The sequence below is a fragment of the Abrus precatorius genome, unplaced genomic scaffold (genome assembly GCF_003935025.1).
Source record: "Abrus precatorius isolate BTA unplaced genomic scaffold, Abrus_2018 Scaffold5, whole genome shotgun sequence".
Taxonomy (NCBI): Eukaryota; Viridiplantae; Streptophyta; class Magnoliopsida; order Fabales; family Fabaceae; genus Abrus; species Abrus precatorius.
In genome coordinates, this window is record NW_020874395.1 from 7871815 (window position 1) to 7943903 (window position 72089).

At 34.3% G+C, this 72089-nt stretch overlaps 3 protein-coding genes and 1 non-coding gene across 4 annotated transcripts; all 4 read right to left on the bottom strand.

The window, feature by feature from the left end:
- Positions 1-8822: 8822 nt before the first annotated feature.
- LOC113868213 lies at positions 8823-8929 on the bottom strand. The gene has a single exon (XR_003505239.1). It is a non-coding gene; the product is annotated as a small nucleolar RNA R71 (small nucleolar RNA).
- A 20813-nt stretch (positions 8930-29742) lies between these two features.
- Positions 29743-43124, bottom strand: LOC113866590. The gene is made up of 3 exons (XM_027501410.1): positions 42945-43124; positions 42655-42849; positions 29743-29883 (listed from the first exon to the last, which is right to left on the bottom strand). The coding sequence occupies exons 1-3, from the start codon at positions 43122-43124 to the stop codon at positions 29743-29745; spliced, it is 516 nt and encodes a 171-aa protein (XP_027357211.1).
- Positions 43125-45323: 2199 nt separating this feature from the next.
- LOC113866592 lies at positions 45324-46346 on the bottom strand. Its single transcript, XM_027501411.1, has 2 exons — positions 45970-46346; positions 45324-45861 (listed from the first exon to the last, which is right to left on the bottom strand). The coding sequence occupies exons 1-2, from the start codon at positions 46344-46346 to the stop codon at positions 45324-45326; spliced, it is 915 nt and encodes a 304-aa protein (XP_027357212.1).
- A 125-nt stretch (positions 46347-46471) lies between these two features.
- Positions 46472-46906, bottom strand: LOC113866593. Its single transcript, XM_027501412.1, has one exon. It carries the CDS (start codon positions 46904-46906, stop codon positions 46472-46474), a length of 435 nt encoding a protein of 144 aa, XP_027357213.1.
- Positions 46907-72089: the final 25183 nt, after the last annotated feature.

Consider the following 72089-nt stretch of genomic DNA (forward strand, 5'->3'; position numbering starts at 1 on the left):
GAGTGTTACAATTTGAATTTACATTTTCAATTAAAAATTTGAAGATATTGCCGATAAAGAATAAGTTAAAGGGATTCTTCACTGTATACAATTAGGTTTAGTGCTTTTACTGGTTTTGCATATTTTAATAACTATATAATTTTTTAAGTGAAAATTTTTAATTATTCCTAAAAATTACACCTATAATTTTTGGTAATTTAAAATTCTTGCAAATTTAATTTTATTACAATTCACATAGCCACAAATTTCTATATTATAACGTAATTTTCATGTATCATTCACATTGTAGGTTCATAATATAACTATTTATTAAAATAGAAAATAATAATATGGGATACTTTAATTACATATTAAAAAATTATTTTAATTTAATACTGGTATAATTCATGAAAGTTTTGGTTCATTATTGTTATATATAATTGGCAGTCAATTCTGCCATCAAATTAAAGTTATTAGCAGTTTTTAACTTCCAAATAATACGTCGCCCAAAATCGTGCTTAGGTACCATTTCTATTCATTCTAACAGTCAAAAAGTTAAGTAAAATTTCCCACAAATAAATTACTAAAACCACCCCCATTTTAATAAAGTGTTTCAGAATAATATTATTTTTGTAATTAGTTTTTTAAAGGATATTATTTCAATAAACTATCCTACAGAATAACTGTGTATTTTTTTTATAAATTTTTTTTATTTGTGAATATTTAAACTCAGCCCTTATGTAACGCCCCGAGAAATATAATATTATTTGAGTATATATTTATATATATATATATATATATTTATATTTTCTAGTTTGTGGTGTGATGATTGATTTGATAGTGATGTGAATGTATGGATGTGCCTTAGTTTGATGGAAATGTGTATGTGAATATAGATATATGTGAATGTATGTATATGTGTGCGTATGTGTGCGTGATTGGAATTTGGATTGGAAAAGAGATAGGTTAGATCCTGGTGCAGGGCATTCTCGCTGTAGCGAGAGGTCCCTAGCAGGAAGGCATGCGACTATCGCCTTCTCGCTGTAGCGAGAGACGTCTCACTGTAGCGACAGAGTGATAGTTTAAGATGCATTTCTGGGTGCAGTCTCGCTGTAGCAAGATTCTACAGAAACCAGAGTGCAGTTTTCTCTGGTTTTTTCGCTGTAGCGAGAGGGCGTGTCGCTACAGTGAGGTCCCCTCGCTGCAGCGAGAATATCTCGCTGTAGTGAGAGTATCGCGACTATAGGGGTATTTGAAGGGTTAGGGCTCGAGGAAGGGGGCCATTTTTTCATGATTCCTTCTCCCTCTTCCACTATTCTATCTGCCTAAGCCTATTCTGACCGTTTGGGACTCCTCCAAGACCAATTGGAGGCTAGATTAAAGATTGGGGAAGTGTTTGGAGCTCTTGGAGGTGAGTTCTATAGCTAGGGTTTCAAATTTTGTCCCTCTCTTTTAATTTCTGTGTTTCCCTTGAGTTCTCATGGGATTCTTGTGTGCCTTAGGGAGGAAATCTGATGTGTATATTGATGGTTTGAATGCACTGGGATGAGTCCGGAGGTGCCCGACCTCCAGCATGTTGTATGATTTGTGTGGAATGGCATGGTAGAAGTGTGAATAGGTAGATTGTGGTGTAGAATGATTAAATACTAGGTAGATTGTATTGGAATCTTGTGTGAAATGAAATGTGTGTGATTGTAAGTATGATGTATTGTGGAATGGTTAAGTACTATGTGGTTGTGAAGGTGTTACGTGCCATGGGTAGTTAATTGAATGATGATGTGTTTGGGTGTTAGAACTATGAATGGTTCAGAGATACACTGGGGGTGTGGAAGATAGGGGCGGTAGTAATACCTTGGGAAAGAGAGGGTGATGGTGATACCAACAGTGAGCGTGGGTGCACCACAGGCCACACAATTTCCTCCTGACTCGGCCTCTGACTAACACCTTTGCTTGGAGGACTCAATACTGCACATGTTGTATCTGTGGAGCGGGAGCTATTCGGGCGGCTATCCATAGCATAACTGAGTAAGTTCCTAAGGTTGAGGGCATCAGGAATCTGTGATCATAGTGCCACAATGAGCGTGGCTATGTGCTGTGAGCACACGTGTGTTTGTGTAAATGCATGTATTTATAATTGGTTATCGGTGCAGTGAGCGCACCTGCCTGTGATTGTTGTGTGTGCCTTGAGTGAGATAGTTCAGGTGAGTCTTATGCTTATTTGTGTACTTATGCTAGAGTAGAGGACTCACCCTTACGCTTATTTTTCAGGTAACCAAGACGATCAGCACTGGGCCCCCTGAAAGAAGGATGGATGACACTGCTATAGGACTTAGAAGTTTATTTTGGAAGTTTTAATGTATATTTGAGTCCTGTAGCAAGCTATGAAACAAACTTGTAATCATTTCTTTTTAAGAACCACTTTATGAGATTGAGTTTTTGAACTATGGTTGAATGAAAACTTCTATTTTGTTAACATTTTTACGAAATTCATTTTATTTAGAAATTATAATAATAAGGCGTTACACCTTAGGGCTTAGGGCTGAGATTAACAAAATCCATTTCAATAAACTATCCTAAAGAATCATAATAATGCTAATTCCTTGCATCGTAACTCAAAACATTGCACACAGGTAAAGATTACTCTGGAAGCATAAATATTTGTTTATTTTTTATGCACATAAAATGTCTCTGAATATTTAGTTAAGTAAAGTTTTGACGTCTTTTTTTTTTTTTTAAATTTGAGGATTAACATATTACAATGTTAAAATTAAAACCAAAGAACATCAAATAGATCATAGAGGTATTTAATTAAAAAGCATCAAGCAAGTCAAAATACAAACACATTTTGTGACACAGGATCAAATCTATTGGCACCAATATGAAAGGGAAAGAACATGATATATTTGGAATAGATCCTTAGATGGAGGCTAGCTCTGATAAAAAGTTTACATGGAAGTAACCAAATTAATATTAAAAAATTAGCATCATTAAAAAATACGGTAAAAGTTTGAGTTTAGTTTAAATATTTCAAAGTTGGGTTGTTTGAAAATTAAAAGGTTACAAAACAAAAGCTTAAAAGAAGTGCCACACTCAAATGACTTATTTGTTGAAAAAAAATTGTAATCGACATTGTGTATATTATATCAAATCAAAGACGGGATAGTTAAAATGCGATTAAAAGGAATTATATATTTAAAAAATAATATTAATTTATAGATATTAAGGCATATAAATCCTAAAACTCTAGTACTAAAACTAAAATTTTAGGTATTATTTAATAAGATTGATAACAACAATTGTACACCATAACTCAATTCGCTATGTTATTAGTTCACACAATGGTCGTTAGCATCATTGATATACTGCACAGAATGGTCGTGTGGGTGCTTTATAAGGATTATGACTAAATCTAAGACTTTAAAGTCCTTTGAATAGAAAAACTTTACTAAATCACTTATGAAAGAATTGGTTATATTAAAAAAGAAAAATAAATGATGAACAAGTATACCTTAACTTAGTGCTAACGACTTAAAATTTTATTAAATACTCTACCCAACTATCTAAAATAAAAACAAGTCTTTCTACAATAACATTGTTTTAATATTAATAAAAAAAATTTATATCTATTTTCATTCAATATTTTTTCTTTGTATCAAAACTTTGCTTAAACGGATTAAAAAAAGTTATTATTTTGAAAATTTGTGTGCACTGTATCAATGCTAGTGTCAGAAATTAGATTATTCTATGAAAGCTTGCATGCGTCCATAGAACAATTTCATTACTTGTTTATGCATTGCATTTTGATAAACTGTTAATCTCTTTATTTATAAAATTTTAGCTATTTTTTTATTAAAATTATTATTTTACTCTATAAACTAGATATGTTTCTGTTGATTTTATTGTAGAAAATTATAATAATGTAACTTGATTAAAATAGGTTAAATAAAAAAAATTGTTCAAAAACAAAAAGAATGAGTGAATTTTGAATTTAGATTTTATCTTGTATTTTTGAATTGAGATTTTGTTATCAATACCTCTAGTTCTCTTTTTGTCTCCTCTATGTTCAATGAGACGTCTCTATTCTAAATAGTTTTATCTTCATTTTTATAAAAAAAAAAAGGGTGAATTTTAAATTTATATTTTATGTTGTCTTTTTGAATTGAGATTTTGTTATCGACACCTCTAGTTCTCTTTTTGTCTCCTTAATGAGACGTATGATAATTGTATAAAATAAGTAATTTGAGATATTGACTTGAACACTTTTCATGTTAAAAGTTGGATTATTTTGTTAAATTCTCCTTAAACTTGGAACTCTTACAAATACTTGTATATTTCAAGAAAAGAATGCAATTGTAGTGTTTTGATTTCTTTTTGATCTATTTTGTAGCTGAAATCAAATGAGAAACATCAATTAAAGTTGAAGAAGATTGGAAAAAGTCAAAAAGAGCATTTAAAGCGTGAAGTTGTAGAAAAGTTAGCTTCTAGAGGTTTCTCGCTATAGCGAGACACCATTACTGCAACGAGAATGCTTTATTGTGGAGAGGGTGAATCTGTGCTCCTCTCGCTACAGCGAGAATGTGTCGTTATAGCGAGAGTTTCTTGTTTCGCTGTAGCAAGAAGCATCGCTGCAGCGAGAGACAAATAGAATGACCTAATTTCTATCTTCATGTCTCGCTACATCAAGCAAACCGGTATAAAAGGAAAATTTTATGTTTAGAAGAGAGGTTACTGTTCCATATTAATTTTTAGAGAGGGAGATCAGCGCAGAGCAGAGGAAAAGAGTAAGAATACTCAGTTTTTGATGTTCTACTCCGTTTGTATTTCAATTCATGTTACTATGGTTGCCATGAGTAGCTAAACCTTGTATGGGATTGAATGTAAATCTTCAAACTTAATGTATTCTCAATAATTTATAAAAATATATATGTTTCTTCTTCATTTCTATTATTTTGGTGATTTCAATCCGTGTTAATGGTTGAATCTGTCTATTTGATGGTTTTTGGAGCTCAAATCTAAGCTATATTTGGAAAAATATTATTTAGATCTAGATCTGATTGAGATTACTCAATAATTGGTTACTCTAGGAATAGATTTCAAGTTATTGATTACTTTTAAATTCTAATTTTAATGCTGAATAGTTTGTTAACTGTTTAAGGAATCAACATTTGAGAAATTATCTTAGAAATATATTTTCAATTGAAATATAGGACTTTCATATAAGGTGGCAATGAGAATGGTGGAAATCATGGAGGCAATAGTGGACCAAGGGCAAATCCACTACCAAGAAGAACTCTTGGTGATTATGCCATGCATCAAGGTCTAAGACATTATTCAAGTATAGTGGTTCCACCCAATACAAGGGTTGTAGAAATTAAGCCTGCTTTCCTGAATTTGATAAGCTCATATCAGTTTTCAGGGAAAGATCATGAAGACCCATATGCCCATCTTGATGCTTTTTATGAGTTGGTATCCACTATGAGATTTGATGATGAGTAGACAGAAGTAGCATATTTAAAACTATTTCCATTTTCTCTGATTGGGGAAGCAAAAGTGTGGTTGAAGTCACATCTAAATCAGAGTCTGACAAGCTGGAGTGATGTGGAAAGGAAATTTCTTGCAAGATTCTTTCCATCTTACAAGTATGTTAGTGCAAAATCTGATATCTCCACTTTCAAGCAAGGTCAAGATGAAGCCTGGGAACGTTTTCAGTTCTTGCTTAGGAAATGTCCTAACCATGGGTTTGAAGATGTAGATCAGTTGAATATCTTTTACAATTGTCTTCGGCTTGACACTAAAATGATTTTGGATGCTGCTGCTGGCAGAACAATGATGGTAGTAGATGCAGAACAAGCCTCAAGAATAATTAATGCTCTTTCATCCACTGATAGGCAAGTTCAGCATAATAGAAGGGCAGTGCAGAGAAGAGAAGTTTTAGATTTGAACACATCAGATGCCATCCTTGCTCAAAATAAAATTTTAACTCAAGAGATTGAAGCCCTTACTAAGCAGATGACCAAGTTGCCACAACAGCTTCATTCAATTCATTCCATAACCAGTCAAGTACTCAATGTGATTTTTGTGGAGGAGACCATCTAAATGGTAACTGTGCTTACCTAACTCAAAATGTAGAAAATGAGGAAGTAAATTATATGAGCAACCCACCTCGGGGAGGTAATTTTTCTAACCCTAACAGTAATTCTTATTCTAACATTTTTCACAGGGTTGAAGGCAGAATCAAAACCAAGGATATAGGTGGAGACAAGAAGCTGGATGATGAATCCATATTTTGACTGATATTTTAGCATAATTCTAACACAAATGATAAGAAAAATATATAAAGAAAGCAGAAAAACTTAGAAAAAGAGAAGGAATTGAATTTTGTTTACATATGTAGTTATTTTAGCAATTGTGAAATTTTTGCTTAGGAATTAAGTTTTTAATCTTGTTTTTGTAGGAATAAATTGAGCAAGGATCATATTCTTGGAAGTTTGATGACAAGGAAGAGGAAAGAAGCAAGTCTGGACTCCAAAAACTCAAGAATAAGAAATTGCAGACTGGGCGTGATCACTATTGTCAGTGAAAGTGATCACTTCAGAGCTCAAAGAAGAAGTGAAGTCTGGGCGTTACCACTTTTATCATTAAAAGTGATAGTTCCAAAGAGGCAAAATATCAGGAAAGCTCTGCGTAACCACTATTGTCATCAAAAGTGATCGTTCCAGAGAGTCTTCAACTTGGCGAACTGCGCGTAGTCACTTTTATCAGAAAAAGTGATAACGCGCAACTACCTTGGCTCTGCGTTGTCACTTTTATCATCAAGAGTGATAGTTCCAGAGAGCTCTCAATATCAGAAAAATGCGCGTGGCCACTATTTCTAGGAAAAGTGTTAACGCGCAACCAAAAACTCTCTGCGTAACTACTATTTCTCATAAAAGTGATAACGTGAAAATCTGAGAAATTTTATAAATACCAGAAGCGATCCGGAAAAAAGGGATTCTGTTCATTTTCAATTTTTTTAGTTAGTTTCTGGTTAGAGGAAGTGAGAGAGAGGAGTGGGGATTCAGATCTTGGAGCTTCACGAAGAGGAATTGGAGTGGAGCAAGCTTCCATGGCGTTTCTGAGTTTCTTCTTCTCTTCTTCTCTTTCTTTTTCTTCTTCTGCTGCCATGGCTGTGTAATTCGTTCATAGTTAGGGATTGTAGATCTGAAATGAACATGTTGAATTGATTTGGATCTGGATTTCAAGCTTTGGAATAGATTGAGTGATTGATTCTGAACTTCACGTGTGAATTGAATGGAAATTTGATTAACTAAATTCAGAGGAACCTTTGTCAATGGAAATTGAATTTGTTCTTCAGATCTGAACTAATCACCGAGATTTTAGTTTTCTTATGGATAAGGAACTTTGATCTTGCAATCTTTTGGTTTCTTACACTTAAAGCAACATTGAATTGAATTAGATCTAAGGAATTAGAATGATTTAATTGAATGTTAGGTTCACTGAGTTAAGGAATTAACCTCTGAATAGTATAAAGTGAAACTGATTGTCATTCTTTCCAATTGCTTGTTAATTCAGAACTTTATTGATTAAACATTGGAGTTTCGGTGAGGCAATTCCCTAGCTATGGTTTCTCCCTCTGTTATCACATAACTGTGTGTGCATTGTCTTGTTTGCTTCAAGTTCATTTTACTTTTAATTGTTCCAGTTTGATGTTATTAGGTGTTACCACTCTCCTTACAATTTCGAAAAAGCTTAAATGGTTGTAATTCTATGAAGTGATACTTGAATCTAAATTCCCTGTGGAGACGATATTTGGATCTTAATTTTACTCATCACTTGCTGCAATCCTAGTGCACTTGCTAGTGTAGAAAGACAACAACAAGTTTTTGGTGCCGTTGCCGGGGAATTTTCATTTCAATATCATTAGTAGTAGAAAAGTAACTAGATTGAGCATTTATTTTGTTGCTTTGCTTTCAAATTGCTTTCTGCATAATTTTACTGCACCTTGTGTAATATTCTGCATAATATTTCTGTCTGCTGCATAGAATTTTTACACCTTTGTTATCTTCATAATTTCGGTTTTCATTGTTCTTCATAGTTGTAATTGCCATTCTGCATATTTGTACATGATTTTACAATTCTGCAACTGCTAGATTTAAGTTTCTATATGCTTTTACTGATAGAATTTGCATGAATTCTGTTGTACATTTCTGAATATCAATTGTGGTTTAATTTTGCTTTAAACTGATTTGTATATGCGTGGTAAAAACAAGAATAAATCAATTCTGGTCTTTGATCCTGACATAGACATAACTTTGAGAAGATTGAGAAAAGAGTCTAGAGCAGAAAAAGCCATAGGGAGTGATAGTGAGTTAGAAGCTGTCCATTCTCCAGAATCTCAGAGTAATTCTAGAGTGAAAAGAACATCTACACCCTTGAGACAACCAAATCCAGCAATAGAAATGGCAGAACAGAACAGATTTAGAACATTAGGGGATTATGCTATTCCTAACATGCAAGGTTTTAACTCTTCTATAATTAGGCCAACTATTCAAGCCAACCATTTTGAGATTAAACCTGCCCTACTACATTTAGTCCAACAGGATCAGTTTGCTGGAGGAAATTCTGATGATCCTAACCTGCATATTTCAAATTTTCTGCAGCTATGTGACACCATAAGAATGAATGGAGTTAGTGAAGAAGCTATCAGATTAAGACTATTTCCTTTTTCCTTGAGAGATAGAGCAAAATGTTGGTTACAAGCTCAACCACAAGGAAGCATCACAACCTGGATAGAACTTGTGAATAAGTTTTTAACTAAGTACTTCCCTCCATCTAAAGCTGCTAAGTTGAGAGGAGAAATTACATCCTTTGTGCAGCAAGAAGGAGAATCATTGTATGAAGCATGGGAAAGATACAAAGAACTGCTTAGAAGGTGTCCACATCATTGTATTCCAGATTGGATGCAATTAGAGACTTTTTATAATGGGATGAATGCAGTAACAAGAACAATGGTTGATGCTGCTGCTGGAGGTTCATTAAATACAAAGTCCTTGGAAGAAGCTCAGAGGATTATTGATATGATGGCATCTTCAATGTATCAGAATTCAAACTCAAGGAATCAAGGAAGAAACTCTGGTCATGAAGCTAAAGTTCTGGAAACTTTTCTTGCACAAAATCAACTACAAAATCAAATGTTTTCAGAACAATTAGCTGCCTTAACACAACAAATCAACAATCTGCAAACAGGGAGTATGCCTACCAGTCAGCTAAGTTGTGACTTTTGTGGAGGAAACCATGCAAATGGTGCATGTGAGGCATTCACAAGTGAACCACAAGAGCAAGTGAATTATATGAATAATTTTCAGAGACAACAGCCATCATATCCCCCTGGATTTCAATTTTCAAATAATAGAACTCAGCAGTATTCTAATTGGAATAATCAATATTCTGCTGCAAAGAATTCTAATTCAAATTTGCCTTTTTCTAATGCAGGTCCAGCAACACAACAACATTATTTTCAGAGAAATTCATCCACTCAACCTCAAGGAAATCAAAAATTTTCCAGACCTATGAATGAGAGGTTGACTGAGATGGAAGAGACTATGCTGCAATTCATGAAGGTGACTCAAACAAGCTTCAAAAACCAGGAAGCTTCCATGAAGAAACTAGAGACACAAATTGGACAATTAGCTGAACAATTATCCAGCAGGGATGAAGGAAGATTTCCAAGCAATACAGTAATCAATCCTAAAGAGCAATGTCAAGCCATAACTACAAGGAGTGGAGCTGTAGTTGCAAGCCCTAAACCAGCAGAAAAAAAAGTAAATGATGTAGCAGAAAGAAACATTGAACAAGATCTGCAATAAGGAAATTTTAAGCTATTGAAAAAAGACCATTCAGAAGAAAAAGAAAAAGTTCCTATGAATTCTGAAAGGAAAACCAAAAAGCAACTCTTTGAGGAAGCTTGTAAGCCAATAGATCCAGAAAAATACAAGAGGCTGCCCTATCCTCAAAGAGTTCAGAATCCTAAACAAGAGGAACAATTTGAAAGGTTTATGAATGTCTTTAAGAAATTACAAATTAACATTCCTTTTGCAGAAGCTTTGGAGCAAATGCTCTCATATGCAAAGTTTATGAAAGAACTACTTTCCAGAAAAAGAAAGCTAGAGCATGATAAAATAGTACCTTTGACAGAGGAGTGCATTGCCATTCTCAAGAGAAAGCTTCCTCAAAAGCTGAAAGATCCTGGATCATTTAGCATTCCTTGTGAAATAGGAAACTGCACTGTGGGAAGAGCATTGTGTGACTTGGGAGCAAGCATAAATCTGATGCCATTGGCTGTTCTGCAGAAACTTGGCATAGAGGAAGTGAAGCCCACCAACATTACGCTGCAACTAGCTGATAGATCATACACTTATCCATATGGAGTTGTTGAAGATTTATTAGTTAAAGTTGACAAGTTCATTTTTCCTGCAGATTTTGTAATTCTAGACATGGAGGTGGATTCTAACATTCCTTTGATCCTAGGGAGACCATTTCTTGCAACAGGGAGAGCTTTGATAGATGTGCAGAAAGGTGAACTTATGCTTAGAGTTCAAGATGAGAAGGTAGTGTTTAATGTGTTTGAAGCTTTAAAATATCCAATTAAAGATAGCACATGTATGAAGGTAGATATACTGGATGCTTTCATTATACAACGCCATATTAATGAAATTGATGAACTTGCGGTGTTAGAAGAAATAATATCTGCAGGGAGCAACAAATCTGAACTTCTGCATGAAGAATGCATTAAGGAAGTGCAGCAGCAACTAGAAGCTCTGCCAATTCAAAAATCTACAGAAAATTCAGTGAAGGAGAAGCTAGAAAAGGATGATAAAGAAGAGGAAAAGCAAAGGCTAGAACTGAAACAACTCCCTTCACACCTGCGGTATGCATTTCTGGATGAGAAACATGAAAATCCAGTCATCATCAATAATGAACTTAAGGAAGAACAAGAGGAAAAATTGCTCAGAATTTTGAGAGAACACAAATCTGTAATTGGCTGGAGTATTGCAGATCTGAAAGGTATAAATCCCTCATTTTGTAAGCACAGAATTTTATTTGAAGAGAATTTTAAGCCTGTTGTGCAGCCACAAAGGAGGTTAAACCCAGCCATGAAAGAGGTAGTTAAAAAAGAGGTCATAAAGCTGTTAGATGCAGGAATAATATACCCAATTTCTGACAGCAATTGGGTAAGTCCAGTCCAAGTTGTTCCAAAGAAAGGTGGTATGACAGTTGTACCTAATGAAAAGAATGAACTTGTCCCTACTAGGACTGTGACTGGATGGAGAATGTGCATAGACTATAGGAAATTAAATGATGCAACCAGAAAAGATCATTTCCCACTACCATTTGCAGATCAAATGTTAGAAAGACTTGCTGGACATTCATTTTATTGTTTTCTTGATGGGTATTCAGGATATAATCAAATAGCTGTAGATCCTTTATATCAAGAGAAAACTGCATTTACATGTCCATTTGGAGTCTTTGCATATAGGAGAATGCCATTTGGTTTGTGTAATGCCCCTGCCACTTTCCAAAGATGCATGCTTTCTATTTTTTCTGATTTGGTAGAAAACATCATAGAAGTGTTCATGGATGATTTCTCTGTTTTTGGTGATTCTTTTGATGATTGTTTAGCTAATCTATCCACTGTTTTGCAGAGATGTCAAGACACTAATCTTGTGTTAAATTGGGAAAAGTGCCATTTCATGGTACAAGAAGGCATTGTCCTTGGTCACAAAATTTCAGAGAAAGGAATGGAGGTGGACCAAGCTAAAATAGAAGTCATTAGTAAATTGCCTCCACCTATCAATGTTAAGGGAGTTAGAAGTTTTTTAGGACATGCTGGTTTTTATAGAAGATTCATAAAAGACTTTTCCAAGATTGCTAAACCCTTGAGTAATTTACTTATAAAGGATGCAGATTTCATATTTGATGAAAATTGTTTGCATGCATTTTCTGTTTTAAAAGAGAAACTGATTTCTGCACCTATTCTTGCAAAACCAGATTGGAAACTACCTTTTGAACTCATGTGTGATGCAAGTGATAGTGCAGTGGGTGCTATTTTAGGACAGAGAAAAGATAGGAAATTACATGCTATCTATTATTCAAGCAAAGTGTTAAATCCTGCACAAGTGAATTACACAACAACAGAAAAAGAACTTTTAGCTGTTGTATATGCTTTTGATAAGTTCAGATCATATTTAATGGGTTCGAAAGTGATTGTATATACTGATCATGCTGCTCTTAAATATCTCTTGACAAAACAGGATGCAAAGCCCAGATTATTAAGATGGATTCTACTCCTCCAAGAATTTGAGCTAGAGATCAAAGACAAGAAAGGAAAAGAAAACAGTGTTGCTGACCACCTATCCAGATTACTCTTGGAGAGTTCAACCACTGAATCATTGGAAATAAATGAAGAATTTCCAGATGAAAAGCTGTTCGCAGTGGATAACATACCTTGGTTTGCTGACATTGCAAATTTTAAAGCCACTCAATTCATACCAAAGAGGTTTACTTGGCAGCAAAAGAAGAAGTTCCTACATGATAGCAAATTCTATGTGTGGGAAGACCCATACTTGTTCAAAATTGGAGTAGATGGGTTACTTAGAAGATGCATTCCACAAAGTGAGCAAGCTGAGATATTATGGCATTGTCATAATTCAGAATATAGAGGCCACCATGCAAGTTCAAGAACTGCTGCAAAAGTGTTGCAAGCAGGTTTCTTTTGGCCTACACTCTTCAAAGATGCCAAAAGGTATGTAGAAAACTGTGACAAATGTCAAAGAACTGGAAATATCTCAAGAAGACATGAGCTGCCATTAACCAACATCTTAGAAGTGGAATTGTTTGATGTATGGGGGATTGATTTCATGGGACCATTTCCCCCATCATTTTCACACGAATACATTCTAGTGGCAGTGGATTATGTGTCTAAATGGGTAGAAGCAATTCCCACCAGATCAAATGATGCAAAGGTAGTGATTTCTTTTATAAGAAAGAACATTTTTTCAAGATTTGGTGTGCCTAGAGTGCTAATAAGTGATGGAGGTACTCACTTCTGCAACAAGTATCTTGAAGCTGTATTAATGAAATATGGTGTGAAGCATAAGGTTGCTACTCCTTACCATCCACAAACAAGTGGACAAGTGGAGGTTTCAAATAGAGAAATCAAGCAAATTCTGGAGAAGGTAGTGAACAGCTCAAGGAAGGATTGGTCAAAGAGGCTGGATGATTCATTGTGGGCATACAGAACTGCTTTTAAAACTCCAATTGGTATGTCTCCATATCAGTTAGTATTTGGAAAGGCCTGTCACCTACCCCTAGAGTTGGAACATAGAGCATATTGGACTACAAAATGGCTTAATTTCGATCTGTCAAATGCTGGAAGGAAGAGAGTTCTGCAGCTGCATGAATTGGAGGAATTCAGACAGCAAGCATAAGAGAATGCAAAGTTGTACAAAGAAAGAATCAAGAGAATCCATGACAAGTTCATTCTGCAAAAAGATTTCAGACCTGGCCAGCAAGTGCTGCTATTCAATTCAAGATTAAAATTATTTCCAGGGAAATTGAAATCTAGATGGTCTGGACCATTTTTAATAAAGGAAACCTCTCCCTTTGGAGCAATTCTTATAGAAGATCAGAAAACAGGGAGGGAATTCAAGGTCAATGGCCAAAGACTGAAGATCTATCAGGGAGAAGAGTTTGCAAGAAACATATCGTGCTTGAAATTGGTTCCTCTTGAGTGAGGAACAACTAATGTCAAGCTAGTGACATTAAAGAAGCGCTTTGTGAGAGGCAACTCACATTTCTAACCCAGTTTAAGCTTTCTATAGTGTTTTTAGAATTTTGCATATTATTGTTTTGTAAATTTCTGATATGCTGCAAAAATTCTACACAAATATTGCTGAATCTGAGTTTCTGAGGTGCATTTGTTTGTTTAATCTGAAAATTGATGAGGTGAATGTGTAGTTAAGAGTTTAAGATTCTGCATAATCTAATTTTACCAATTTCTAGAAGTTTCTGCATAATGTATGTGAATAGTCCACTGAATCTAATTTTCTGAGGCATAATTGAGATACTTGAACTGAGATTCAATGTGAAGAGTGTGTATTTGATAGATTCAAGAGTGAAAATTTAATTAATTGAGGTTTTAGAGGTAATTGATTAATGAGAGGAGTCACTTTATTGCAGAAAAGAAGCTACGCAGAGACGGCAATTTGAGGTTTTCTGCTGGAACAATCACTTTTACTGATAAAAGTGATCACGCAGAGACAGATGGGAAAATGAACTCTCTGGAACGCTTCCTTTTTCTGTCAAGAGTGACTACGCACAGGTAAGTAAACTTCTAATATCTCTGCGTTAGTACTTTTATTGAAAAAAGTTATCACTTTGCTGCGCATTATCACTTTTCTCAGCAATAGTGATAACGCGCGCCTCACCCTGAAAAAATTCACTCTCTGGAACATTCACTCTTTTGAATAATAGTGATTACGCTGGGATCAATTAATTTTACAACGTTCATTTCTTTTAAAAAAATTGTCACGTGCCCAGCGTAACCATATATAATCCCTAACCTGAGCACGCACACACACTTTTCATGCTTGAAACTTCATCTCTGTCTAAGTTTTCTCTGCAAATCTCACTCTCTGTGTGCGTCGACCTAGAATCAACCAACATTTCTCATTCAATACTACACCGTCCTGCAAGGTACACTTACTCTCATCCCTCTGTAACTGTAGCTAGGGTTTTCTCTGTTTACAAACTTGGAAAAATGTAGAATAGGGTACTGAGGCACTGTAGGAGCAATACACTGAAGAAGTCTTCCCTGTCATTTATGGAGCATTCGAATCTGCATTGTACATAATTGAATAAAAGTTCTGCAAAAATTGGGATGACCTAAAAAGAATTCAGTGAAAAGTTGTTTGAGCTAAGACTGTTGAATGAGATTAATTGCAAACATACACTGCATGTAATGCAATCGAATGTTAGGAAAATACTAGGACAAGTAAATCTGCACTACTTTGATGGAATAACTGTTTGCTGAGAATGATTGGGTTGCAATTTATGTTTGAAAATTGGTTGAAACTTGAAAATATTGCTCTGCGCTACCCTAATTTTTAATGATAGTGAACACATCTTGAATTTTCAGCTTAGAAATATCTAAATTTCTCTGAAAGTGATGAATTAATGTTAAGTATCTATTATGTGCATTGTATAATACATGCCCTGACAGCAAACTTAAATTTCAAATTCTGAAGCTATTTGGTTCAAAATAGAATGGATAATACTTCAGATAGCTGCTCTCTGTCATGTATGTTAGTCTGATGGGATAATTGAAATTACATTGCATATATTATGAACCACATTTCTGCAGAATATGAACTGATAGCAACAGAACTTTCTGAAACTGTAGAATTGAAAATTAGAATACATAGCTGTGCTGAAATTGAGTTAGACATTAAATTGGGATTATCTGAAATGTATACTTGATTGCAAAATGAATACAACTTGGGAATTTTGGTCAAGGCATGTAATTATCTTTCTGCGTTACCCTGTTAATTGATAAGAGTGTGCACTCTGAAATTTTACTGTTAGATTTTGCATGTTTTGAATAAGTTGTACAATTGGGTGTTGGTTCTATTAGCAGATTGCATGATGAGAAGTATTAGAAAATTTTAATTTCTGCAAACTGCTTGATTAAATTTTCTGCAGCATAGGATTATTCTTGATTCTAAAATTTTTAACTGACAATTACTCCTTCAATGCAGAAAATTCCAAAATGGTTAGGACTTCATTCAACACACCTGTGGGTCCTCCTAAGAAGAAGCAAGCTGCATCTTCTACCACCCCTAAGAAGAAGCGAGCTGCATATTCCATGACCCCAACAAGAAGATCCAGCAGAAATCTCCAAGCTGTAGAATCAAAAAGAGCCAGAACTGATGGTGTCTCAAGCTCTTCACCTATTCAGATATCTGAACCCTCACCTTCTCCCTCACCTCAGACAAGATCATCTGCACCTACATCTTCACCCTCACCTTCTCCACCACCTTCAACCAGATCATATGCACCTGCACCCTCACCTACACCATCACCTCCACCAAGAACAGTTGTACCTTCAGGATCCTCACCACCAGCCCCACATGATCCGAGATTCAGAAGTTTGGCTCATGAAAACTTTTTCAGAGCCAATATTCTAAGAAGAAAAATTGTTCCCGACAGAGCATTCCAAATAGCTGGGAACAACTATCCTGAAATTAAAGAAGAAATCCAGAAAAGAGGCTGGGAATTCTTCTGTGCAACAGCTGGCCTGGGTTGGAGGGAAATAACTCAGGAATTCTATGCCAATGCCATGAAGTTTAAAGGGAAAGGAACCCCTAAGTTCAGCTCCATGGTCAAAGGCATGAGAATTGACTTCTCACCAGCAAATATCAACAGGGTGCTGGAAATTAATTCTGCACAACATGCTGCACAGTTGGACTTCAAAACATTTAAGGAAAGTCCAGATATTGATTTTGTGCAAATTCTGGAAAGGATTGGGAAACCAGGCACCACATGGGAGCTCAACCAATCTAAGAAGCCAAAGCATATTGTCACCAAGAATCTTCTGCCCTTTGCCAAAGTATGGAGCATGTTTATTTTAAATTCGTTCATGCCTGTCAAACATAGCTCCACACTAGCTGTGAAGAGGGCTGCTCTACTTTTTGCCATAGTCTCCAATATCTACATAGATGTGGGAGAGGTAATAAGTGACTGTATCTTGGGAATACTGAAGACAAAAAGGGATTCATTAGCCTTTCCTTCAGTAATTACACTACTTTGTGAAGACGCAGGAGTAGAGTTTGGTGATTATCAAGAGAAAATCAGAGCTGCACCATCCATTTCTGCAGCTCTGATCAAAGAGATTTATGCAACTGTTTCCTGCACTTTTGCAGCCCCAATCCCTTCACAATTCAAGAAAGAGAAACCAATGATGATGAAGGACACTCTGAAGCAGCTAGCTGAAGGGCAGAACCAACTTGCTGAAAGGCAGACTGAGCTGCATAATAGCCTCAAAGCTAGAGTCATGCTAATGGAATGTATTATGCTGAATATTGGTCAGAAATTGGGAATGACCAAAGAAGAAATGTATCATACTCCAGACTTAGCAGAGAATGCCCAGTGCCTTCGTTCTTCTGTTTTCAAGAATATGCCAATATACAGAACCCACTTTCCTCAGCCACCATTTGAAGAGGTGGTGGAAGAAGAAAAAGAAGAAGAAGAAGGTTCTGAAGAGGAAAGCTCAGAGGAAGAAGATGCAGCAGAAGATTAGTCTAGGAATTTAAATTCTGTTATTAGATTTTGTAAATTTCTGGTAGTTTAAACTTTTTGGGTTGTAATCACTAATTGGTACACTTTGGTTTAATTCTCACTTACCTATTTTGCAATTATATTAGCTTCTTAACTAATTACCTTTATCTTGCTGCGAGTTAATGGAAATCTGGTGTTTTTGTGCAGAGAATATCACACACAACACTCACACACATTGGATGGTGACTCTTGCACAAGCTGCCATGAAAGGGGGGTTTCATTCTCTACCTCTTATTCATGTGTAGCCTCACATTACACTGAATTGTTGTTGAAAAACACCAAAATACTAGAATAAATAATAAACTGCTGGCTGTGAATTCTGTGTGAAAATTTTTTTTAAGTTGTTTTTCCCATTCTCAAAATGAGATCACACTTGTATTTTCAAAAATGAGGCAGTTGCCACTAGGTGCATATATTTCTGAAAAGTGCATTGTGTTTTCATTAATCCACATGATCACTTATAAATGCCTAGTGAGACTTGAGCTACCTACTTCTTTCCTTGTGTGATTAATCAGATTTTACTGCATTCTCTAGAACTTGCCCTTGTTCTTAATTGAATATGCATGTTACAGTTCTCACACACATGATAGAGGCCATGTTTGATATACTTAGTTAGCTTAAAATGCCTTCCCTTATAATTAATTGCCCTAGTTTACCCCGTTTGAGCTTAATATTCCCTTTTCTTGAGTTAACTTCCTTACACGCCTTGCTGAAAAACCAATTTTACCATTCAAATTGATCAAAGGCATTGTGAGTTTAATCAAGAATGAGTTTTAAAATTAAGTTTGGGGTAGCATCCAATTAAGTTGCTTGAGGACAAGCAAAATTTTAAGTTTGGGGTAGGGGAGTAGCAAGCTATCTAAGTTTGAGTTCAAAAAGTCAGAACAAAAGAACAAAAGTGCTGCAGAAAAATTAAAAATTATGCAGCAAAACTGTGGAAAACATGAGTTCAAAAATAGAATCTGAGTTGAAAAGAGCAAAATGGAGATCAAAAAGAAGAAATTAGCAGTAAACTATTGTAGAGAAAAAGAAAAAGAAATTCAACGAAAAGAAAAGAGTAAATGGAAGTAAGAGAAAAAAAAGAAGAAGAGGAAAATAAAAATTCTGCTGCACAAAAATGATTAGTCTGCTGCATAACTGAGGAATTTAATGTGAATTGATGCTAAACCAGACTAGTTTTAAAGTCATTCACTCAAAATGCTTCTGATCTTTTGAAATTGCAACTTGTTTCTTATTTTGTTCAGTATCTACCTTAACCTAAGCCCTGTTATAAACTGTAAAAAGTCCTCTTGATGTGTGATTGGCTGTACTAAGCAGAGGAGATAGAGAAATTGGGTAAGCATATGGTAGAGTGCAGTGAAATTGATGATTTAGAGTGAAAACAGCACCCAAACACTGTTGAGTGATGAGAGAAACACTGTCCAGTGAGAAGTGATCATGATTTTAATGTTTCTCACATGAACTTGGCTGATATATTCACTTAGATAGCAATTCTTGCTTAAAATTTGATGAATGCATTGAGATTGCAATGATGAGTAATTGGATGAATATCTTGATTAAAAATTTTGCAGAAAACACAGAATTGCAAATTGAAAAAAATTCTGATATAGCAGTTGTGAAATGGTTTCTGAAAAGTGGAAGAATTACCCTTGGTTTAATTTGATTTGCTTAAGGACAAGCAAAAATTCAAGTTTGGGGTAGTGATGAATCCATATTTTGACTGATATTTTAGCATAATTCTAACACAAATGATAAGAAAAATATATAAAGAAAGCAGAAAAACTTAGAAAAAGAGAAGGAATTGAATTTTGTTTACATATGTAGTTATTTTAGCAATTGTGAAATTTTTGCTTAGGAATTAAGTTTTTAATCTTGTTTTTGTAGGAATAAATTGAGCAAGGATCATATTCTTGGAAGTTTGGTGACAAGGAAGAGGAAAGAAGCAAGTCTGGACTCCAAAAACTCAAGAATAAGAAATTGCAGACTGGGCGTGATCACTATTGTCAGTGAAAGTGATCACTTCAGAGCTCAAAGAAGAAGTGAAGTCTGGGTGTTACCACTTTTATCATTAAAAGTGATAGTTCCAGAGAGGCAAAATATCAGGAAAGCTCTGCGTAACCACTATTGTCATCAAAAGTGATCGTTCTAGAGAGTCTTCAACTTGGCGAACTGCGCGTAGTCACTTTTATCAGAAAAAGTGATAACGCGCAACTACCTTGGCTCTGCGTTGTCACTTTTATCATCAAGAGTGATAGTTCCAGAGAGCTCTCAATATCAGAAAAATGCGCGTGGCCACTATTTCTGGGAAAAGTGTTAACGCGCAACCAAAAACTCTCTGCGTAACTACTATTTCTCATAAAAGTGATAACGTGAAAATCTAGGAAATTTTATAAATACCAGAAGCGATCCGGAAAAAAGGGATTCTGTTCATTTTCAGTTTTTTTAGTTAGTTTCTAGTTAGAGGAAGTGAGAGAGCGGAGTGGGGATTCAGATCTTGGAGCTTCACGAAGAGGAATTGGAGTGGAGCAAGCTTCCATGGCGTTTCTGAGTTTCTTCTTCTCTTCTTCTCTTTCTTTTTCTTCTTCTGCTGCCATGGCTGTGTAATTCGTTCATAGTTAGGGATTGTAGATATGAAATGAACATGTTGAATTGATTTGGATCTGGATTTCAAGCTTTGGAATAGATTGAGTGATTGATTCTGAACTTCACGTGTGAATTGAATGGAAATTTGATTAACTAAATTCAGAGGAACCTTTGTCAATGGAAATTGAATTTGTTCTTCAGATCTGAACTAATCACCGAGATTTTAGTTTTCTTAGGGATAAGGAACTTTGATCTTGCAATCTTTTGGTTTCTTACACTTAAAGCAACATTGAATTGAATTAGATCTAAGGAATTAGAATGGTTTAATTGAATGTTAGGTTCACTGAGTTAAGAAATTAACCTCTGAATAGTATAAAGTGAAACTGATTGTCATTCTTTCCAATTGCTTGTTAATTCAGAACTTTATTGATTAAACATTGGAGTTTTGGTGAAGCAATTCCCTAGCTATGGTTTCTCCCTCTGTTATCACATAACTGTGTGTGCATTGTCTTGTTTGCTTCAAGTTCATTTTACTTTTAATTGTTCCAGTTTGATGTTATTAGGTGTTACCACTCTCCTTACAATTTCGAAAAAGCTTAAATGGTTATAATTCTATGAAGTGATACTTGAATCTAAATTCCCTGTGGAGACGATATTTGGATCTTAATTTTACTCATCACTTGCTGCAATCCTAGTGCACTTGCTAGTGTAGAAAGACAACAACACTGGACCATCCCACAAACCACCACCTTTTCATCAGCATTCTTCATACAATCAACAACAACAGCCACAGTTTCCTCCACTTCATGAGAAACAGTCCAAACTGGAGGATATCTTAGAGAAATTCATGTAGATGTCAATGACCAACTAGAAGAACACTGAGACGTCCATTAGAAATTTAGAGACACAAGTGAGATAGTTGGCAAAATAGCTGTTAGAGAAGCAAACTGCAGGGTATTTCTCTGCCAACACACAAACTAACCCGAAGGAGCATTGCAAATCAATTACCACAAGAAGTGGTAAGGAGATTGGAAGAGGGATTGGTGATTATTTGGCGAAATGAAGAGGAGGTGAAGGAGAGAAAAGAGAGTGAAAAAGAAAAAAGTGGAAGTAAGGAAGAAGGTGATAAGAATAATAAGAAAAGTGTACATAGTGAGAAAAAGAAAGAAAAAGAAAAAAATGAGAGTGATAAAAAAAGGATAAAGGTGAACTTCCACAATTGAAAGACCTATCATACCCTAAGATTCCTTCCAAGAAAGACAAGGAGAGATAATTTTCCAGATTCATGGACATTTTTAAAAGATTGCAAATTAACATTCCTTTCATGGAGACTATGGAGCAAATGCCAACTTATGCTAGATTCATGAAAGAGTTGCTCACAAAGAAAAGAAGATTCTCAGAGGAGACAGTTGAGTTAGAGGCAGGCTTCAGTGCAATAATCCAAAAATCTTTACCTCAAAAAACAAAGGATCTAGGTAGCTTCACAATTCCAGTAACCATAAGTGCATTACCAATGGAAAAGCCTTTGTTAGATTTGGGAGCAAGTATCAACCTGATACCACTATCCATGCTGAAAAGGATTAGGGAGCTGGAGATCAAACCTACAAGAATAACTTTGTAACTGACAGGTAGATCTATGAAATTTCCTTATGGTGTAGCAGAGGATGTCTTAGTGAAGGTAGATAAATTTGTAATTCCAGTTGATTTTGTAATCATGGATATGCAAGAAGATGTGGAAGTTCCTCTAATTTTGGGAAGGTCATTCATGAAGACTGCCAAGGTGATTATTGATGTAGATGATGACAAACTCAAAGTGAGAGTCCACGATGAAGAAGTTAATTTTGATGTCTTTGAAGATATACATCATTCTAAGGATAAACAACAATGCTTTAGGATGAATGTAATTGATGAACTTTGCATGGTGAAAAAGACATAATTGTACAAGTCCAGTCCATTGGAAAAAACTTTAATTGAAGTTTATCAAGATTTAAATGAAGAAGAGGAAAAGGAGATTGAAAATTGTTTAAAGAATCTTTAATCTTCTAAAGAACTATCTCCACATGAAGCTCATCATGAGAACTTGCCTCAGGAAAAGAAGATAGAGGAGCAAAAATTAGAGCTGAAAATGTTACCATCACATCTTAAGTATGTGTTTCTTGAAAATTGAGGGAAAAAGCCAGTAGTAATTAGCAGTGTATTATCAAAAGGAGATAAGGACAATTTGATTTCAGTATTGAAGGCAAATGAAGGAGCTATAGGATGGACTTTATCAGATCTTAAAGGTATTAGCCCTTTTTATTGCATGCATAAGATTCATATGGAAGCATATTTCAAACTAGTGGCTCAACCTCAGAGACATCTGGATTCTACCATGAAAAAAGTTGTAAAGAAGGATGTGATGAAACTGTTGGATGTTGGAATGATTTATCCTATTTCAGACAATGCTTGGGTTAGTCCACTCCAGGTAGTCCCAAAGAAAAGGGGGATGATTGTGATCAGAAACAACAAGGATGAATTAATTCTAACTAGAACAGTTACTGGCTAGAGAATGTGCATTGATTACAGAAAACTTAATCAGGCTACTAGGAAAGATCACTTCTTTTTGCCATTTAAGGATCAAATGTTGGAGAGATTAGCTGGACAAACCTTCTATTGCTTTCTGGATGGATATTCAGGGTACAATTAGATTATTATAAATCCAGAAGATCAAGAGAAAACTGCCTTCACATGTCCATTCGTTATTTTTGTTTATAAAAAATTGCCATTTGGATTGAGTAATGCACTAGCTACTTTCCAAAGATACATGTTAACTATCTTCTCAGATTTGGTGGAGAAATGTATAGAAGTATTCATGGATGACTTCTCAGTTTTTGAATCATCATTTGAAGATTGCCTAGCAAACTTAGACACCATACTAAAATGGTGTGTTGAAACAAATTTGGTGCTTAACTGGAAAAAATGTCATTTTATGGTGACTGATGGTGTGGTATTGGGCCACAAGATTTCCTCTAAGGGCATTAAAGTTGATAAAGCAAAAGTGGAGGTGATTGAGAAGCTTCCACCACCAACAAATGTAAAAGGAATCAGAAGTTTCCTTAGGCATGCTAGGTTCTACAAGCGGTTCATCAAAGATTTTTCAAAGATTGCAAAGCCACTTAGTAGTTTACTCAATAAGGATACTCCTTTTAATTTTGATGCTGAATGCTTACATGCTTTTGAATTACTTAAACAAAAATTGATTCCAGCTTCTATCATAGTCACCCCTGATTAGAACTTGGATTTTGAATTAATGTGTGATGCTAGTGATTATACTATAGGGGCTATACTAGGACAGATAAAATCTAAAGTTTTCCATGCCATTCACTATGCTAGTAAAGTTTTAAATAAAGCACAAGTGAATTATGCTACCATTGAAAAAGAATTACTAGCAACTGTGTATGCATTGGAAAAATTTAGGTCTACTTGATTGGTTTTGTAACATCCTAATTTTTACTCTCTCCATGTTCATGTATGTTAGCACAATTGAAATTTTTTCAAGGATACTTCAATACATGTATTAGGAGACATGTGGTGTTGGAGTTACATGTTGATATTTTTATATTTACTTAAGACTTTTGATGTTTTAAAATATAATTATGAGTATATTTTGATTTTGACAAATTTTGATTTTTGGTTGAAAATTATTTTACACTTGATGTTTGAGTAAGTATTGCTTTGTAAAAATTGTAAATTATTTTAAATGAACTATTTAGTCGAAGCTTGTCGAAAACCAAAGATCAATTAAATGAAATGTTTTATCGAAATGTCCAATATGAGTAATATGCTTGGTATATTTGAAAGGATATCTTATGTGTTGTGCTCTTTAAAAATATATGGTTTGGCGCATGTGTTGTGTGAAGCACTAAGAATATGTATATAGGCATATGCAGGCTAAGTGGGCACCATTTGTGAACTTGAGCCCTTTGAGGGTGGAAAATGCATGATGATACGCTGAGAGTAAATTGGTATGTAAGTATATGCGCTCTAAAGAGTTTGGCCATGGTTTTAGCTTTAACCTTGAGTTCAATAATTGAATCCAATGACTAAAAGTAAACCTTTGTGAAAACCTTGTTTTCTTTTTTTTTGAAAATAAATGAGTAGTGTAACTCTAGTCGGGTAATGGTTGGAACTCAAGGAAAGAGACGAAGCTAGTGAACTTGGAACACTTAGAGAAAGTGCATTGAAGCACGGATATAAGTACTTGCCAAGTGAAGCTCCAAAAGTGTGCATGACTATTCATGAGGCAAATGTGTGCGAAATCTCACTCCCTTGCGAAGGAAGTCACGAGGTTATTTTATAACTGCTATTGGTGAAAGATAGGGAAGACCTCGATGTCTAGGGGATTTAATGGAGTTGGATGACTTACCAATAGCCCTATGAGTGTCCTAGGCCCCAGAACTCTGGCTGGGAGTCTCCACGCGATGCTCCTTTATCTTGACCTTCTCCTGAGGCTTATCTTGTTGGTCGAGCTAGATTGGTCAGTGGAGGTTCGAGTCCCCACCATACATGCAAAATGTAGGCCGGCTAGTGAAACTCCCAACAACTTCCGAACAATAGGATTGTTATGGATCCAGAGTCGCATAAGCATGAAAATAAGATTTTGCCAAACCAAGAGTTATCATTTGCATTAATCATGCATCATGTAATTAGACTTGCATTTTGTTAGATTGTAAAAGTTACAATTCTATTAATTTGATGTATGCTCGTACTTACTTTGTTTTATTTCTTTTCTGAAAAATATATACTTGAAAATATATATCTCATTCCTTCTTTTCTTTGTTGAAATATGTTGTGGTGTTGGACATTTTCTTTTAGTTGTCACAGATCTTGAGGATGACCTTTCTCTATCTTATTCTCCACGTTGAGCTTAATTTGAAGAGGATCCTTTAGATACCAAGGAGATAGAAGAGGACCTTTCCAAGGAGTCCTGACCGATGTTTTGTTATTTCTTTTGTTGTCCACTGCTAAGGGACTCCTCTTGTTGTACGGTGGAGAATTCGATACTTTATATTTTATTTAGTAGCAAAACTAGTACTTTGTTTTGGTACTCTGATGTTCGTGGATTGTGTTTTAAGATTCTTGGATAAATTGCGATTACTTTTGATAATTATGGGATTATTATATGACAAGGTTTATTTTATCAGTTATCTTCTGATTTTTATTTGGATGGAATGAAATAGGTAGAAAAGTTGGTTCTTCAATGCATTCAGGTAATGAACGTGAACTTTGTGGGTTCGTCCCATAAGAGAGTTCTAGTTGAAGTGATAAACCACATGTTGTATCTCATATTATTAGTAATTGGCTCATGAGCAGGTGAAAAAGATTGGAGTCCACTTGTATAGTTATGTCAATACATGGTATGGCTATATTATTCAAGTGGTACTTACTAATGTTATGATTTTCTAAACTATGAGTAAATGAAGAAAACAAAATCTCATGAGTAATTATTAGTAATAAGAGTATGACATGAATCTTTATAAAATGTTGCTTATCAGGTGCATGAAGAATCAAGATCCATGACGTGACCACGTGTCACATTAAATTATAGCAGAAGCAAGTTTCTCAATACTCGGGAATGATAATGGTATCCATAAACCAGGTTGAATAATCCTATGCACTCATGTTTCAAAAAAAAAAAATCCCATTTGGTCCAAGACTCTTAATAGCAATATGTATACATTACACGTCAAGTTATTTAAAAGTAGTAGGATTGTCGGTCACGGTTGTCGTCGTCGTTAAAGGTTCCAAAGTTGTAATTTGTACTGATCATGCTGCAATGAAATATTTATTAACTAAATCTTATTTAAAACCAAGATTGATATGATGGATTTTGTTATTCCAAGATTTTGATTTAGTTATTAAAGACAAAAAGGGTAGTGAAAATTTTGTTGTTGATCATCTATCAAGATTGGTGTACTAGGAGGTGACCAGCAAGGAAATAGAAGTGATAGAGGAGTTTCCAGATGAAAAATTTCTCTTGGTGTAAGAAAGGCCATGGTTTACAGACATAGCTAATTACAAAGCAGCAACTGTTATACCTAAAGATTTCGATTGGCATCAAAAGAAGAAATTTTTGAGGGATGCTTGGTATTATGTCTGGGATGATCCTTTTTTTTTTAAGCTGGGAGCTGATGAGCTTTTAAGAAGATGTGTTGCATCAGATGAAATCCAAAGCATATTGTGGCATTGTCATAGTTCTCCCTATGGTGGGCACTTCAATGGAGAGAGGACTACTGCAAAAGTCTTCTAATCGGGATTTTATTGGCCCACTTTATTCAAAGATGCACATAATTATGTCCAACAATGCAATAACTGTAAAAAAATCAGGCAGAATTTCAAGAAGACACGAAATGTCTCTTTCAAGCATCCTAGAGGTAGAAGTCTTTGACTATTGGGGAATAGATTTTCTAGGACCACTTCCAACTTCATATTCAAATGAGTACATCTTGGTGGCAGTAGACTGCGTATCAAAATGGGTCGAAGCTATCGCACCTCAGAATGAGGATGCCAAAACTGAAATAAAATTCCTGAGAAGAACATCTTTTGCAGGTTTGGCACACCAAGGGTACTAATCAATGATGGAGGGTCTCATTTCTGTAATTCTCAAATATAGAAGGTCCTAGAGCATTATGGGGTAAGGCACAAGGTAGCATCACCTTATCATCTCCAAACAAATGGTCAAGTTGAGGTCTCTAATTGAGAAATTAAAAGGATTTTGGAGAAAACTGTAACATCCTCAAGGAAAGATTAGTCATTGAGATTGGATGATGCACTCTGGGCATATAGGACTGCATACAAGTCTCCTACAGGTCTCTCCCCATTTCAACTTGTTTATGGGAAAGTATATCACCTGCTAGTGGAACTTGAGCACAAAGCATTTTGGGCTTTGAAGTTCCTAAATTTTGATCCAAAGGCTTTAGATGAAAAGAGGAAGCTTCAATTGCAAGAACTAGAAGAAATGAGACTTCACGGCATATGAGTTTTCAAAGCTTTACAAGGAAAAGATACTATCATGACAAGAAAATCCTTAAGAGAGAATTCAGGCCTAGCTAATTTGTACTTCTGTTTAATTCCAGGTTGAAGTTGTTCCCTGTAAAATTGAAATCAAAATGGTCAGGAACATTTCTTGTGAAGGAGGTGAAGCCTTACAGAGCTGTGGAATTACAAGATCCAGCTACTTAGAGAAGCTGGATAGTCAATGGACAAAGGCTCAAGCCATATTTAGGTGGTGAAGTGGAGAGACTCACCACCCATATTTCTCTGCATGATCCTTAAAGTAACAGGCATCAAGCTATGAGATGTTAAACAAGCACTTCCTGGGAGGCAACCCAGTGTTTGTTTGTGAAATTCTACCTTTTATGTTGTTTGTTTGCTTGTTTTTAAGTGTTTATTAGTTGTTTAGGATGTTAACTTGGTATTTTGTGACTTTGTGTATAATTCAAGGTATTCGTTCCTATTCTGCTGTGAACTTGAGTGCTGGATGTTAAGTGAATTGGTTTTTATTGATAGAGTGATTAAGGGGTGAAAAAGAATGGAGAATGATGAGGTTAGAAGTGTGCTAACATGAGTTTGGGGAAGCAAACTGTAAGCTTGTTGCTACAACGAGAGATGAGTGAAAAATAGAAGCTAAACTGTGAGATTGTCGCTATAGGAAGAGACCACTCGTTATAGCGAGAACTCTGTCGCTGTAGCAAGACCCCTCTCGGTACAGCTAAAAACTAGATAAATTGCACAAAATTTTCTGATATTTTCGCTACAGCGAGGGGACTCTCGCTCGCTGTAGTGAGAGAACACTTTGAAAAACCATTGAAACTATTGCCTTGTCGCTACAGCGAAAGACCCCTCACTGTAGCGAAAGTAACTTGAAGAGAGGTCGCTACAGTAAGAGAGTGTCGCTGAAGCGAAAGGCTCGCGACCCTATTTTTGAACTGAGGTGAATAGGGCCATTTTTATATTTTAAACACGCCCTCTTCCCTCCAACTCTCTCCAATCCCTTTCCCTGTCACTATTTAACCAACTTTCAATCTTTTTCACTCAAGAAATCTGCACAATAAGTCAAGGGTCAGTGGTTTCTCTTCTTATCTCATGTAAATTTGGTCCTTCTCTTCAAGTTCTTCTCATTTTGTGAAGATTTATGGAAAATGATGTTTGAAAGTAGAGATTGTTGTTGTGAGAGTGATGATTCAGGGTGTTGTGTTGATTTTTAGAATGTGAAGCTAAGGTTCTTAAACCCTAAAACCTTGAAAGGTGGAATATTAATACTTAGGGTTATAATGTGATTGTGAAATTGGAAGGAACTTGATTACAGTGGCATTTTGGGTATAAATACATCAATTCTTCATGAACCCTAGGTTTTTAATTAGGTTATTTTGAAAATTAGGATTGTGAAATGCAGAAATAGGGTCACTTAGAAGGAATGTTACTAGGGTTTTATGGATAATTGAGAATGGCAGTTCCTTAGGTATCAATTTTTCTAATTTTCCTGATTTTGTGAACCCTAAAATATGAATTACTACTTGCAAAGGGATATATTTTGGATTTGGAATTTCAGCAATGTGGGTGCATATAATTTAGTTCTTAATTTTCAAATTAGAGTAGTTTGATTTACCATGTGTTTTGAAAATTAGAACTTCAATTGTGGTGTTCATGTTGCAAGGAAAAAGGTCATGATATTGTGAATTGGATTTTCTTTGTATTTGGTATAGCTAAATGTTTATAATTGATTACAACTTGAGATACTTTGATTGAAGCATGTTGTCTTAATTTTTGGATGGAATTATTGAGTGAATTTGCTGAAAATAGAATTGTTGTTCACACATAATTGACTATTCTGTGATAATTTATTAAGTTGTGTGGTTGCTATCTTGATGTTTCAAGAGAATCAAAGTTAGAGCTCATAAGGACCTAACTCCTCCATCAAGAAACATAAAGGAACCTCTTCTTCACAACCACCACCATCCGATCTGAGGAAATTTAGAGACAAGGACAGAGAGGATAGATTCAAAGAGATTTAAGATTGGTTAATTATTAAGGAAAGGAGAGTGGACTTGAAGGAAAGGGAGTTTGATGAATTCAACAATGACATTGAAAGGTGAAGATGAAGAATATTGGTTGAACTGAGAGGATACTATGACCCAGAAATTGTTAAAGAGTTTTATGCCAATGTTAAACTAGATTTTAATTTAAGAAGGCTTGATACAAGGTCTAGGGTGAGAGGAGTTTGGGTTGACTACTCCAGGGATGTCCTCAATAATTTTTTGGGGAACCCGTTGCAGCTGGAGGAGAATGAGACAAATTTCTTCCACACCAAGCTCAATTCATGCATCTAGCCCTTCAGTGACTATGTCACTGCTCAAGTCTTATGTATTGCAAACAGGAGTTACATCACAAATTCAGAAGGAAAAGCTTTGAGAATTTATAGGAAGAACATGACCACTCTAGCTCAAGTGTGGACTACCTTCATATGCCATAATATAGTCTCCAGAGCTCACACTTCATCTATGACCATGAAGTACTACTACCTCTTATACAACATACTAAGAGGAGGATCTGTGGATGTAGCCTGCATCATCACAGATGAAATTTATAGATTTGTGATCAAGAGAGGAGAGAGTGGCTCATTGGGGTACCCGACATTGATCACTACATTATGTTAGGCTCAGGGAGTGAGGGTTATTCAATTTGTAGAACCTATTAAGCTTCCAATCACCCTAGCCTATATTTAGAACCATTGCATAGAGGATCAGCTTAGAGCTCCACCACCACAACCTCAGCCTCAGCTTGAAGAGCCACTAAAATAGGCAGCATACAGCAGACAGGATGACTCAACTTTTGTAGACCGCCTCCACCATCTCGAGCTTCGCTTAGACCATTTAGCTCTTCAGAATTCTGTCATCCATAGGGGCCAGATGCATCAACAACATGCTTACCACCATCAGGCTCAGCTGCAATATCTGGGCCAACACATATGGATTAGCTTAGATAAGTTTGCAGCCTACCAGCAGTGGCCTGGGGACATGCCACACTTCTAGGGAAGGGTAGGATCATCTGGAGCAGTAGATGACGAAGATGGAGATGACGAAGATGATAATGATGCTGGAGCTAACATGGAAGAGGAAGATTAGAGAGAAAATTATTTCAGAGAGGAAAGAAGAGAATTAAGGGACATTTTTATATTTAGTTTATGTTTTTTTTTTTAAATTTTGCTTTGTTATTTTGTTGTTTATGTGGTAATTGACTGTGTTTTAGTTTTGGGTTGCATTTCTATTTTGGATAATGTGAATATATGGTATAGAATTAGATGATGAGTACTACTTGGTGAAGTTACTGAAAATTTTTGTTGTTAGAAAATGATTTGAAAAACTCCTTTTTGATTTTTGAATATAGTACCATTTATTTTGTGGAAAGTGGTTGGAGATACTTAAATGGGCCATGTTCTGAATCTAGGAATTGTTTTGAAAAATCAAAGAAAAAGGGTGTTTTATACATAGAAACAATCAATTAGAAAGTTTGAACAATTCATTTATTTTAATCAAAGAAAAATGATTTCAGATAAAGGAGTGAAAGTGTGAGTGTCGTAAATAAGTGAATAAACTTCACTGAATTTTGGCAGTTAACTTTGCTCTAGTTTCTAATTGCTATAAAGCACAATTAGTCATAGAGATGATTGTGGCATAGTTTGTAAATACAGTTTTATAGCTAGAGGCAAAAAGTCAACCCATATTCAAAGTTTATCCAATTTTTTTTTTTTTGGAAGCCCTTGAGCCTAAAAGTAAATTTTTTGGAAAATGTAGATACCTCAAAAATTATCATTTCCTATACCATTGAGGAAGAGTATTAGGGCATGATAGGTCTTGAATGTTGTTTTTGCAAAAATATGAGTTGGTTGTGCATGGTAAATGAATGAATAATTGGAGTTTCCTTCTAGAAAAAAGAAAAGAAGAAAATTAAAAAGAAGGAAAATTAATGTGACAAAAGAAAAGAAAAATGTTGAAATTATAAGGAGACATCCAAGGATTAACAAAAATGTGGTGTTAATTAGAGTGAGGAATAATAGAGATGAAAACCAACAAATGGATGGTGATCTTGATTACATTAATGCTCTAACTCACTTTGAATTCTAGAAAAACAATGAATTATTTATAAGCCTAGCCACATTACAACCTTTTTGAAAGACCATATAATCTATGTCCTTTGTGTGTACTTAGTTTGATGAGAAGCAAAGAGCAAAGCCAAACTTAAGGAATTCATTGAAGAAAGTGAGAGAAACACTAAATTTGTGAGAATGAGAATATTTGTCTTTTGATTATTGAATGGTGTTGCTCTTATTTTCTTGAAAATGAAGTGTATTAGCATCTTGATTCTTTTAAATGGATAACCAAAATTCTTGATCATGAACAATTCCCTTTAGTTGAAAAGTTCTGAAAAATCTTAGATGATGAACATGGAAGCAAAGATGATTGATTTTATCTCAAACCAATTTCAAAGGTTTCTTCTGAAATTTTTTTGTGCATTCAATTACTTTGCTTGAGGACAAGCAAGATTCTAGGTTGGGGGGAGTGATAATTGTATAAAATAAGTGATTTGAGATAATGACTTGAACACTTTTCATGTTAAAAGTTGAATTATTTTGTTAAATTTCCCTTAAACTTAGAACTTTTACAAATACTTGTATATTTCAAGAAAAGAATGCAATTGTAGTGTTTTGATTCCTTTTTGATCTATTTTCTAGCTGGAATCAAATGAGAGACATTAATTAAAGTTGAAGATTGAAAAAAGTTAGAAAAAGAGCATTTAAAGCATGAAGTTGCAGAAAAGTTAGCTTTTAGAGGTTTCTCGCTGTAGCGAGAATGCTTTATTGTGGAGAGGGTGAATCTGTGCTCCTCTCGCTACAGCGAGAATGTGTCATTGTAGCGAGAGTTTCTTGTTTTGCTATAGCGAGAAGCATCACTGCAGCGAAAGGGAAACAAAATGACCTAATTTCTATCTCCATGTCTCGTTACAGCGAGAATGTGTCACTATAGCGAAAGAAGTTCGAGCAGACCAATATAAAAGGCGACTTTTATGTTTAGAAGAACAGTTACTGTTCCACATCAATTTTTAGAGAGGGAGAGTGGCGCAGAGTAGAGGAAAAGAGTAGGAATACTCAGTTTTTGATGTTCTACTCCGTTTATGTCCCAATTCATGTTACTATGGTTGCCATAAGCAGCTAAACCTTGTATGGGATTGAATGTAAATCTACAAACTTGATCTATTCTCAGTAATTTATATAAATATAGATGTTTCTTCTTTATTTCTATTATTTTGGTTATTTAAATCCGTGTTCATGGTTGAATCTATCTATTTGATGATTTCTAGAGCTTAGATCTGAGTTATATTTAGAAAAATATTATTTAGATCTAGATCTGATTAAGATTACTTAATAACTAGTTACTCTAGGAATAAATTTCAAGTTATTGATTGCTTTTAAATCCTGATTATAATGTTAGATAGTTTGTTAACTGTTTAATGAATTAACATTTGAGAAATTATCTTAGAAATATATTTTCAAGGAATTGAAATATAGGACTTTCGTATTTTGCATCAAATTCATTAAAATAGTTATTGTAGTTGAATTACTAGAATACAGAGGGAGATAGATGAAATTCAATCCCAGTTTTTTAATTTTAATTTTACCATATTTTATATTATTGCTTTACATTTAAATTGTTATTCAACATTTCATGAAAATCATCTATCAATTTTATTGTTTATAAGCTCAATTAATTTGTATCTTATTAATTAATACATTTGAATTGCTCCCTAAGGAGGATGCTCCAGTACTCTACTGGTTATTACTTGCAACAAACCTCGTACACTTGTCGTGTTTAAAGGAAAAGTCCCAACAACGTCTTTGTTCCAAATAGTTTTATCTTCATTTTTATATTCATCTGAAGTATAAAATTTTCTTTTGTAACATAAATTATAGTTAATTACATTTAACTCTTTGATAAAATAACACTAATATCTTACAGTGGTATAATATCATAGTGCTAAATAGGTTATAGATCATTATTTTCTCGTAATATATTTAATACACTATAATCGAAATAAGAGGTCTACGTAATAGCCCTTTAAAACACAATTCACATAATAGTTAAAATAGTTGTGACAATTATAAGTCATTCCCTAATCAATTTATCCTTTACTCCTCTGATCCACTTTGAGGAAAGTCATTATGCATCCATAACATTGTTAATATATATTAAATAAAAAGGAGATAAGTATAAACATTCATAAATCATATCACAAGGCAATACTTATTCTCAAATGAATAAAAATACATCCAAAAAATCAATCAAACAATCAACAAACCAATCAATCATTTCAATGTCTTTTGTTTGTGAATTCTTCATGGAGTAATTAATTAATTATCCAAAATTATCAATTTTAAGTTGAGACTGGAAGCTTTGTATTTGTAGTTCGGCTAGTACCATATGTACATCTTCTCAATTTACTTAAGACAAAATATAGGTACACATTTTTTTATTTTATGGTCACTACCAATAACTAACACTCAAACCAATCATAGTATACTTTAGTGTTTGTCAGGATATGCTAACAATATTTTGCTGCCTATGACACAATTTAGTAATACTTGGCCACCTATAGTTCTTAAGCACTCTCATATCCCCTATGGTTGCACCAACACTATTTATTCCTCGCCTACACCATGGCGTATTCTACCTCTTTCATATTCATAATAAAAAATACAAACAACATTACAACCACTACTTTGTCCAACAGGTACATTATCACATCTCTATATCAAGAGAACAATCAATCTCATGGAATGGCCAAAATCATAATTTTTCAAATTTCATACACCAACTTGTAAAATTCATAACTAAATCATTACAAGTCCAAAAATTATAAAATCATAGGAGTTTTCTTTCTTTAAGTTTATAATTTCATATAAAAATACAAGAAAAATTTAGACATTTCCAGAAAACTAAACAAAACTTAGTTTCTCTTTGTTGTTCATAGATCATCCTTCTTAGTACCTAGCATATTGGAAAATTCATAACAAATTCATTTCAATTCCAAAATTCATGAAAGCAATGAGGTTATTTTCCTCAACATGTCTACTTTCAAATAAAAATACTTTCACAATTTAGACATTTACATATATCCTTTCAAGTTCTAATTTTTATTTCTATGTCAAAGATTACCACATTTCAGCAACAAAATATTTGGAAAATCATATATCATTCAATACAATATCAAAAATCTTGCAATTTAGTGGCATTCTTGTTCTTTAAACATCTAGTTTTACAATAAAATACCACAGAAATTCATCACTTATAAATTTCAAAATGAAGCACAATTCCTCTCTGTTGGTTATAGAGATCTACTTTTCTATATTAGTCTAGTGAAAAAATCATAACTATTTTATTTCAAGTCCAACAATCACAAAACCAGTGGAAATATTTTCCTTTAAATATCTATTTTTATACAACAATATAGATAAAATAATGACAATTATGGGTTTCAAAAGAAAGAGAGTTTATCTCATGTTGTTGTATGAAAATCATTTTCATACAACAAAATATTTAAAAAATTATAATTAATGCATTTCAAATCCAAATTGAACAAAACAAGTGGAAAATTTCTCCTAATTCAATCCTCTATGTAAATAAAATATCTATCAAAAATTTTGCAAATAAATCCCTATACTTTTCAAAAATTACAGTTTACTCCTTAAATTTTGTATTATTTGCAAAAAAAATCTTTTTCTCCAAATTTGGTAAATTTTATGTTGTCTAGCATATTTTGAATGGTTTGTGGGTCTTAGCTCATGACTAGAACATTCTTTTGGTCCTACCACTCATATGGTCAAGTGTCTTGAACTTTTAAGGCATATTTTGAGTAAAAAATCATGGTACTTTCTCATTTCAAGGTTCGATCTTCCAAATTTGTTCATAGATTTTTGTCCTCATCATATTTTCATATGGTCTAGGGGTTCTAAATATGTCTAAGGTTTCAAAAGTCTTTTTATCATTTCTCATTTTTAGTCCATTTCTTTTTAAAGTTTCTTATTAAAAACTTTAAAAATACCTTAAAATTATCTTTTAACTCCAAAATAATTCCAACCACCTAAGAGAAAATCATAGATCTTACTTAGATACACTGAAGTCAAGTCACACAACATAGATCAAAGATAAAAAAATTCAGTATATATGTTTAAAATAACTTTTATAGAAAATCACATTTATTTCATGATGGAAAACATTGAAGTTCACATAAAAATTTTAAAAATTCACCTAACCAATTCTAAAACATAGCAAGAAAAGTTATCAAAACATTTCTTTTAAGATTCATTTTGGTTTATGTTCAAATTTTGTTGTTTCAGCAATTTTCTTGAATTCTCTTCAATCAAAACTATTTTCATAGATCTACCAAATTCACACAATTATCATCATACAAAAGGGGTTAAGGATTCTCCTTTGACTCAAAATTCATTTTAGTAAAGTATCTCTTTTGATTTATGAATAATACCCCCTTATTTGGTTTTTAGGTTGTTCCTTGCTAGATTCTTGAAAAATCTTCTTTCTCCCTTTCACTTGCTCTTCCTCCTCCTTTTGAAAGTGATTTCCTCTTCCTTTGGTCTCCTTTACCATGTGATCAAGACCTCCAAAAAGAAAGTTGATTATTTTATGGGTCTTTATAGGGTAACTTATGTTTTGGTGGGCTTTGTTTCCTTGTTTGGGATCTATAAGGTAGATAGATAGGTGAGCCAACTTGGTGGGGTTTTAAGTGGTATTGGCTAAGGTTGATGAAAGTTTCTCACTTTGCATAAAAGGTTTCCTATTTAATGTGAAATAGGCTTCCACTTTTGCATGCACTTTAATCTTTTCTCTTTGGTTGGATTCCTTTTTTGCACCTTACGACTACACTCTTGGGTCTATTTGAGGCTCTCTCTCACGGCTACACATGTGCCAATTTGCTAAGGCTATAAATGCTCCTCCTCCTAGTACTTGCCTTTTTTTATTTCTTATCCAATTGCACTCCAATTCTTATGGTTACTCCCTAATTCTTTTAGTTACTTTATGAAGGGATTCTAGTTCCTTTTTTATGAGATTTCATGATTGAAGGATCTCAATTGGATTGAAACTAATCCTAATTATTAGTTATATTTGTAATCATGTCACTTGACTTATTAACTTGCTTCTTGTTTCTTATTGGCTAATCCTCCTCTATATAAGATAAGACTCATGATTATTATTGTACTTAGACTTATCCTTTGGCATAATTGCCTTGCACATGACCTTAATTTGGCTCCTTGAATTGATGATCAAGTTTTTCCTTAATCAATCTCTAAATTCATGTTAACTCTTAGCTTCCTTGGCAAGATTTTTGTGCTTTTTTTTTAGATTTTTGGGCTCTCGTTTGGCATGTCCAACATGCTGTTTCTATAGGTTAACTACCATAAAATTTTCATAATTTTTCATGGTCATCTCTTACTCAAGTTGGATCAATATTGTAATACCCTAATTTTCATTTGTAATTTTCATGTTTTCAAAATGGAAGTATTTTCTTATAAAAAAAAAGGAATATTCTTTTGGCTTAAAAGAATATTTCTTTTAGCTCAAGCAAAAAATTTTCACTCAAGCGAGAATGGATAAGATTTTCTCAACTATATTCTCACTCAAGCAAGAAATCTCTCACTGCCGTGTTTTCACTCAAGGTAAAATACCCTCTCTCTCTCTCGCAAATATATTAGTAAAAGAGTAGCAATTTTTGTCTAATTTTCTCACTCAAGTGAGAAATCACGAGTTTTGAAGGGTATTTAAGGGATTTTCACTGAAAAACTTGTATTGGAACCTCTCACTCACTTCTTTCTCTGTTCTCTTATTTTCCTTCCTCAAAGAAAACTCTCTTGAACCCTAAATCTCCTCCGAATTTGAGCTCTAACATCTTTTCCTCTTAATCCTAAGTAAGTTCCTTGGAGTTCAATATTTCAATCTCACTTCTATTTCTTTATTTTCTTCTTTTTTAAAAGTACTCTGTTTTGTAATATATAGGAAAAACTTGGTCTTTGGACAACAGCACCTTCGAAACATTGCACTTTCCTCTGAATTCTAAGGAAATCTTAGTCTTAGAGACACTAGCTCTCTTCCTTTTGGTTGTGAGAGATATATTTCCAGGTAAGGGGAGTTGATCCCAAACCCTATCTCCTATCTCCCATCTACATACTTTTAGTTCAAAAACTCAAAATTTCCTATCTTAAATAGTAGAGCCTTAATGTTTTCTTTGAACTACAATGTTAGAAAAATGGATTTTGGGCATGAAAACCTATGATTTGTTTCTAGGACTATCTAAGTAAAATTTCATAGTAAAGATTATGAATAAAACATGTTTTAAGAAGTTTCTACAATTTTGCTATTGATTATTATTTATGTAGGTTGATATTGTAAATTATTATTGTAACATCCTTATTTATTTAATACACTAAGGAAAATAATTTTGGAGTCAGAAAGGGAATTAAATTAAATACGTTTGCTCGCATAATACCAAGTGCATAAATATAAACATTTCTTCTAATTTACTCATATTTATACAAAATTTTAAATGACAAAGTAATAGAAATTAAACAAATTTAAGTGGAAAGTTGAAATAACATTAATATACATTGTTCTCATAAATTTACAAGAGGTTAACATTTGCAAAATATAGCATCAAAATACATTAGGACTCTATATCATTTACAAAATATAAAATATGACAAGTCCTAATAAGCAGTCTATCCACTATAGGAGCGAAGACGACACTAGTCATCATCCCCAAACCACCCCTCTATCTCTACTATCTCTTCTGCTGATAAGTCTTCGTCTTCATCAATGTCACCCTCGTCAGCTACCAATGTTCAAGGCCTATGATTCGCTAGGTGGTGCAATGGCTTGGGCTCCCATGCTATCATAGCCTAGATAAGTGTACATAGAGTTTCATGCATTTGGTGGCTTGGTCTACCACTGCCAGGTAATCTAAGGATACATCATATCCTATAGTCATTTCTAAGGTAAATATAATATCAAAACCATCATTACTATGTACAATAAAATTACAATGGCACAACTGCTGTCACTCTCTAGCTACATAATCTATTCTACTGGGTAATAAGTAATTCGGACAGATTAACAAGTCCTTGTGGGTCTGTCATCTTTATTCCCTGAAAGGTTATGTAAAGATGAGTCTCTCTTTTCAATACCAAACATGAATTCACATTTAAGTTAAGAAATATAAGCAAAAATAATACATTAATCAATCACACAATACAGTCATATTCATATGCATACAACAACTATTAGTTGGTCAATTTATCACATTTCCTTTCTACTAATTCTTGGAGTTCTCATTTCACATTTTCATTGCCCCTGAGATCCTTAAGGCCTTCTTTAGCATAGATAGTCGTTGGATAGTCACAGTTACATGAATATAGTATGTGCCGACCTGGCTTCTTTTAGCAAAGCATGGTCAGGATTTAGGTTAGGAAATGAGTGTGAGGCTTGTAGTGCTCTTACTACCACCACCCTCTTTTTTTCAAGATTTTCAAATCGCCTCCATCTTCCACCCTCCCAATGTATCTTTGAACTATCCATACTTGTCCTTATTATTTTCCTTTCTCATTGCATTTCTCTTTTCATATTTCTCATCTTATTTCCATATTTTTCATTATGGCTCCACTCCTCTCTTAGTCATACAACTTAAACTTATCATCTTTATATTAACATATTATTCACTCTTTTCGTTTTCTAATTTGTTCAAGTTCATCTCATTATACACATTTATTTTCAATAAATGTCATTTCAATTCATCAAGAACAAGAAAACTCATGGTATCAGCACAATCATTTAGACATACATTCATAAACAAGGACATATAGTCACATCCATACAAGTACCACAAATCATATTTTCAGTAACAAAATAGAACTTTCCTTACCTCAAAGGACAAGTTTAGTGAAGAAGAGAGTGTATAGGGTGGTTTAATAAGCTAAGATCGTCCTATACCTTACAGAGAAAAGTGCTCTTTGAGAAGAGAGAAAACATAAAGAATAGGGATGAAAACAAAGAGCCAAGCTCTGAGAGCCTCACCAACGATTACGTAGAGTCGAGGTTCAAGCTTGGATTCAGAGTAACTTTAGAGTTTCTGAGGCTTCTCTTGGGGAGAAAAGAGAGAGTTCAGAAAAAAGAGTTCGGAAATGTTTCTTAGATTATAATGCAAGTCTCAGATATGAAATTCCTTAAATACCCTTGAAACCTCGCACACTCTCGTTTAAGCAAGAGAATTCTCGCTTGGACAAGAATACCAGACAGTGGTTCCCCAAGCTTTTTCTGCTATCCTCGCTTAAGCGAGGGTCAATCTCGCTTGAGCAAGATGACGTCCAGAGAGCTAGATATCTTTTCTGTAAGTCCTCGTCTAAGCAAGATCACTCTTGCTTAGGCAAGGTGATAGTTGGACTGGGTTTATCCCATTCTTGCATGAGCGAGATTCATCTCACTTGAGCGAGAATGCCTTAACTCTTGTGGTTCTAGGTGCTCAATCTCACTCTAGCAAGACTTATCTCACCTGACCGAGATTCCCTGTACTAGACTACTTCCAAAACACTCATAACTCATTCCCAAACACATTCTAACACTATCTAATATTAAATAATTCATCAATTAATCAAATAATGAAAAAGAGGGTGTTACAACTATCTTGACCAATGTGTATTGAGGAAAAGGCTAAACTTTAGTATAAATTATTTCTATTAAAGACCGAGTGTGATCTCTGGCAATGTGACTATAGTATGTGATTTAATTTCAATATGTTTTAATTGTATGATTGGAGTTGAGTCCAAAGGTGTTTGACCTTTGGCAAAATTGTTTGGTGATTTAATTATAATTTAATGGAACATTATTATGAATGTGAAATTGATTGTATGTAGGAGAAAATTGGGATGACTATTGGTATGAGTATTTGAGATTATGGATTTATATAAATTGTTGTTTGAACTATTAAGAAAGTGTGAAAATGATTGAATGTGAAAGGAAGTCATGAAAAGAGAATTGTTGACAAAATGGTGTGTCATGAAAAAGTGATGGAAATATGTATAGATAGTGATATAGATACACTGGGAGTATGAAAGACGGAGTCAATTTTGGAAAAACTTGGGGAAATGTAGGGTGGTGAATGCTTTCTTTTAAATTGCACAGAAACTGTTGAGAATGAAAGCATCACAAGTCTCACACTCATTTACTGACCTATACTCTTAACCACACTTTTGCTAAAAGGAGCCGGATTACTGCAACTAACCAACAAATATCTAAACTATGAAGACCTTAAGGGATCACAGGGTTAATGAATGTGTAATCATGATGTCTGAGTTATAATACAGTGATCTTGTTATTATGATATGTATTATAATAGATTGATTAATGTGATTATAATATAGGTATCATAATATATTGGCGGGTGTGATTATAATGCATGTATTGTAATGCATTGATTAATATGCTTAGAACTCACATATTATAACATATTGATTGGTATAAGAATGTATGAATTGTATGGTCTTAGTGTATGTTTCGAAACATTAATGATGTACTTGTTATGATGTTTTATCTGCTATAAGTTCATTAATATGATATGCAAACTAGTATTATTTTGATGTATTATATCATTCATATCATTCATCATCAACAAATGGCATGTTCACACGTATCAACCATGTAACACCTTAAAATTTTAATTTCTAAGTAAAATGAATTTCGTAAAAATGTTAACAAAATAGAAGTTTTCATTCAATAGTAGTTCAAAAACTCAATTTCATAAAGTGGTTCTTAAAAGGAAACGATTACAAGTTTGTTTCATAACTTGCTATAGGACTCAAATATACATTAAAACTTCCAAAATAAACTTCTAAGTCCTATAGCAGTGTCATCCATCCTTCCTTCAGGGGGCCTGGTGCTAATCGTCTTGGTTACCTGAAAAATAAGCATAAGGGTGAGTCCTCTACTCTAGCATAAGAACACAAATAAGCATAAGGCTCACCTAAACTATCTCACTCAAGGCACACATAATAATCACAGGCAGGTGCGCTCACTGCACTGACAACCAATTACAAATACATGCATTTACATAAACACACGTGTGCCCACTGCACGTAGCCACACTCACTGTGGCACTGTGATCACAGACTTCTGATGCCCTCAACCTCAGGGACTTACTCAGTTATGCTATGGATGGTCGCCCGAATAGCTCCCGCTCCACGGATACAACATGTGCGGTATTGAGCCCCCAGGCAAAGGTGTTAGTCAGAGGTCGAGTCAGGAGGAGAGTCTGTGGCCTATGGTGCACCCACGCTCACTGTTGGTGTCACCACCACCCTCTCTTCCCCAAGGTATTACTACCACCCCTATCTTCCACACCCCTAGTGTATCTCTGAACCATTCATAGTTCCAACACTCAAACACATCATCATTCATTCAACATGCCATCCGCACTCATCAACACAATTTCAAATTGCAATCAAGAGCATGTCGACACAATTTCATTCATATTACAACCAACTATTTCATCATAATCGTCATACTTACAATCACACACATTTCATTTCACACAAAACATACAACATGCAGGAGGTCAGGCACCTCTGGACTCAGCTTAGTGCGTTCAAACCATTAATATATACATTTTCTACTCTTTACTTCTAATATATTACCATACTCAATCAAATAAACTAATTTCTAATAAGAATAATTGGACCAAAGTCCTCCCCTTACCTCAAAAACGAAGACCCGACACGAAATGTTGATGGAATCGTCTCCCCACACGTATTTCCTCCCTAAAGCACACAAAAATTCCAAGGAAACTTAGGGGAAACCTCAGAAAATAAAGGAGAGGGACGAAAACCAAAACCCTAACCATAGAACTTACCTCTAAGAGCTCCAAACACTTCCCCAATCCTCAATCTAGCTTCCAATCGGTCTTGGAGGGGTCCCAAACAGTCGGAATAGGCTAGGTGGAGAGAATCATGGAAGAAGGAAGGGAAAAATCATGAAAATGCCCCACTCTTCGAGCCCTAACCCCTTCAAATACCCCTCTGGTCGTGACACGCTCGCTATAGCAAGATAGGACCTCGCTGCAGCGACACGGCCTCTCACTACAACAAAAAAAACCAGAGAAAACTACACTCTGGTTTCTACAGAATCTCACTACAGCGAGACTGCACCCAGAAATGCACCCTAAATTGTCGCTCTGTCGCTACAGCGAGTCGTCTCTCACTACAGCGATAAGGTGACAGTCGCATGCCTTCCTCCTAGGGACCTCTCGCTATAGCGAGAATGCCCTGCATTAGAACTTAACCTATTTCTTTCAATCCAAATTTCAATCACACACACATATATAAATACATTTACATATATCAGTATTCACACACACATTCCCATCAAATTAAGGTACGCTCATATCACCATTAAGTCAATCAATACACCATAGAATGATATATATATATATATATATATATATATAAATACGTATTCATATACTCAAACAATATTACATTTCTCAAGGCGTTACAACTCTCCCCTCCTTTAAGGAATTTTGTCCCCGAAATTCAACCAAACTACATATCACCTTTCGGCTCTCTGTCTCCCATGTGGCATCTCCTTCATCACTTGAGTTCCATATCACCTTTACCAATGAGATCTCCTTGCCCCTCAGTTGCTTAATACGATGATCTGTAATCCTTATCGGGTACACCTCATACGACAAATCCTCCCTCACTTGAACTGGGTCGAGATTAATCATGTGAGAAGGATCCGACACATGCTGCCTGAGTTATCACACGTGGAATACCGGATGCAGATTTGAGAGGTTCGGAGGCAATGCTATCTGGTACGTGCAGGACCAATTCTACTCAGCACTTCGAATGGCCCAATGAATTTAGGAGATAGCTTCTGAGATTTCAGAGCTCTCCCAACTCCCGTCACAGGTGAGACCTTCAAAAATACGTGGTCACCCACCTGAAACTCCAAGGGTTTCCTCCTCTTATCGTAGTAGCTCTTTTGCCTATCTTGTGCAGCCTTCATTTTCTCTTTGATCATTTTGATCTATTCGTTATGTTTCTGGATCATATCTGGTGCACATAGAGTAGCCTCTCCATCCTCATACCAACATAATGGAGTTCTGCACCTTCGCCCATACAAAGCCTCGAACGGTGCCATCCCAATACTGGCGTGATAACTGTTATTATACGTGAACTCCACTAATGGTAAACATTCCTCCCAAGTCCCTTGTTGTTCGAGCACACAAGCTCTCAACAAATCTTTTAGAGACTGGATAGTTCGCTCAGTTTGCAGATGGTACGCCGAACTGAGCTTCAACTTAGTGCCTAACTCCCTCTGTAGGCTCTCCCAAAATTTTGAGGTAAACCTCGGGTCCCTATCCGACACTATACTAGTCAGCACTCCATGCAGCTTGACTATCTCCCCCACGTACAGTTCCGCAACTCATTCCAATTTATACTTCATATTGATTGGAAGAAAGTACGCAGCCTTAGTCAACTGGTTCACTACCACCCAAATGGCATCATGGTTGTTTCTGGTCTTCGGCAACCCAGAAACAAAATCCATAGAAATGCTATCCCATTTCCACTCAGGGATCTCTAATGGTTGCATCAATCCACGTGGACGCTGGTGTTCTACCTTCACTTTCTGGCTAGTTAAACATTTAGCTACGTATTCAGCCACGTCTCTCTTCATTCCATTCCACCAAAAACTCTTCTGGAGGTTCTGATACATCTTTGTCGTACTAGGGTGAAAGCTCATCCTGCTCTTATGCGCCTCCTCAAGTATCATTTGCTTTAGCTCATCCACTTGAGGAATATATACTCAGTTCTGGAATTTGATTACTCCATTCTCATCATGGTAGAATCCCAAATCCTTTCCCTCACCCTTCTGCCTCATCATGTTTTGTAGGAAAGCATCTGCCTGCTGAGCTTCCCAGACGTACACTAGAAGGTCATTATGAATCATCGTCGTCCCGAGATACAAGCTCCTTGGTCTCACTTCCATAGCCAGATTCATATCCCAAAATTTCTCAATCAACTCCATCTCCCTCACCATCATCGCTGCCACGTGCAGTGATTTTCTGCTCAAAGCATCGACTACCACATTTACCTTGTCAGGATGGTAAGACAACGTGAACTCATAGTCCTTGAGAAATCCCATCCAGCTCCTCTGCCTCATGTTCAATTCCTTCTGATCAAACAAATACTTCAGGCTCTTGTGGTCGCTGAACACCTCAAACCTCGCTCCATAGAGATAATGCCTTCACACTTTGAGAGCAAATACCACTGCGGCTAACTCCAAGTCATGAGTCGGATAATTAACTTTGTGCAGACGTAACTGTCTTAAGACATAGGCAACCACTCGCCCTTCTTGCATCAAAACACACCCAAGTCCATGTTCGGATGCGTCACAGTATACATCAAACTTCCGTTCTGGGTCGGGCAGAGCTAACACTGGCACCGACGTCAACCTTATCTTTAGCTCTAAGAAGCTAGCCTCGCACCCCCTGGTCCACTTAAACTCCTTTCCTTTACGGATCAGCTTCGTTAGGGGCAGAGCTATCTTAGAAAACCCCTCAATGAACTTTCTGTAATAGCCTGCCAAACCCAGAAAACTACGGACCTTAGTTACATTCGTTGGTCTCGGCCAATCTACTACTGTTTCCACCTTTGCAGGGTCCACTCTTATTCCTCCCTTTGACACCACATGCCCCAAAAACTGAGTCTCTGTTAACCAAAACTTGCACTTAGAAAACTTTGCGTACAATTGTCTCTCCTTCAGAATTTGTAAAACAGTCCTTAGGTATTCAGCATGCTCTTCCTGAGTCTTAGAATAAATTAGGATGTCGTCGATGAATACCACTATAAATTTATCCAAAAACTCATGGAATATTCTGTTCATGTAGTCCATGAACACCATAGGCGCATTAGTCACTCCAAACGGCATCACCAAGTACTCATAGTGACCATACCGCGTCCTGAACACCATCTTAGAAACATCATCCTCCTTCACTTTGATTTGATGGTACCCCGACCTCAAGTTAATCTTCAAGAACATTGCAGCCCCCTTCAACTGGTCCATCAAATCATCGATTCTCGGCAGTGGATACTTATTCTTAATTGTGACCTTGTTCAATTGCCGGTAGTCCACACACATTCTCACACTTCTGTCCTTCTTCTTTACTAACAGTACTGATGCTCCCCATGGTGATACGCTTAGTCTCACAAACCGCTTCTACAATAAGTCCTCCACTTGCTTCTTGACCTCTGCTAACTCCACCGGTGACATCCTATAAGGTGCCATAGAAATCGGACTTGCTCCCAAAATGAGATCAATAGTAAACTCTATCTCTCTTTCGGGCGGTAACTCAGAAACATCTTTTGGAAACACTTCCAAGAACTCTCTCACTACTGGTATACACTCTAGTTCCACTACACTCTCAGCCTCCATTGAAAACATGACCATGAAGGCCTTGGCCTCCACCGCATTTTCCCATGCTCCATGGCTCAAAAGTCTTGAAACTTCTAACATTGATGCACCAAAGATCAACGTCTTTTCTCTACAGTCCAATAACACATGGTTGGCAGCGAGCCAATCCATCCCCAAAATTACATCTAACTGAGAAAGAGGTAAACAAATCAAGTCTACCTCGAACTTCCTACCATGCACCATGATTGCATATCCCAAGCATACCCACGACGTCACAACCGGTTTACCCGTAGAGGTAGTCACCACAACATTACATGGCAATTCAGTAATATATAAATTCAGACTCTTCACACAATCCACAGAAATAAAGGAGTGCGTAGCACCCGAGTCAAACAATACATCGAGTAGTTTGCCCTTAATGACACATTTACCTCGAATCAGTTCCTCTTACTGTGATGCCTTTGCCCTGCTCATAGCAAAGACTCTCCTTAGTATGCTCGGCTTCAGCCCAGTGCTCGGCCCAGTACTCCTTCTGGATTCAGGTCTCTGAGCTGAGCTTGTACTGCCACTCTTCTTTAGAGACCAACAAACATTGGCGGTATGCCTCAGCTTCCCACAATTTCTGCAGTTTGTCCTTAGGTGTGGACAATCCCTCAGCATGTGTGGCCCTCCATACCGAAAACATTTAATTGGCCCTCTAAATGAGCTAGTGCCAGAACCACTCCCACTGCTACTTTTCTCTTGGGATGAACTTCCTCTAGAGTGAGACTTGCTTAAGCCTGAATACGGTCCTTTAAAAAATCTAGGGGGTTTTCTATCATGCCTCATTGGACCACTCCCCCTAGTGTCCACAGTCTTGCCCTCTGAGTTGGCCTCGAAAATTCTACTCTTACTCACCAATACTTCATTAACTCTTGAAACTTTGCCGCATACTCCCCTACGGTCATACTCCCCTATCTCAGCTTAAGGAACTCCCTGGCTTTCTGTTTCTTCAGGTCTCGGGGAAAGTAATTTCCCAAGAAGATGGTCTTGAAGGCCTCCCACTGTATATAGCCATCTTCTTGTGGCAAGGTCTGGCTAGCAAATCTCCACCAATCTTCAGCCTCCCCACACAACAAGTAGGTGGCATAGGGGACCTTGTGCTCCTCACGGCACCCCATAGCATTGAATACTTTCTCCACGTCAGCCACCCACCTCTGGGATCCTTTAAGATTAAACCCTCCTTCAAACTTTAGAGGGTCATGCCTAGTGAAGGCAGACAACCCTCTGTACTCCGCTGGTTCTCCACCTTGGTTGTGCACCAAGGCTTCCAGCATTTGAGCTATGCATTCCATAGGATCCTCAGTGTCTCGAGCTTCTCTACCTCTACCTCTACTTCTACTAGCCATGCTCTTTCTAGCTATTCACAATCAGCAAACACATTCCAACATATCAGATCAACTACAATGTTTATTAATCAGGTAATCAAAACAATCAACACTTATCTTAGACGCTTCAATCCATTACCCAGTCAGGTTGGATGAACTGCTCTGATACCAAATTGTAACACTTTAAAATTTTAATTTCTAAGTAAAATGAATTTCGTAAAAATGTTAATAAAATAGAAGTTTTCATTCAATAGTAGTTCAAAAACTCAATTTCATAAAGTGGTTCATAAAAGGAAATGATTACAAGTTTGTTTCATAGCTTGCTACAGGACTCAAATATATATTAAGACTTCCAAAATAAACTTCTAAGTCCTATAGCAGTGTCATCCATCCTTCCTTCAGGGGCCCCGGTGCTGATCGTCTTGGTTACCTGAAAATAAGCGTAAGGGTGAGTCCTCTACTCTAGCATAAGCACACAAATAAGCATAAGGCTCACCTGAACTATCTCACTCAAGGCACACACAACAATCACAGATAGGTGTGCTCACTGCACCGACAACCAATTACAAATACATGCATTTACACAAATACATGTGAGCTCACTGCACGTAGCCACGCTCACTGTGGCACTGTGATCACAGATTCCTGATGCCCTCAACCTCAGGGACTTACTCAGTTATGCTATGGATGGTCGCCCGAATAGCTCCTGCTCCACGGATACAACATGTGCGGTAATGAGCCCCCCAGGCAAAGGTGTTAGTCAGAGGTCGAGTTAGGAGAAGAGTGTGTAGCTTGTGGTGCACCCACGCTCACTGTTGGTGTCACCACCACCTTCTCTTCCCAAAGTATTACTACTGCCCCTATCTTCCACACTCCTAGTGTATCTCTGAACCATTCATAGTTCCAACACCCAAACACATCATCATTCATTCAACATGCTATCCACACTCATTTTCAACCATTCATATTATTCAAATTGCAATCAGGGGCATGTCGATATAATTTCATTCATATTATAACCAACCATTTCATCACAATCATCATACTTACGATCACACACATTTCATTTCACACAAAACATACAACATGCCAGAGGTCAGGCACCTCTGGACTCAGCTTAGTGCGTTCAAACCATTAATATATACATTTTCTACTCTCTACTTCTAATATATTACCATACTCAATCAAATAAACTAATTTCTAACAAGAATAACTAGAGCAAAGTCCTCCCCTTACCTCAAAAACGAAGACCCGACATGAAATGTTGATGGAATCGCCTCCCCACACGGATTTCGTCCCTAAAGCACACAAAAATCCCAAGGAAACTTAGGGGAAACCTCAAAAAATGAAGGAGAGGGACGAAAACCAAAACCCTAACCATAGAACTTACCTCCAAGAGCTCCAAACACTTCCCCAATCCTCAATGTAGCTTCCAATCGGTCTTATAGGGGTCCCAAACGGTCGGAATAGGCTGGGTGGAGAGAATCGTGGAAGACAGAAAGGAAAAATCATGAAAATGTCCCACTCTTCGAGCCCTAACCCCTTCAAATATCCCTCTAGTCGTGACACGCTCGCTACAGCGAGATAGGACCTCGCTGCAGCGACATGGCCGCTCACTACAGCGAAAAAACCAAAGAAAACTGCACTCTGGTTTTTACAGAATCTTGCTACAGCAAGACATCTCTCACTACAGCAATAAGGCGACAGTCGCATGCCTTCCTCCCAGGGACCTCTCGCTACAGCGAGAATGCCCTGCATCAGAACTTAACCTGTTTTTTTCAATCCAAATTCCAATCACACACACATATATATAAATACATTTACATATATCAGTATTCACACACACATTCCTATCAAACTAAGGTATGCTCATATATATATAAATACATATTCATATACTCAAACAATATTACATTTCTCAGGGTGTTACAAACCATATTATACTCAAACACACAATTTATAACGCCATTTCATCACACACAATATTCACTATCCATCATACATCTTTCTCAAATAGCAATCGCATTATATTACACACCACATTTCCATCAAAATTCAATCACAACTAAACCATTCTCATCATAATACACTTCTTTCTACGTTTCATTCTAAAACCACATTACAATACACATCCAAATAAACGATGTTCAAGTACAATGAGATAGGATAGAGTCCCCCTTATCTAGGATTGAAAACCCAAACACAAAATCAATAATGAAAAGGCTCCCCACGTAGATCTCATCCTCCAAACACTCTAAACGCTATTCCAACCATCAATCTTACACCCAAACAACTTTGGAGGCAATTTAAACGGTAAAATAGGGTTGAGGGTTGAGAGGATCAAAGTGATTTCAAAGAGAGGAACGGGAAATGAATTTTCCAAATCTTAAACCCCTCAAATACCCTTTTGGTTGTGATGTTCTCGCTACAGTGACACGCAGCGACACCCCCCTTGCTACAGCCAAAATATCAGAGGAAACTGCACTTTGATTTCTGCAGAATCTCACTACAGCGAAGCCATCTCGCTACAGCAAGACTGCAACCCAGAAATGCACCCCTCTCTGTTGCCTTCTTGCTACATTATGAATGAGATTTATTTGTAAAGTCTTAAGATTTTGATAACTTTTATTTTTTTATTTGTAAAGTTTTAAGATTTTGATAACTTTTATTTTTTTAAGATTTAAATCAACATGAACCTTTCCTAATTTATCTAAAATGTTACCTATTTTAATTAAGTTTTATTAAAATTTATGAATAAAAGAACAGGTATGTTACAACTTTTGGTATAAATTTAATTATTAAGGTACAGTTTATCATTTGTTATTTCTAATATTAGAAATATTAATATTTTTGTAAAGTCTCCTGAAAAAATTTATTTACAAGAAAGTTTTAATTTCATCACATTTTTATACTACTTATTGTAAGAAAAATTCATTTTATTTTATTTTATTTTGTCATAATTTATTATATAAATTGAATATGAAATTAGGGATGTTACAAATATTTAAAGCCTATTTTATGGTATTTTGATAATTTAGTCAATTTTTTAACTTGTATTTCTTTTTTTATTTTTGGTTCTTTCCAACCTAATATAATTCTTGTAATTCTAATTTAGATAATCTAAAATCACCAATAATAATTTTGGGTAATTAATCTTTACTTACATTACCTGATTCTTCCTTAATCGATTTCATTCCTAGTAAATTTCACTACGGGTATTTTAAGTCCTAAGTTTTCATTTTTAATTTATTGGTATTAATATAATTAATGACTAATTTATAAATGGTGAAAATTTGGGGTGTTACATTCAAACCCTAAGCCTCCATCTAAAAATTGTTCTACCATTCACATCCATATCATCTTCTCTCATTTTGATAGTTGCCTCAATAGGATTTCCAAGAAAGCGCATTCTGCAGATAGTAAGTAGTGTTCTTTCCAAAGTAGATCAATAGATCAATCATATAATTTTTTTTTTTTAAGATTATGGATATTTTATGTTTAATTTTCTTCGCTTTCATTACTATCATCATGTGTAAGGAAATACTCTTTTTCGACTATTTAATTTTGTACCTTGCTTTACAAAACATTACGCTTAAATGAAAGGTGATTTGTATACCTATAGTGTGAAAAGTTATATGATTAAATCAGAGCTTACGTACATTGAACATTTTTATTACATATTTATATGTTACATTATATTTAACTTTATATCAAATGAAAAAATATAGCTTTGAATGTTTGAATGTTATTGTCTTATTCTCTATTGAATAGTCAAATTTGCCACTCTTGGGCAATATTTATACGAGGAGCCTAATTTATCCACCTGGTATACGTTACAAGCTAGCAAATCAATCATATTCTAATTTTTAATTTTTCGATTTCTACTTTTCATTTCCTTCAACCTGCACTACCATTTTTGTCTCTTTAATATACAAAACTCTTAAAAAATTCTTCTCTAATATACAAAACTCCTTTCAAACAATTAGAAAAATAAGTTTTGTCTCTCTCATTTACGAAGCTCTTAAAAAAAAATAAGTTGCTATGCTTACGAGGCTAAAAACATTCCTGACAAAGTTGTTTTAAAATATTATTTTAATATTATTTTTAAAAAAATTAAATAAGCCAAATTTTTGTGTGCTTTACAACCTATGCTAGTGTTAAAAATTATAGATGATTTTGCCAAGATTTAAGTAAGTTGGACATTTTTATTACGTATTCATATATTGCATTATCTTTATATCAATTGAAAAATATTGTTCATTCCTAATTGAATAGTCGACCTTGTCCCTTCTTGTGCAATATCTCAACAAATAATATTGTTCTAAAAGTACAACTAACATTGAAAATAAATCAACAATGTGTCTTTGAAATGTTTTAGCTATTATTTTTATAACGAAAAATTTCTAAAATGTTTGAAATTTGCATTAAATATTTTTAGTAAATGGTATAACTTTAATTTGATACATGAGTAAGTTGTCTAGCATTACGAAACATTAAGCTTATATGAATGATGGTGAACCAACAAAGTTACAACCATTCCAAATCTTCTCACACCTATTCAAAATTTGAGTTCGCTTATGTTTAAAAATTGGCAAATTTACTGTATACCTAGTCACATCTGTGTGACACGATTTTCCCATGTCATTCACAAGGCTGATGCAACAATCATTGCTAACTGTTTGATTACCAACAAATATAGCAAAGTAAATTTGTTTACCACAATTTAATTTTAACTTGTTCACACAATTACTCAGATATTCTTCGTATGCTGATATTGGTCTTGATGCCAAATTAACCCCAAACAAAGAAACCTGGGATGGTTGGACAACTTGAGAAGCAAGTGATGGCTTGATCAAAAGGTTAAAGTTGATCATAATGGCCACAACAACATAAAATGCATTAGATAATGCCATCACTCCCTAGACAATAGTATATTGATCTTTGTCTTGAAAATACTTTCTTTGTCAAAGTTGGTCACAAGCAAAGACGTATTTATAACTTAAATTATAATCATAACATTTACATTAATAAATTCAATGTATTAACGTTATTTATAGAATCATTGTAAGTTTTCTGATATTTACTACGTAACACGTTTCACTTCTTTTCCTTTTACTCCAACCATTGTAGCGGATACCGTCTTAACTTTTATATTAATTGTTACAATACAAGATTTAGAAATACACATTTGGATGCAACACTAATTTTTTAAAATGAAAAAAATTGAGGGAATGCAAAATTATTAGCCTTAAACAAATCCCCTTGTCTATTTAACCACCATTTCATTTACGACTTCCAATGGAAAAAGTTAAAGATAAAAGTGTTTAGTCAAGATATGTATCATTGCAAAAGAGGGATCCGTCGCTCAAGCGAGATGATTTTCGCTCAAGCAAGATAAGATAGAACTTGCCTAACTATCACCTCGCGCAGGCGAGAGTGATCTCGCTCAAGTGAGATGAAGCTCGCTCAAGCGAGCATATCAGAAAAACGTTGAGAGAACCATTGTCTGCATATCTCGCTCAGGCAAGGGATCTGTCACTCAAGCGAGATGTTCCTGCTTCAAACGAGAGCGCGTGAGACTGAGAGGTATTTAAGAGATTTTCAGCATGAAAATTTTATATCATTTTCAAAACTTACATTCCTCTATCATTTTCTCTAAACTCTCTCTTCCCATATCACAGATAAAAGCCTTAGAAACTTTGAAACTTCACTGAATCCGAGCTCAAACTTTGACTTTATGAAATCATCGGTGAGTATCTTAGAGCTCGAATCTCTCATTTTCACTTCTATCTTCTTTGTTTCCTCTTTACTCAAAGAATACTCTTTTATATAAGGTGTAGAACTACCTTGATCCGTGAACCATCATTCTCTTACTTTCTCATTACCAAAACTAGTTTTCTAAGGTAAGGAGAGCTCTATCTTATTACTAAGAATTGTTGTGTTTGTATTTATGAAAATATTTGATTTGATTATGTCTTGAATGATAATATGTTTTTGTTATGTTTTATGGTGTTTGATAAAGTATATGACTCTTATTTTGAGTATATGTATATGCATGCATGTTATGAATGAGTCTGAGGGTGACCTACTCTCGGCAATAATTGATTGATTGTATGAGGTACTAATGAATTAGAGTGAAATATAGATAAATGAAATGAGAAAAGGATATGATAAGGATGGGTATATATAGTTTAGAGGTGCACTGGGAGTATGGAAGATGGAAAAGACTGAAAAGTCTTGGGAAAATAAGGGTGGTGAATGCTCTTCTTGAATTGCGCAAGACAAATGAGAGTAGGAGCATCACAGGCCTCATACTCATTTCCTGACTAATACTCCTGACCATGCTTTTGTTAAAAGGGGCCAGGTCGGCACATGTTATATCCAGTAACTATCTATGCTAAGGAAGACCTTAAGGGCTCTTAGAGGCAGTGAAATTGAGAACCAAAAGTGTTGGTAGTAATAGACCTAAGTTGAATAAATTAGATGATTAATGATCTTGTTATATGATGCTTGCATGATTTCTTTATCTGTATCATTGAATTATTTATGAATGTATGTTTAGGAATAAAAATAGAGACTCATCCTTACTTAAACATTTCAGGGAACCAAGATGACAGTACCCACCGAGAGGATTAGATTAGTAGATAGTTCTGTAGTTAATAGACTTAATTATGTATAGTATCAACGACTTTGTTTCTTTAGGATTGTTGTATATATAAATGATGTACCTAGTGACATTACTATGATGGAGATGAAATCAGCTTATAGTATTCCTTTTGATTTCCCCATAAATAGAATCCATCATACCCTTTGTGTATATATTTTTCCAGCACTATGAGGACCCCAGCAGCATTGACCTACCTATTTACGTACCATGGCCACAATCATCTTGGGAGACCATCTCGATGGACATTTGAGCAAATTATGGATCGGATGATGATCTTGACTCTGATGATATTGCGATAATAGAGGGATGGCATAGGGATTTTAACATCCTCGTTTTATATTTATTATAGCATTGAATATTGGGTGTATTTGTGAAGTTATTTGAATTTTAGAGAGTTTAAATTATGTAAGTTGCAGGATATCTCGCTGTAGCGAGGATCTTCTCCATGTAGCGAGCATGCTCATGCTGTAGCGAGGAGCTCTCGCTATAGCTAAAATGACAGACAGCAAAGTGCAATTTTGTCTGATTTTTTCACTGTACCGAGAAAAGGTCTCGCTGTAGCGAAAATCTCTTACTGTAGCGAGAATGTCACGAGTCAAGGGTTATTTAAGGGTTTCCAAGTTTTGAGCTCTTCCTCGGTTCTCTCGACCTCGAACCCTCCCTTCTCAGAAAATTTCCCTAAAAACTCAACTTTCTTTCGAATCCAAGTTTGGGAACTACATCAATCAACTCCAAGTAAGTTCTTGGAACTTTATTTTCTCTTTTTGGTTATTTTCTAAGTTTCTCCCTTCGCAAAATGTTCTCTTTTGTGATATCTAGGAAGATCTTGGTCCTTTCACAAACCTTCTTTCAAAACTTCATTTCAAGATAAGAAGGGCTATATTTTGTGATTTTAAGCATAATAACTATTTTGTAATCATGAGAGTACTTTATGTATGAGTTTTTATATGATTCTTATGATTGATTGACATTGAATTGTTATGAAAAATATGTTTGGTTGATTTTGAATATTAATGATATGTTCGAGTAGTCTATTGTTTGGAACTTAGTCTAGAAGTGCTTTATTAAGCACAATTTCTTCCTTGAATAACGAGTTTAGTATGAAGGAAAGTATGAGATAAGTGTAAAAAGCTAAATGGATCTAGTGTGAATAGTTACAGAGATACACTAGAGTATAGAGTTCGGAGACAATAGGAAATCTGGGGGAAATGTAAGGTGGTGAGCGACATTTATGCATGTGTACACATTCTTTCTGAGAGCGAATGTGCCACATGGCCTCACACTTGTTTCCTGACTAGACTCCTAACTATATCTTTGCTAAGGGGCCCGTTATTGTATATTGTATCCGTATGCATGAGCTAATTGGCAACTATTTACCTAGTTGTGTAAGACTTCAAGAACTGCTGGAGGCATCGTATATCTGTGATCACAGTGCACTGGGAGTGCATATCTGAAAGAGAGGAATGTAATGAGTTGTGATGTAATATATGTATATGTGATATATATTGCTTTGAGATTCATGATTTTATGATTCCTTGCCTTGTGTTCTATGATTGTGATCGTGCTATAATGTTGGTATTTAAATTAATATTGTGTTTAAATGATAAAATAGAAGCTCATCCTTACTAATATTTTCAGGAGATCAGGATGATAGAGCCTCAGGAAAGAGTTAGACTAGTAGATAATTTAGTACATTATAGGTTAAATTATGTATTTAATGAATATCAACGACTGTGTTACTTTAAATTTGTTGTTTTGGTAGAAACTGAACCTAGAACTCTTGTTACATTAGAAATAGATTTCTTTTGTAGTATTCCATTTGATTTTCCTAAGAATAGAATACATCAGACCCTGTGTATTTATATGTATAGTGGTACTGTTAGGACCTCGGCAGCCATCACATATTTGTTTACTTATCACGATCATGACCATCTCAGAAGACCATCCAAATGGACTTTTGAAAAATTTACTGGTACTGAAGTTAGAGCTGATCCAAGCAATCTTTATCTTGGATCAAATGATGATCTCAATTCTGAAGACCTGACAGAGATAGAAAGTTGGCATGGAATCGACTAGTACTGAGTTCTCAGTGTTAGAATATATTTTGGGGCTGTTCTGGGACTTAAATTGTCTTTGAGATGTAATAATTTTGGTCATGTACATATTATTTTGAGTTCCACTTGTTTTACCAAACAGTTTGTAAATTATTATATGAAACATGTATTACTGCAGGTTTTGTACCAATGTTATAAAAATTTATTTTGAGTATTTATAATTTATGCTTATTGTTATTTAACTAATAATTTCTGTATTGGTAAGCAGCTTTTAAAATTTAAAAGATTTAGGATGTTACAGGGATGATTAGTGCCTATTCAGTCTTTTGGTGGACAGGCTGCTCATTAGGACTTATAATATTTTGTATCTTGTAAATGTTGAAAAAGAGTCCTAATGTATTTTAATGAATATTTTGTAAATGTTAATATTTTATATATTAAGAGAACAATGTATGTTCATGTTATTGTAGTGTTTTTTCTTAAAATTTGTTTAATTATTATTGTTTTGTTATTTAAAGTTCTTGTATAGTTAAGCAAAATAAACAGAATATATGATAATTTCACATGTTATATTTGACCGGTAATAAATTTAACTGAATTTTTATATTAATGCCGAAATTTTACTCTTATTGTTTTGAATAAAATAAGGATGTTATAGTCTGCTCTAGGATCATACTCTTAGTGGTGTTGCAAGGAGGAATTTGCTCCGTAGGATTTAAATTGTATTAAAGTTGTAAAAGTTTTGATTAAGCCTTAGATAGAAATAATTTTTTAATATGTAAATAATGTATGATAAATTTAAATATTAAAAGGTTTGATAAGAATTATTGTAAATAATAATTTGAATTATATTTGTAACATTCAACAATTAACTTCATCAATCTTATTATTTTTATGTTAGATTTTTAAATTATTAAAAATATATATTTCTAATATTTTTGTAAAGTATTATGAAAGAATTCATTTTCAAAAAAGTTTTAATATCATTACATTTTCATACTACTCGTTTTATCTTATAAATTAATATTATTTTTAAATATTTATGATTTATTATGTGAAAGGAATAGTAAAAATAGGGATGGTACAATACCCTGTATTCAAAATCTTGATATAATATTAAGGTACAAATCTACAAATAATAATTAAAAGTTCAATTAAAAATTAATAAATATCTATGAGCTGAAGTATTTTTTTTATTTAGAGTAAATTTTTATCCATGAATATATGTGAGTGCTAATAATATATTATCATTCTTATAAAGAATCATTGTCTTAAACTGAAAAAAAAAAAAAAAAGGAAAAAGATGAGGCCGATCAAAACTGAACCAGTATTATAAAATTTAACCATAAAAAACTAGAGTTTATTATAGCTTAACCTCTTAACTAGTTGGATATCCTAATATATTACCAATATTTTTTTTAAAAATTATAATAAATTTCTTTCTCAATTTAAATATTCTTTTAATACTTTTGCATATTCTATATAAATTTAGAAAACTCTAGTAACATACTCAATAACAAAGTAAATAAAAAAATAAGCATATATGCTAATTTTTTATGAAAAATATATTTCTAAAATATTAACGACAGAAATGTCCACAAAGGGAACTCAAGAAGCATTGATCGAACCACACATTTTTTTCATCCTTCACAAAACATGGACATGATTATTATTATCCCTAGGAATTATAGAAAACTTACAATAGTGAAATTTGTGCTTAGCTATAATATGTTCTCATTAACCATTCCAATAGATGGTAACACAAATATATCCATCAAAAAATAATCAAGTGTTTTAAAATAAAATCCTAAAATATTATTTTACAATAATTGTTTTTATTTATTAAAAATTTCTTAATTTAATTTTTTTAATTTAAAGAATATAAAATTAAATAAAATAGGGATTAAATATAAAACTAATTAAAAATAAATAAAAAATAATGCAACATCTGACAATAAACTAATCAAGAAGAACTTAGAGTGTATGATTTTACTTTTTTACTTTTCTATATTCGCTTTTAAATTAATTTTAATTTCAGTTTCTTTATTATTATCAATCACTCATATTAAATCTATTAACACCCAATGATCATGCAATGTTAATAATTTTTTTCTAAACTGTTATCCCAATGATCATGCAAGATAAAAAGAAGAGAAATATAAAGAGCCTGTGAGTTGTTAATTTAATAACGATTGAAAGAGAAGAATTAAACTTGATTCACCTATTTTTTGTCTCATTTTATCTTATAGATCCATTAACTATATGTGGTACGATTATCTACAATATAATAATTATGATATATTTAAAAGTTGTTAATTCTATCATACAGATATAGCGTAATAGAATAAACACCAATCAATATGGAAACACAAAATTATCATAAATCATAAAAATCTCATAGAATCATGCAAATAATCCACAATAGCCCTAACTATAGATTTAACTAGACATAATATAAAAAAGAACCAAAATAATGCTAAACAAATCTATAGTTATTCGAAAAGTAAATGCAAACTAGAGAAGTATCTAACGGAGAAGAGATGAAGAAAGTTCTTGATCCCAAATTTCCAATAGTCGTCAACGACTGGCTAGCACCAAGATTAAAAATGTAAAGAGGTGAAAGGTGTGAAAAAATGTGAAAAGAAATATGACTATGATGCTTAAGTCGCTATCCCTAAAGTTCATTTAATAGGGTGTCAAAACCCTAATATTTCTTTATAATTGAACTTCTTGCAAGTTGATGAATCCACATTTTATTAGATTTTTACTTGCCTTTTTAGTGTCACTTGATAGAAAAATAGGCTTAGGAAGTGTAAATAACATAAAAACATCATTTTGGTCAAATATCATAGGTTTCTAAATTTTTGGTTAATTTATATTAATTTACATAGATATAATATGCAATTTTGATCATTTGAATAATTGTGCAAGAATTTTTAGGCTTATTCCATGGATTTCTAGCCTTTGAGAAAATTTGAGTTGAAAGTGACCACTTTGGATTCCATAGTGGACACTACAGTAAGCTAGATCTAGAAGGCAGACCAAAGTGAGCACTTTGGTTTCATAGTAGACACTACAGAGACTCCAGTCTGAAGAAGCGTTGCGCGTAGCCACTTTGGTTTCATAGTAGACACTCCAGAGAAGGCCAAGAATGACCTAGACTTGTGCGTTGCTACTCCCATTAGCACGCGTAACCACTTTGGTTTCACAGTGGACACTCCGGAGAGAACTGACAAGATGGGATGTTGCGCGTAGCTACTATGACTTTCATAGTAGCTACTATGGGCAACGACCACTTCACTATAAATGGATTTTTGGAAATTAGGGTTGAAGACCTTTTTACACTTTTAGATTTTTACCATTTTTAGGACACTTAGAGAGCCTAGGTCGGCCTTGAGTGACAGAAGAGGGTCCAACCTAGGGTTTGAATTCCATTTCTTCTTCACTTTTCTTTGATTTTTACATTGATATTATTGATTTCTCTTTACTTTCATTTGGTAATTGTGAGACCTACCCTCATGGAGGGCTAAACTTTCTTGTAATCTTTAGTGAGTTCATATAGATTCTTGAATTCCTTGGCTTTTGAATATTAATATAATCCCTTTTCTTTCATGAATATCTTCTTCCTAATCTTTTGAATTGAATTAATGGTTGAATGAGGAGACATTGCTTAATTAACCCTAATTCATTTTAATGAGATTCTAAACATGAATTGCTTAATTCAAGGTTTATTTCTAAGGTTGCGTAATCTTAGGATGAGAGATTGGAGTCCATTGAATTGCTTAATTCGTATGAAAATATAAGGTTGATTTTTGCTTATTAAATTAACCTAATTCTGGGAGGAGAGGAAGAGTATTAAATCTTGAGAGGAATAGGGATAAAGTCCACATGAATGAACTAGGGGTTACTACATTTTATTGATTGAACTTTATAATTTTATTTCTTGCTCTTTATATTGAACTTCAAATCACAAAACTTTCTAAATACATTGCACACCATACGTTTGATATTTGGTCACTCATCCAATGATTCATGGGAGACGATCTAGGTTAGTACCCTTGTATTACATTAATTTCTGTTTATATTTTGATGAGAATTCGTGACAAATCTTTCGTTCATCAAATTGGTATCGTTGCCGGGGAATCATTGGTGCTTGATTAAACATGTTATGTGTTTTTTTTTTTTATGTTCTACATCTTAGTGTGTTTGTTTCATTTTGATTTTTGTATTGTGGTAGGATAAACATAATTATGAATATGTAGTTGCTCTGTGATCGTGAGTGTCGCTCTCGAAAAAATTAATAAAAATCGAATTGCATAAAAATTATTTAGTAAGAGGTGCAATCTGAGTCGTCTCCCAACGATGATAACGTTATACGATTATAAAATTTTTAGAGGAGGTTTGATTTATAGAATAACTAATTAGAATCAAAAGTTAAAAATAATTAAAAACTCTAATCCAAGAATTTAGAAGAATTACAATCACTTTATCACCAGATTCCAAGAAGATGTATCAACCAACAAATTAGTGATTAACATTAAATTCAAATGAAACCTCAATTTAAATTAAGCATTCACATGAGAACCCTCATGCATTCGATTAACATACAATTCGCTCAAAGTTCAAAAACCTCTAGAACCTAATCGATTTGTGTTAATTTAATTCATCAATGCCATTAATCTTAGATCTCAAACCTGAAAATCTAATTCACACTCCTTCAAGAATTAATTACATACATTAACCGAATAATATGTAATCAAACAACTTCACAATTATCAATCCAAATGAAGAACTTCAATTCGAAATCATAATTAGCAAAAGGAGAAAGAAGGAAGAAATGAAACTGAATTTATTGTTGAATAAATTGCAAAACCGATCCTCAAGAGTGTCTCGGTCCTTTTTCAATCCTTGGACTAGATGAAAGTATAAGCCTCCATTAATGGAGAAAAACAAAAAGTAAAAATAGAAGAGAAAAAGAAGAAGAAAACAAAAACCCTAAAACATAAACCTAATCTAACCTAACGTCTCAACCAACCCTTTTACAGCCTACTGCCCTAAATTTAAATACAGGCTCTTGAGAGTCAAAACATAAAAACTAATTAATATTTATTCAATTACATTAATCCTCTACTCAATAGCTGTCTCTGGAATCCTTATTTTTTCAAGTTTGAATTTAGGAGGGAAAGTTATGCTTGTAATTGCTGCCCAGCATCTATGCTGAATCCATGAAGATATTGTGTGTTATTTTTGGCCATGAAGATATGTCCGTTTCGATTTGAGATCTGAAGAGAAATTGTATCCCTGGATGTTAGCTTCAAAACGCAACTAGAATGGGCTTAAACGGACATCTGTGGACTGAGATATGGCCCAAATACTGCACCAAGGTCAGAAACTACGACTGCAGCATTCTAACTTTTCCAAGCCCAGTTTCAGCTTCTTATCATCAGAATTGGGTTTTGACCTCTCATAAGAATTGTGCGGCTTTCTCTTAGCTTTCCTAAAAATCAAGAATCACAATGAAATGAGTTCTACAACTCAAGATATGGTCCAGAAACCAAAACAGTATTAGAATTTGTCAAATACTGGAAAAATTAAATAAAGCCCAAATAAAATTCAAACATCATAAAATGATCCAATTCAAACCAATTAGGCATAAAAAAGGATTAATGAACTAGGAATGAGAGGAAATAAGATTGTAAAAATTCCAATTGATCACTCTATCATACGAATTTTGCTGCATTTTTCTACAGACTTTCTGCTACACAATTCTGCATAATTCTTGCATTTTCTTTCTTTTAAATTTTGCAATTCTGCATTTCATTTTTGTCTTTAATTTTCTGCACTTTGCATGTTGCATTCTGCATTTTTTTGCATTTGTTTTCTACTATGCTTTTTATTCTGTTTTCAGTTTTCTGCTGCAACATTTTTTGTATTTTGCATCATTTTCTACATATTGTTTCTAGCTGCATAATTTTTCACATTCTACATTTTGCATGATTTTCTTTATAATTATGCTACATAAATTTTTTTTATTGTGCATTCTGCATAATTTTTGTATTCTGCTCATCACACTTTACATAATTTTCGCTATCTAGTGACTATATTTTTGTTTCTTTTGCTACTTCCTCCCCTTTTCATTCTGATTTATATATTATGGCTGAGAGAACTTTAAGAAAGTTGGCTTCACTTGATGTATCTATGCAAACATTATGCATTCAATATCTTAATATAGATACACCTTGTGTGCTTAAGTCTGGATTGATTCATTTGTTGCCAAAGTTTCATGGTATTGCAGGTGAGGATCCATTTAAACACCTCAAATAATTTCACTTTGTGTGTACCACCATGGGACCAACTAGAGTTCCTGTGGATCATATAAAGCTAACAACATTCCCATTCTCATTACAAGATATAGCCAAGAATTGGTTCTACTATTTACCACCTGGATCAGTCACTAGCTGAGATGGTCTGGGAAGAATGTTTTTGGAAAAAAATTTTCCTAAATCTAGAATGACTTCAATCAGAAAAGAAATTTGTGGTATAAGGCAAATTGATAGAGAGAGTTTGTATGAGTATTGGGAGAGATTCAAGAGGCTTTGTGCAAGTTGTCCACATCATCAAATCAATGAGCAACTTCTTATCTAATACTTCTTTGAAGGTCTTATATCCATGGATAGATAAATGATTGATGCAGCCAATGGAGAAGCTTTGGTAGATAAAACTCCTATTGCAGCAAGGCAATTAATTGAAAATATGGTTTCTAATAATCAGCAGTTTAGTACCAGAAGCAATCCAGTGACCTTAACTAGAGGAGTTTATGAGATGAAAAATACATATGTTGTTGATCATAGAAAATTAGAGAACAAGCTAGATGATTTAGCATCTTTGATCAAGTAGTTGACATTGTCACAGAGGGCTGCAAGGTTGTGTGAGATTTGTACTTCACATGAACATCCTAATGATTTATGTCCTACATTGCATGAGCCTGCAGGTTGGATGAATCATTCGAACTTTAGATGGGAGAATTTTACACAACAGCAGCAATGTCAACCTCCACCACAAACTGCTGCATCTTCCAAGAGTGAGCCTTCCTTGGAAGAATTGATGAGGGAAATGGCAATCAATGATCTAAATTTTTAGCAAAGAACAAAAGCAACTATTCAAAACTTGGAAAATCAGATTGGACAGTTGGCTTTTGCTTTGAATCATTTACAATCTCAAGGTTCTAGTAATCTATCTGTACAACCAATTGTCAATCTAGAGAATGTTACCTTGAGATCAGGAGAGACCATTCACGACTCTAAAGAACAGCAACCAACATATGAAGATCTAAATTCTATTGCACTAGGAAGTGATTACAGTCTAGCAAATGCAGAATCTGCTTCTACTGCCCATGCCACTTCTACCAATGCAATAGAAAACTTTGAGCAACTTGTTCCTCATTCATTTCATTCGGTTTGCCATATTGATTTGTTAGATAATTTAGTAGATGATAATTTGGCTGTTTTCAGATTATGTTGATTATTCTAGCTTAGCCAATTATTTTGATTCCTTTACTTTTGATGCTTGTACTGATTCTGCAAAATGTAGCTTTTGTGCTAAGATTGATACATATGTGTATAGTGATTTTGATGCAGCTATTGCATATTCTGAGAAAGTAAATCATGATGCAGCCATTGTAAGTTCTAAAGATATGAATCATGATGCATTTGTTGAAGTGCAGATGCACATCCAACTCCAATTTTTATGTTGCCTCCTGCATTGAACTTGAAGCCTTTGCCTGAGCTCTTGAAATATGAATATTACATCATTGTATATCCAAGAGAGCAGCCTAAGTACAGTAAGACACAATATTATGCATATCAAGGCAATGAAGAGCATGAAGAAAAACTCATTGAGTTTATCAAGCAGCTAGAAATCCCTTCACAGTTATTTCTTCCAAGTTCTTAATTAAATGAAGTGTTGCAGATTTATGAGGAAAAAGAGAAATATCTAGGGATACAACTGAAACCGTTACCATCAAAATCATCTCCTAGAATTAAAGATCATAGGGCGTCGAACTAGTGACGTTAAAAAAACATTGTGTGAGAGGCAACTCACAGTTTTCTTAGAAGTTTTCAATTTATTTTCTGTATTTAGCAATGGTCTTTCATTTGAGTTTTGGATATCTCATGAATTCTGCTGCATAAACATTCTAGTCTGCATTTTACTTTGATATTTGACATGTGTTTCTGCATAATTTTAAATTTTGCAAAGGGAGAAGACAAATTTTGGATCCAATTTCTGCATAAATTCAAGAAAGGATCATGTGCAGCAGGAGTAAACACTTTCAAGACTTAAGATAGTCACTTTGGTGAGAGAAATAAGAGTTTGTTATGGAGGTAATTACTTTCCCAAGCAAGAGTAGTTACTTTCAGCCCAGGTATGTATCTTTACTCTTTGTAGTGAGCACTTTCATAGCTAATAGTAGTTACTTTTAAGGCACTTTCACAATTACAAAGGATGCGCACTTTTTGTAGTGGTTACTATTGTGAACCATAGTAACCACGGAGAGCACTTTTTGAGCAATTATGGTCCGCATCTCTACTATTATGAACCATAGTAGCCACGCACAAGCCTTTTAAGCATTTTTTATTATTAGTGCCCTTGTAGTGTTTACTATCATTTATGAAAGTGATTACTTTGTGCTGAAAAATTTTGAAACAAAGTGATTACTATAGGATTGTCTTGTGCTGTAAAATTTTGGACTACTATATCATTGTGTTTTTCCACTTTACATCTACCATGCCATGATAAATTAAATTAATGTTGCTTGAGTGAGGCATGATCACATAGTGCACACACATCCCTGTCAAAATTCTGTCATGGTGTTCACTTTGTGTATGTGTTTTTAAACCAAAAGTAGCTACCTTGGACTGCACTGCATGTCTTCTCCATGATTTTCTTTTTTTTTTGCAAATTGCTGCATAGCCTTGTCTGTGACCCCTGCACTTCTACTGGTAGCTACATATCTCTACGTAATTGCATCCATGCCTTGGATTATGTTGCTACATAAGGCTTAGATTCCATAGCAGCTACTATCCTATACCATAGTACTCACTTTGGCAATGTATGGCTTTATAGTGATCACTCTGCACTGCATTTTCTTATACGAACACTATATATTTGCTGTCACACACGCTTGATGTCATCTGCACATAATCTAACATGTGACTTGCATTCTTGAAGCTTTTTGTGCCTATTTTGTTGCATAAAATCTATCATGCTTGCACCATAAAGTAATCATCTGATGTGTAAAAATTGAATTACTGGACAAGTGTACCCGTTGTTAGAGTAATATTATGAAAATTTAAATACCAAATGTCGTATCCACAGGGACTGTTATTAAGAAATTCTTCCTTAATTACGTAATTGTTAATAGATATGAAAAAATAAATTTTATTGATGAAATTGCTAAAAGTAAAAGAATAATAAATTAAAAAGGAACAAATATTCTTATGAAAATAAATTATAGAAAATTATGGCTAGAGGTATTCAAGAGAAATAGGCAAGTGTCTAGACTGTAAATCCTCCTTAATGTTTAAATAACTGAAATTCTTCTTCAACTACTTAGTTCCAAACCCTTATCGTTGTAGGAAATTTTAAATTAAATCAATACCTTTCTCAAGGATAATGATTCCTAACCCTCAGTTGATCAATCAAAATCTCTTCCTTAATTAATACCCCTAGATTGCATTAAGTTCATTATGAATTCCATAATTAGGGTTAATGCTAATACAAAAAACTCACGTCTTTCCATCTCTAGAAATACATTCAAGTCTTTTTAATTGAGCAATGTTAAATTCATGTAAGAATTTTACTCAAATTCAAACAAGAAAACAAGATAAAAGAAAATTGATACTACTCAATTAAACCCAAGGGAAAAGAACATGAAATAATATTAGAAGAATTCCAGAAAATTTAGTCAATTAGGATTCATTACATTTAGATACTCAAAGGAAAGTTAGAACCTAAACATCTAGATACTCAAAGGAAAGTTAGAACCTAAACATCTTGAAATTAAAATTACAAAAGAGATGAATTAAAACACTTGATCCCATCCTCCTGCCGTCTCTGAGTCTTTCGTCTCCAAAAACAGCCTCCCCCAGGTTTAAGTCCAGTCCTCCTTTTATAGGAATTGTCCTAGGGTTAATTTTCTCACGAAAGTTAAATTTATGAAGTGCATAAAAGTACACGCCCAAGTACATGGCCATGTACTTTGGCCGTGTACATCTCTGTTTTTTTTTTTTTTAATAGGTGTCCTTCAATCCTTTCCTGACAAGTGCACGCTCATGTACACAGCCGTGTATCTGGCCGTGTACATCTCTGGTCTGTGATACTTGACCTTCACAATCTTTATAGGAAGTACACGCTTATATACATGGTCATGCACGTTGACCGTGTATATCTCTGGCTCAAATGATGCATTCCTTGACAACACCAGTGATGTACACGTTCATATACACGGGCGTGTATCTGCCCGTGTATATCTCTGGGTTCTTCTTTTTTCAATTCTCGACATCTTTACAGTTTTCATATTCTTGATCCTTTTTCCTGAAATATAAATAAAATGAGATGAATTATAATATCTATCAATGAATATCTTAAAAACTCTCAATTATCATAATGTAGGATTAAGTATTTAGAGCATTTATCAGTATCACTGAGCATAGTATTTACTTTGACACTGCGCTTCTTCATATTCTGTAGCATCAATTTTCTGAAATTCTCTGCACATGTGCTACACACTGTTGCTACTTACTTACAACTTGCATAATCCACTCACTACTTCCTCTTCTCTATGTAGCAAAATAATGAATACACCGATAAACACCCCAAGGACCAAAGAGGCAGGGTCACTGGAACACTTTCCTCTCTTTAAGCTCCTCAAAGGAGGAAGAAGAGGAAGAAAGAGAGGATGTAGCTGATAGTTTTTCTTCCTCCAATTCAAATGAAGACCTGATTTAGTTTTAGTCTCTTTTATTTTAATTACCCTTTGTGAATGCCATTTTTTTTTCCTTCCAGGAATTGCTGCCAAAATTTTTGAAAATAAATATATATAAAAATAAAATTTTTTACAGCAAAATGGAAAAATTTTTAGAAAAAAATGATTTTGCTTCCCAGAAACAGCAGCCTGCATTACACACGTTTATATCCCAAAATAAAAACTAGTTTTGAGCATGAAAAAAGAAAAAACTCAAGATTTTGTCATTTTGTAAAAATTCTAAATGAACCCAATCTAAAATCTCAAGGAAGAGGTCCAATGAGGAGGAGTTTTTTTTTTCTTTTTCAGAAAAAGAAAGTTAAAAAAAATTTTAGCGAGAAGAGATAAAATTTTCAAACATTTTCAGAGGAAGCAACAAGTCTCTGTGAAAGATTTTTCAGAGGAGAGCTTTTTGGAGGGAGAGAGAGAGAGGAGGCGACAACTAGTTTTCGCAGAAGGACCAAAAAAATATTAGAAGCGTAAGATTTGAAATAGAAGAAGAAATCAGAGAAGAGAAACATCATTTCTGCCATTTTGCTATCTCCTGTTGCTAGACCAGGTTTGCATTCTCCTTTTAGCATAAGACTCATCTATCTGTCGCTGCAAATTTTAATTGTTCTGTGTGTGTGGATGCAAAAAAGTGAAGTGAAGAGAGATATTTAATATAGTTATACACTTACTAGCTGTTGTTTCTTTACTTTGTTCGTTTGTTTACTTAAAAAAATTTATAACAAGTAAAAAAAATGAAAAAAGGTAAAGCAAGCGTGAGGCTCGATGTCGGCATCATTTCACCTCACCTATGCATACAATAGCCCATGTGCCCCTGCAATCTTGATATCAAATCACATCAAATGTTTTTATACATTACTTTTTCTTTTTGTTGAAACATTTGCGCTTTAAATAATAATAGCAGTTGTTTAGTCTTTCCTACCAACAGGTTTACTTAGAAAACATAAAAAATAGAACCAAATTTATAGAACAGCAATATAACTTCAACTAGTGCTAGTCGGATTAGAACTATTCCCCCAAAAAATAAAAAAAATAAATGAACCGACAATAGGAAGTTGCAGCTTTTCCCTTTGTCCCTCTAACACCACCGCAATGCACAATGCCCCAAATTTCAAAATCACATTTCTTTTTGCTCATATTCATTCATCTTATATCAAATGCAATATTTTATTGTTTACCTCAATTGTTGATTTTTTTTTAAAAGTAATCTTGACTAGAATAATAATAAATAATGATTATAATTGACTTAATATTAATATATATATATATATATATTACTTTATTTATTTATTTTACTATTTATCATTTTTGCATTTTAATCTTTTTATTTGGCATTATTATTACTCATTATATTGTATAATATTTGGTGATAAATAAATAATGTTCTCAATTTAATAAGTAAATAGTAATACATGTTTGCATTAATTTATAACATTAGTGTGTAGCTTCTCTACCGTCGTATGTTATAAATTGATAAAGTCTATGTGTACCTACGTTACCGAGGCTCTAAGCAATATTAATTTATCATATGCTACTAAAATTTAATTATCTTAATAATCAATCAAATGTATTCCCTATAATTGCTATTTTACTAATCAATCAATTTAAATAGAATTTTTATTTTTATTAACACAATAATTTATAATGCTAATGTGTAGCGACTCTACCTTTACGCATTATGAATTGTTAAAATCTATGTGTACCAACGTTACCTTGAGTTTTATACAACATAAATTTATCCAACTAAATTTAAATCTTTTTATTAAATATTTCATTTTTTTAACAATTCAAATATATTTACTCCTTTTATCAAATAGGATTAATTTCAAGTTTTAAAATTTCTTAAGTCATACTTCTTTTTTGATAAATTAAATAGTTAAACATTTCTTTTTTATACAATTTTTTTACGACATCGATATATAATTTACATTGCCTTCGATTATTCAATAAATTATAAGAGATTTATATATAACTTACGTTATCTTAAATTCTCTTTCAACGTTAATTATAATCAAAATTAAAATTCACATACTTCATTTGCGAATAAAATGTTTTTTTAATGATTTGCAATATAGTCGTGTGATCTTCCTTCACTTTCTGTATTGTTTCTCATAAGGGGCATGTACAACCACGTTATCTTGTATCCTAAATATTATGATTTTATGAAAATTATTTTAATGTCAAAACGAATTTTCTTTACTAAACTTAATTTTAATCAATCAATCTCATTTTTTAGATAGAACTACGTAGGTTTGAGTTCTCCATTGCACCTAAGGATACGTAGGAGCGGGAACCGAACCCATCAAGTCAAAATAATTTTTAAAATAATTTTTTTTTTTTTTTAAGATACTGAGTTAACATTTTAATAAATAATTTTTCTTTTTCTAAAATAAAAATAATTAATGTTTAGGGATTAAATGAATATTTTCAAAATTAAAATGAGTTTGTACAATTAATTTTAAGTAATCGTTTTTAAACGGACGTTGTGGGGTGCTAATACCTTTCCTACACATAAATGACTCCCGAACTCATCTTTAGTTTCACAGATCATATTATTTTAAAAAGTTTTTCCAAGGTTTTCTTAAAATAAACTTTGGTGGCGACTCCTCTGATACTTTGAAAACATTTTTCGCCGTACAGTTGCAACAGATGACGACTCCACTGGGAATATCTTTTAGAGAGTCAAGCCTTTGATAATTAATTATGCGAATTTGTTTTATTTTGTTTCCATTTTTTTAATCCCTTTCTTTTTCTTATTTATTTGAATTAATTGTAGTGTTTCTTTTATTCGTGCATGTATTTCGTGGATGAATTGCGTAATCTCATTGTATGCTCATATTGATATTGTTATTAATCCTAGGGTAGATGACTATTGCTAATTTGTGCTATTCTCGTGTTGTTTAATTTTTGCACCTTTTTTATTTTTGTTGAGTTGATAAGGTTTGTATGCTCCCTCACACACTACCACTTACATATTCATCACACACCTTGAGTGGGGCCCTATACCCGGGTCTGAGTATGCTTAGGATTAGAAGGGTTATGTAGCAGTGTCATTTTGGATGCACATCCTATTTGGCTATCGTGAAAACCTTAGCTAGAGTTTGACCTTTTCTTGATGTCCCACATCTAGTAGACTCCCTACTGTTGTGGCCAACATCAGGGATTGGATCTTAGCTCTAGTGACCTTTTAGGATTACAAACCACCTTTGATGAGTCTTTACACGTAAAAGAAAGCTATAGATCTTTAAGTTAGACCCTTTAGGTAACATGAAATAGAACACAAAGAGGGTATTCTTTCCTTATCTACTCTTTTAGAAATCATGTGAATTATTAGTGCCTTAAAGTTTTAAATGAAAAAGAAGAAGAAAATTTTTACTATATTTTGGAATAATATAAGGACTAGTGATTCACATGATTCTCTCAATTAATTTTTCTTACATCATCATCATTTCATATATCATTGCATATCATTTATTTGAATATCATGCTTATTGCCATCCTTGTGACACTTGTAATAAATTTAAAATCAGTTTTGAAATAAGGTTAAGGATGACAATTTGCATAATTTCTTGCATCATTACATTGTCATGTGAAGCATTACCCTTTTAAGTATCAATTTATATTTATCAAAAATAAAATTCAAAAGATCTTTAAAAGGGTAATGATTCATATTGTTCTCGCATTATCATGGTCATCACATATTGTCTCATTAATGTAAAAGCCTAGTGGATTATCGATTCTTTTAGAATTAATGTTGATTCTTATATGGACGTTTATCGGTTTAGAATCAATATTAATCCTTATGGCTACTAGGATCATATGTTAATGAAACAAATACAAAATTTGAAATAATTTTTCATCATTTTCTTTTTATTTATAGGTTGAGAATCACAAAGTTGTTTGAGTATTCAAGAAAATGGAAATTAATGTGGGATCAAGTAGCAGTGAGGTGAGATCAGCCGAGTTGAGAAGAAAATTGCATTTGAAAGTTAAAAAGGCTGACACTGCTAGTTTGAGAGAATTAGGGAAGAAGCTGAAGACGGTCCAACAACTCACTTTAGTGAGGAGGTATGGAAATATTTTGAGATTGATGGAAGTGAATGTGCAAGAAGATGCCATAACAGCTCTAACCTAGTATTATGATTCCCCATTGAGGTGCTTCACCTTTCAGGATTTTTAGTTGGCTCCAACATTAAAGGAATTTGAGCAAATTCTAGACCTGCCTTTGGAGAGTCAACAGCCATATCGTCCTATGGAACATCATGTATCTCTGCCGACTATCACCAATGTCTTAAGGTTCCATCCAGCAAAGTTGCAACAAGCTTATCAAGAAAGACATCAGAATAGGAGATTCACAAGAGATTTTCTTAAACGATACATGCATAATTTGGCAAAAAAAGAAGATTGGGAGATTTTCATAGATGTCCTAGCACTCACCATTTATGGCATTGTCCTATTCCCTAAGCATGACAACTTTATGGATTTAGCAGCAATAGATGTGTTTCTTACATGCAAAAATCGATATGAAAATCTCGTCCCTATAATACTAGCTGATGTTTATTGTACACTGAGTTTCTGCCATGAAAGAAAAGGAAAAAGGATTATATGTTGTCTACCTATACTTTATATATGGCTCACGGCTCACATCTTTAAAAGGCCAAGTGAAACCAAGTGTCTGATCACTGATTTGCTGAGGTTTCAGATTGGGCAGAAAAATTGTCAAGAGTGGGCTAATCACTTAGCTAGTTTGAATGAAGGACACATCAGGTTGCACACTCCATGGCAACAATCGACGACCATTATTTATCACTGCGACAATTATCCAAATGTTCCTCTTATGGGTACTTGAGGTTGTATAAATTACAATCCAATTATGGGACAACGTCAGCTTGCTTATCCTACGATGGGACCACCTGCTGAGGAATTGTTAGTTCCTTTTGTTGTCTACTATGAAGTGGAAATTTCACCGAGCTTATCCAAAAGGCAAGAAATGCTTGGGCAAGGGTTGTTCGAAAAGGAAAAGAGTTAGGCGTGAGAAGTTGTGCAGCGAAAGCAAGTTACTGTCAATGGGTTAAAGAAAGAGTCCAAGAGATTAAGTTACCATTCAAAGATTCAGGTACCTCCCAAGAAAGTGAGCCATCTAATTCAGAACCCTTTGACAATGAAGATGTAAAAGAGTTAAAGACAAGATTGGCTAAGATGATTAAGAAGAATGTGAGAGTAAAAAGGGAGCTTCGAGAGAGCCGCCAAACTTGCGCTATTTTGAAGAGAAAGAACAATGAAAAACAACAAGCCTATGAAGAGGTTTGTAAGAAGCAAAAGTATGTGCAAAGCCATGCAACTAAAGTTCAACGTTGCCTTGAAGTTGCAAATAAGGAATTAGGACTGAGGGTAAAGGAGCGAAATGCAGCTTTATATGAGAAACAACAATTGAAAGGTGCATTGTACAAG

Excerpts from the sequence above, each read along its gene's own strand:
- LOC113866593 (XM_027501412.1), bottom strand. The coding sequence starts at position 46,906 with ATGGCTAGTAGAAGTAGAGGTAGAGGTAGAGAAGCTCGAGACACTGAG.
- LOC113866592 (XM_027501411.1), bottom strand. The coding sequence starts at position 46,346 with ATGAGGCATGATAGAAAACCCCCTAGATTTTTTAAAGGACCGTATTCA. Across the intron at positions 45,862-45,969 it reads AGCAGGGCAAAGGCATCACA|TCTGAATTTATATATTACTG; the intron begins GTAAGAGGAACT and ends TTGTGTGAAGAG.
- LOC113866590 (XM_027501410.1), bottom strand. The coding sequence starts at position 43,124 with ATGATCAAAGAGAAAATGAAGGCTGCACAAGATAGGCAAAAGAGCTAC. Across the intron at positions 42,850-42,944 it reads AATTCATTGGGCCATTCGAA|CATGTGTCGGATCCTTCTCA; the intron begins GTGCTGAGTAGA and ends TAACTCAGGCAG. Across the intron at positions 29,884-42,654 it reads GGGAGACAGAGAGCCGAAAG|AATTCTGAAGAGCTAAATGG; the intron begins GTGATATGTAGT and ends TATGGATGACAG.